Below are 69,253 nucleotides of genomic sequence, written 5' to 3'. Positions count from 1 at the left end.
GTCACGACCACACATTGATCTGTAAACCAGCTTAAAACATTCCATTATAAATGGTATGGTAAAGAAAGCTAAGACTGCAAAATGCAATTGTGCGGGTGAAGAAATTCTATCCTCGTAAAACAGGAATGTGTTTTGTGTGGCATTAGTGATGATTAAGCCACTTCATACATGTATATGAGAAGACAGTAACAACGAACAAGTCTGAGACATTTTGCTTTTATTTAAAGGGAGTCTTCAATCAGTAAAATATAAATATGTTTTACACTTCACAGATATGAATGAAGTAAGATACAGCTTTCACTGGGCCTTCCTGTAGTCGTATGATGACAACAGTCAACAATCACTGTTTACATGGACTTTAGTATCATGGAATGAACAACAGAGAAATTGTGTTTATGTTCCTAGTATATCTGAGAAAATCAATATTATACTATCATTATTGGAAGTTTGATTCAGCTTTGACATTTTTATAGCTGCCTTCATTTCTGGAGCACTTGGGTGAGTAGTGAGCTGTCGAAATCTAAATATATATAAAAATGGATACTCCAGTCCATGCAAACACTAAATGGGGGGAAAAAAATACAATCAAGGAAAGCAGACTTTATCCGCGCATTTACCTGAGATCTTTTTTTTTTTTAAATTTGACACATACAAACACGTTAAGCCTGTAATAACATTAATGTGCCGACGTTCAGCACCAGATCAGTGCATCATGTGCACTTTATCACGAGTCCTGTGAATTGCATTAGTCTCCTTCATTCATTAGCTTTCCACTTCTTTCACACTTCATATGGCTTTTAAGAAGCTTATATATATATTTCTCACACACAAAAATATCAAAGTTTCAGTAAATCATTACAGTTGATGAATGCTGGAAAAATCCAGCGTGGTTGACAGCAGTCGTATGGAAAAAACAACTTTACAACGTTATGTACATTTCCCACATAAATCCATCAACAAACAAAACATTGTACAAGAACACAATCCATCAGTCTTTCTTAAGAAGTGCTGTGAGCATAATTAAGGCCCTGTTTACACGACGGCGATTATGAGTCTATCCGCAAAACTTTATTCACTTTTGGGGGGGGGGGGGGTCCGTTTACACGGCACCGTGGAAAGGTGGAAAGATTCTTTCACAGTTGCTATTCCCTCCTGCAGACTGCCGGAGGCTACAGTGTTCCTGTGCGCGCAACTCTCCCCTTCCATCCCTTGTAAACAAACATGGCGGTGGTATTATTCGCGGTCTGTATTCTAGTTTTATCATCCATATCAGTAGTTTTATAGTTGAGACTCACCCCTGATAGCATCCGATGCGTCATCAGTCCATGTGGATGTCAGGTGCTCTCCATTTTCTTCATGTTTATAGCGTTTCATTACAACATCAAGCAACAGCACCCTCCTGTGGCCCGGCATACTAACTACATCATTGTCCTTGTGTCCGCTACTGCAGTATAAACACCCCCCACCCCTTTTTTAAAAAATGGATTTGGTGTGGTCACGTGAAACGTTGTCGTGTAAACAGGGCCTAAATGTCTGTTGGAAAATGAATCTGCATTTCTCTCGCAGGAATCTTCATGTTAAACGGGTTTGTATTTCACGGTAGTAAAAACTGGTGCTTCTCAATGAGTTGATCCATAAAGCAGCAGACTCACTGAAATAACGTCAAAGACATTTGTGTGATTAAGGCCGAGTGACATTCGCTCCCTATCCTATAAGTGCATCGTAGTCTATGTACCAAATCAGCGTGCCGTGAGTGGGCTTCACCCCCGTGACGGGCCATTTGTCTGGATTGTCCTTCACTCGGCTCAGCTGAGTGATGAGCTCATGCTTTCCTTTGCCCATCACCATCAGCGCCACCCTGTGGGCTCGGTTGATGGCATTAAAAGTCAGGCTCATTCGCCGGTGAGGCTTGAGGGGGCTCTCGGTGAGGGCCACCATGCTCTGCCTGAGCTCTTTCACTCTGCTCCCGGGGAACATGGAGGCCGTGTGGCCGTCGTAGCCCACGCCCAGCAGCACGAAGTGGAAGCTGGAGCCGTTGACGGCCGCGCTGAGCTCCTTCTCGTACAGCAGTGCCCCACCGTCCTCCTCCACGCACAGACGCTGGTTGAGCTGCACGGGCATGGGGTGGATGTTGTAGTACGGGATCCTCACGTGCTGCAGGAGCTGGTCGTGCAGGCTACGGAAGTTGGAGTCCGATTCGGTTGGCGGGACGCAGCGCTCGTCCACCATCCACACGTGGGTTTCCCTCCAGGGGAAGGAGAAGTGGTGCAGGACCAGCCTTTGGAACAGGGCGATGGGGGTCGAGCCACCGGACAGGGCCAGATGGAAAACGCCTTCCCTCTGCACAGCCGCCTCCGCCGCCTCCTGCAGGTCTGCGGCGAGCCGCTGGACGAGCTCCTCGGCCCAGGCCGACACCATTTCGGCGCTGCGGAATTTACCTTGCACCACCTGGAAATCGTTGGTGGAGGAGTGGCCCGCCTGATCCGGGCTGATTATCACCACCTTGCTGTTGAAGCTGATCTCCTTCCCTGTCAAATGGACGTCAAGCATGCCCCCGTTGTCGGCTCCGCCGGGGTAGATGCGGGGAAAAGCGGCGGTCAAGCTACTGAGCAGTGGCGTCCACATGCTCCAGGAGGCTAACAAGTTGTCCGTACCGATGAAACTGTTTTTACGCCCGGCGAAAATGTGAGCGATGAGTTCTGCATAAGCTTCCCTTTGCTCAGTCGGGGTCTGCACGTAGTAGTCTGTAATAGGCGAACCTAAAACACTTACGTCCCTGTGCTCCGTTACTTCCTTCCAATCGGCGTCCGTCTGAGCGGGCTTGAATAGATTCTTACTGACGAGAATTGCAGGGTACTGAAGGCTGCCGTGGCCAAAGTAGAAAACTATCTGTTTGGGTTTGCAGTGAGCGCCGTCGCCATTCTGAAGGCAAAACATGTCGTTCTTGAAAAGTATGCGCGCGTATCCCACCCGCTCATCCAGCATCTTCCCCGAGGTCAGGAGAATTGGGACGCCCTCGTAGCGAGCGTCGCAGACGTGCGCCAGTACCGCTGAAGCACAGAATCATACAAGGACATCATTGACAGATTTAAATCAAGTTTCTATTACTGCAGAAACTTCACACTTAGTAGTGTGAATGCATGGCATTCACACTCTTGAGATTCAAACCTTTATTATTATGGTTATTATTATTCTGTTTATTCTGTACGTTTTTCGAAACGCTTAAACTTTTTCAAAAAGTTGCAATTTTCAAAAAGTTGCACAAGTTTCAAAAAGTTGCACAATTTTCAGAAAGTTGCTCAATTTTCAAAAAGTTGAAAAAGTTTAAACTCTCACTCCACACCAGAGACAGGCCGCCAGGACAAAGCATTACAGTTTGCCAGCAGCATTCACACCATCATGCATTTGCCGCGGGAAATGCAGATCATCTAGTCTCTTCTTTGCTTTGGTCTGCTTGTTTAAAAAAGGTTTATCTCATCAAAACATTAAAAACAACACATAATTAAATATGGCTAGAATGAGCTTTTTCTCTCTCAGGTCAAAGTACTACTCATTGTTTGCCATGTCAATTTGGTTTTTGAACTCGACAAGAAAGAAACAGAGTAAATAGATGGCGACACTCACCTGCAAATGTTGGCGTGAGACTGACATGATCCTGTGTCTTATTCAACTCCTGCTGCACCTCCGATTTGTAAGCTTGGTACTGACCGACCACGGCTTGGCTCTTTCCTAAAGGCAGCAGCGAGCGGAACATCTGCAGCTTGTTTTGCTGAACCTCCTCGATGCTGCTCACGTTGGCGGGGGGCCTCATGGTCAGCAGCAGCAGGACCTCGGTCAGGTGGTTCTGCAGGACGTCCCGGATCACCCCGTACTGGTCATAGAAGGCAATGCGGCCTTTGGGAAGACACAAGAGGGGGGGGGGGGGGGGGTGAGTCACTTTTCAACATCTCAGGACAGTTTGATTTCAACTGATGGAGCTTTAAGTCACCTTTAACATCAAGAGTTTCTTTTAGCACGATTTCTATTCTCTCGATGTGGTGCTTGTTCCAGATAGGATCCAGAGAGTTTTGGTTCTCTTTCCTGAATGGAAGTATCCTTGAAATCACCTTTTGTTCAAAACAAGAAAATAAAATAAAATAATACAGACTGTGAAATGAAACGTTTTGGTTTGTAGAGGGCACACACGTGTTTGCGAGCGTTTCCTCACCTGCTTCCCCAGATAGTGGTCAATTCTGTACATCTCTTCCTCCCTCAGGGTGGTGGCGAGCTGCGCTGCGAGCGCATGAGCGCTCTGGAGGTCATGTCCAAAAGGCTTCTCCAGCACCACGCGCAGCCAAGCCCCACCGGCTGGCCTGCAACAGTTGCTAATCTTTTCGGCGATGTCTGCGTACGCAAAGGCCGGGACTGACAGGTAGAAAAGCCTCCCCGCCTCGCTCATTCCCTCCTCCAGAAGCTGTTGCTCGATGTGTTGGGCCAGGCCCCGGTAATCCTCCGAGGTTTTCAGCTGCCGGTACTGCGAGAGGCGCAGGAACTGCTCCTTCAGCAGAGCGCAGCGCTCCGGGGACGAGTCCCCCGGGCAGGACACCCCCTTCAGGATGTCAAAGAAGACCGGCTTGGCGCTGTCGGCGGGCGTCAGCCCTCCGCCGTAGAACGAGAAGGTGGTTCCGCTGCCGGCCTGGGCGGCATACAGCTGGAAGAAGCCCTGCCACAGGTATTTCTTGGCCAGGTCGCCCGTGCCTCCCAGGACGACCACGGAGACGTGGCCGGCGGTCTGAGCCTCCTGTCTCGCCTCGCCCCGTCCCCCCGGGGCACACAGGGCGACCAGGAGCACCAACAAAGTCACAACCATCCTCTGGTCCTACTGGTCCAAACCCTGTGTTAATAACCAACACAGGAGAGGCAGTCAGAGAGCAGCCGAGAACTAAATACCACAGAATGAACCTGAAAGAGTGAAGGACTTGAAATAACACTGGAGCTCATTACTGATCTGAACACAAAGGTCAGATTCACCATTATAACATCCCTAATGACAAGCAGTGACGGCAACAATAATTAAATTATCCGGCCAGCAAGATATCATCTCTATAACTTTTAACATTCAGATTTAGAAAAATTCTAATATTTCTCCACAGTAATTGTATGAAAATACAACTTGAGGTTGTTTTCAGCTGCACTGCAGGTTGTAAGTTGTTTATATTTCAGATATCATCCGACAAACGTTTACATTCAGACAGTATTTGGCAAAACCTGTTTAACAATCAAACAGATATAATCAAATGCTGTAACAATAGATTTCTTATCTCTTCTTTAAAAAAAACTCTGAATGTTTGATAAAAAAAACGTACTCTTACAAAACTAATTAATCCAGCGACCAAATGAATTGTGAACCCTTTGATCATTTCAAATCTAAATTGTAATCTAGCAAACAACATTGAAATGATAACAGTTCTTATAATACTTCACAAAATGCCAAAATACTAAAATTAGACAAGACAGAAACCTACTCTGATGCTATGAACGGTCAACAACCACAATGCAAAGTATAGATACCTTCAAAAACATAAAAAAAAAAAAAGATAAATTACTTGTTAAAGCCTCCACCGTTTCCAGAGCCAGTGGAACCGTCAAGAGCGCGGTGGAACACTGAGCGCTGGCGGAGCAGGAGCTCAGACTTTGGACTTTGCTTGGGGGGGCGTTCCTACGACAAGAGTCGCGCTTGTTCTGGGAAAACCCCAACAGTTTACTGGTGATTTTGCAAGGACCTAAATTTGTTTTTTGAGAAAGATGGGAAAGGCCAATCTGGAAAAATCAATAGTTTGTTTTTTTTTCTATCTATTTAGTTACAACCTGATTCACCTTTCAGCTGCACACTGGTCCAAACGCCTTCCATATTTCATTCTATTCATATTTTGTGAAAGAAGTGATTGTTAGTATTTTGGGGGAAGAATAATACAGGATAAAACTTAATGAAACTAAATAAAGGTCGGATGAAGCAGATCACATCCTTAGTATAACTATCTTAGGATCATTTACCATAGTTACTATTAGCATCTGAGTCAGGAAACAATAATATATATATATATATATATATATGTCAACATGAGAAAAATCAAAGCTGTTAATTCAATGATCTAAAATCCAAAATGTATATTTGAGGATAATCTTACTAGGGATGCATCGATCCACATTTTTTCATTTCCAATTTGATCCCAATACCTGAATGTGGATATCTGCCGATACCGATACTACTCCGATACCAGAGCACCGTTTAATTTAATATTATTATTAGTGTTGATTTTATATGAGGCTGTAATAAACTCCATTCGAATGTATGCATGTCTGCTGCAATAAGGCAACTTGAGGTTAGTATAGAAAAGGAAGCAGTGCAAACTATTTTTGTTCCATTTGGACGATGTGGTGTTCTGCATGCCACCATCTCATAATAAACTTGTTGTATCTTTAAAACCTCAGAATCATTTTATTAATCCCTTGGGGGAATTCTTTAGCAACGCAGCACAAACGATGCATACTTTATCTGGCTTTATCCTTTTTAACTTACTTCTGTCTTTGTTATGACTGAATCAGACTACTGACTCACTTCACATTGGTGTTTGGATTTTTATTACAAATAAACTGAAATTCACAATGTTGAATATCCAACAAAATCTACTGCACACCGATTCATTTCTTCAATGATATTTGCATTCAAATAAAAAGTATTTATGACGACTTTGCGTTAGCAGACGTGCAGCTGGAAATCGGTGTCGGTATGATACAGCAGATTAATTATAGAGGACGTTCGATTTATCACGTTCCTCCAGGGAGACTGAATTTTTGTTCCCGGTGAACAGAACGCCCACAGAACGAAACTTGTTTTACAAGTGAGCGCAACATCTGGAATCCCAGCAGTCATGTTTACACAGTGGCAATACAAACAGCGACGGCCAGCGCTGACCAGTTTGATCCCTGATTCACTTTGTCAGCAGGCAGGACCTGTTATTACAGCGCGCGTCAGGATAATAAAGATGGACAACATCCTTAACCACAGACAGCTGGAATACACTGTGCCCCGGTTGGAAAATTACAGGCTACTTGTATTTTTTTTTTTTTTTTTTTTTGGTAATAAGCTAAGTAATCCTTTTTTTTTTCCAGTCACAGGCTGTTTTCAGCACAGGTATCTTCCTTCTCGCGGCATTTACGCTCCATATCAACTGATCTATTCAGAAAATGTGCCATGAATTAAAAGAAAAAAAGGAAAAGAAGATATCTCCACTTTTTCCCCTGCACAGAAAGGACTCGCTTCCGAACTTCAACTGATCCCCGACCACAAAAGTTACACGCTCGTTTCTCGGAGTTTCTCTGCGTCAGTCGGCGACTCCAGCTTCCCGGGAAAGACCGCACCGATCAGACTCGTTGCCCACATGTTACAAAGATGACTTATTCCAACATCCGAGTCCCAACTGCGTTTTTGCGGCCAGATTCATAACAGCTAATAAGTGTTCAGTCAGCATGCACGAGGATGTTAAAGGTTCTCACTCATGACTGCGTAAAACTGACGATTCCTTTCAACGATCCAGGACTGTGACGAATCACATCAGTCATCAGTCTGCAGAATAAGTGACTTTCATTCACAATGAAACCTTAAGCATGAGCAGCATTTTATTAACTGACCGCACATAATGAGAATATAATTTAGGTTTTAAAAATATTACAATCGGACTGACCAATTTGGATCATCTGTTCATAATATTTACGGCGTGCCGATTCTGGTGTCTGAAAGTCACTAAACTGAAAATAATCAATACTTGTTGAATCCCTTTGGGGGAATTCGTTTTCCACTTTGACCCGATGGCGAGGGTCGAGGGCTGCGGCCACACGTCGGCACTCTGTCCACAGTTGGGATCAAACCTGGGAACTTCCAATCCCAAGTCAGCCTCGCTGACCTCTAGACATCCACCGTCACACTGCATCCTCCAATGTGACTGTGCAAAACAACAAACAGTGTAATCGTACGCACCCAGCAAACTGCAGCAAAGTCTTCAATGCAAGTATAGAAGAGTGTTAGGGCCACTCATGACAAAAAAAAAAAAAAAAAAATATGAGGTACATTTTTTTTATATCATTTACTTTGAGGGAAAAAAAAGTTTGTTTTTGTTTTTGTTTTTTTTTCTTCCCAAAATACATTTCATTAGGAGGTAGAGCAGAGCAATACAGCATCATTTCACACACACAAGTTAAATAAAAGTGTACCTTTGAGATGCTTTGCAGTTTAACAAAGAAATTAATAATAATCATCAGCATCCTTTTGTCATTTTATATATTAAATATTATATTTATATGGCCCAAAAGAAAGACCCCACCCCCTTCATGCACTTAAAAAAATGGCTAAAATCCAAATTGTAAATGTCTCCTCTGGTCCATCTCTAATCACTTCCCCCTTGGGGGCCCAAATAATCACAGAATTCTGAAAGATTTTACAAAGGGTTTATTTGTTCTCCGATAATCAATTCTATATAGGAGACCTGGTGACACAAGTCTTTTTAAACCTTCATTATGTATATGTTTTCATGGTTGCCTAGTGGTAGAACTCACATCGCCCACGCATCCGGCTCGGGTTCAGTTTCTGACCAACGTGCAAATTCCTTGAAAAGATCCCTCATATATATGTTTAGTATTTTAAAGACACAATTTCGTTTCTTCTTTTTTAGCTCGACATTTTCAGTGAGCGCTCAAGCACCAGAGCTCCCCGGGATCGGTGTAACTGTCGAGGCATTTTGCAGAAGCAGTCACATGCAGTGGCTATTTAATAAAAAAAAATTTTAAGTACATAATGAAAGACAAAAATCTCCACACTGACTTTTGACTTTTTTCTTCAAGTGCATGATGGGAAGAAAAAAAAATCTACCTCCTATATTTTTGTTTCCTTAGGAGTAGTCCTAATTACTGATACAGATCTTAAATTAGGGTTAATTAAAAAAGACAGGGCCCCACCAACACTTTCAAATCATGTTTCGCTCCTTATTCAAACAGCTTACATATGATGTGTTTTTTGGTTGTATTTTGTGTGTCTGTTTACACGACAGCGGTGCTCGGAGCCACTGAAAACACAACTTCTGAGAACGGCTTCCAAGGTGGAACTTTTTGACTCCGTCAACATGCAAAGGGAGAAAATGACAATTTATTCAAACGCTTGTGCTCCACCCCATGGAGACGATGGACAGTCATGCGCCCCACAGGTGTAGTAAAGTTCTTCTGCACGTGCAAGAGTAGATGGACGATAACGTTTCCTCCATAGAGTCATGACTCCTCGTTCATATTCTCTTGGGACGTTTTAGTTTAATAGTTGAATCATTTGGAAAAGAATTCCAATTTCGTCTGTCCATACAAATGTCTGTGTTCTCCTCTTATTAACGTTTATAGTTTGTTTGCATGCGTGTGGTTTCATATACAACACAACCAACAACACTCACGAGTGAACCAACATGAACTCTACATCGTTTTCCAGCTGTTGTTGTGTAAACAGGCAACTTAATTGAAATGAAAAAGTCATTATGACGACAGGTAATTTTTGTCCTTCTTGTACCATTCAAACATTATATTGTACATGTACATATATATATATATATATATATATATATACATATTTTTTTTTTTTTACTAGAATATGATTTGTTTGTCAGCCACATGCTTGTCTACCTTTGGTAATACAGCCGTATAATTAAAACAATGTCTTATCTCATATCACAGTAACAAATCAATGATCACCTCAATAGTCAACAAACATTAACCAGCGCTCGTATCTGCTGCGGTAACAAAGCACAGGTGGAAATACATCCGTTACACAGATGTTGTGAACAATTATGTAACCCTACACACGTTCATCCCCTCGACCCACCTGCTTTCTGTCAAACTTCCCTGACGCTGTTCAGAAAAGCGTCCACAAACCTCAACGTCACGTCACGCGACGCCACGTCAACACGAGCACGGACTCCATGTGAGCACACTTTATAAACTCGCGAAGAGCATAAATTGGACGGAAAACGAGCTTTTAAAACGAGTATGGAGCCTCACCTGGTGCTGGCTCCACGCAGACAACACGCGCTTCCTGGTGTGGTCACGTGACACGGCTCGGCCAGTGCACGCGGGGGGGACTGTTGATACAACACGCACTGTGTTTGTGTGGCGTCAGCACGCGACGTTCATGTCCTATTATGATCCTACTTTGAAACTGGATTTATGAGTTCAGGACAATAGTCGATGATAATCATATTTTATTATATTATTATATTAATAATTCGTGCACCTCACCAGATATTCGCATTCCTCCCACACTGGACCTTCATGGGGTTTTATTAAATTTTCTCCTGCGCTTCAACAAGTTTACATGCTTTTCATTGATACGGCATGTTTGGTTGCATATATTCACCATCTGCTCAAAAGTGAAGCGCAAGCAAACCCCATTCAGGATGTCAAACTAACATTATTTAATATTATGAGATAATGTGCTATTTATTTCTCAAAAATATTGTAACGTTTCGGTTTATGTGCAAAGGATCAAATTAATGGAAATAGGTTTTAAGATAACATAAGAGAAGATAGTCCTTTATTTGTCCCACGATGGTGAAATTTGTATTGTTGCAGCAGTTAGTGGACAGAAGACTAACAAAAGAACAGTGTCTGTAAATTCATTCAGTTTCTTACATGATTGGATAGTGTTATGAAGATGCATAAAAACTAAATTGAACTTATACATCTTTAGATCCGGCAAGCTTTTTGAGTAACAGAAATATCAGCAGAGGCTAGGACTATATGTTCTCCCAGTTTACAAATAGCAACATAGATAATAGGCTGTGTGTTGTTGTTTTTTAATGAGTCAAAGCAACTTGATTTTCCAACAAAGCAGCAGCTAAAACAGTCCCTGATTCAGATCATCACACTCACCCTCTGGGCAACTGCCACTAAAGATGTGGTTTTCCAGCTGCGGAATGTGCTTAACCACGTCTGATCCGTTCAATTCCTCCCAACCTTTTCACTTGATGAGCATAAACAGAGAAAAAAGCACTTCTTGTACTGGCTCTGAGCACTGTCCTTACAAACCCTCTGAATTTTCCTCCTGTCCAAACTGCCAATGTGGTTGCTTGTTCTGACAATAAAGCAAAGTCAATGCAGTAAAACTGTTAAAATGGGAAATATGTCCTAAATACACGACGAGAACTGATTGATCCCACATATATCAAATTCAGTCATCACAGCGGCTCCGTGTTGCACAAATAGTTAGAAAGTTTACATTTTCATTCAGTCTTAGTTTTGAAATAAAAATCTAAATGGAGAGTTTTTCCTCCAAAATTGATTAAAAAAAAGCAACAAAAGAAAAGTCTGAAAATGAACCCAGTCTGAGTACAATGAATATATTGGATATTATATATGTGGCTGAAATACAGCATGGTTATAGACATATTGCTGCAATTTAAAAAACAACAACCCAGAAACACTGTCATTTGAACTCAGTCATATGTGAACAAGCATTAAATGCATATCACTTCTTGTCAAAAATGTTACTGGTAGTTTCTCACAACCCGAAGCACCAAAACCTGTATTTCTACCTTTAGTTATTCAACTTGTAGCTGCTGGACTGCTGCTCACCATTCAGGGACGAGTGCATCGTCACAACAAGAGAGACCTCTGTTGGTCTCAGTGAAGTACAGCTGCTTTCTCCTGACGCACGCCATTCTACTCAGTCATCAGCAAATGCCAGCAGATGAGAAATAATCCTCTCGACAACAGGCATTTCAACACCGGTAATCTCCAAAATCTCCCATAATGGAGGAATAGAAGGACAGAAATTGCTGCCTCTACCTGGATAAACATTAGCTGCAGTTTGCTCGGCGGTGCTCAGCTGCCTGGTGTCATCACTCGCGAAGGATTCAGGCCCACCTCAAAACAAAGCAGGTGTCCCTTTTGGCTGAGTTGTGCCACGCTTGTTGTGGACCACACTGCCAGGCGGCGTTTGTGCTGCTCAGCTTCTTTTTTTTTTGTTTTCTTCTTTTTTTCGGAGCAGATGTGGCCATTAGAGCGACCCTTTCCATTCGCTCGCCACATAACTCATCATGTAACCCCGCAGCCACTTAACTTCTCAGCTTGGTCTCTCTGAAGCACATTGAATTTATGTTCTTGGTCAGCAGGAAGATTTTTTATTTTTCTTCTTCTTCTATGTGTGTGTGAATGCAATACACATAAAATGCAAACTCTGAGCTCTTCAAGGACTTTCTGATGGCTTTCTGACGAGTTTGCAAGTTAGGCTTTCATGCCAACGCATGCGAGAAGCGTTTAAAGTCTGGATAGGAGAAGTGCTCCAGGAGGGGGAAAACAATGTTAATTGGAGCAACCCGCAGACACCATCCACACGACAAGACAACCTTACCAACAGCTGTAATGCCTGTGATCACACTGCAGCGGCCTCCCAAGTTGGCCGGGCACTGTGAAGTGTAAACAGTAAACAGGACGGAGCATCCTGTGTTTGTCTGCGAGTGTGTGTGTGTGTGTGTGTGTGTGTGTGTGTGTGTGTGTGTGGTGGAAAGGGGAGGAGTCAGCTGCTCCTAAAGAGAGAATGAGCCCATGCAGAGTGGGCCTAGCCCAGCTGTCACTGCTGCCATAACTTCAGACTTGAGAGACCACAGGATGCAAGCTGGACAGCCACTCTGAGTGTGTGTGTGTGTTAGGATACCCCCCCCCCCCCCCCCCCCCCCTTCATGTTCACCCCCTCAGGCAGGGCAGACACAGCCTCTGGCTTCCTTCCTCCCCTTTGTTAAGCCGGTGGGGGCAGACTTCGTCAAGCTGAGCACACAAACGAATGCATATGAATGTGTGCCGTCATCTTTATTAGTCTCCGTTGCCAACAGCCATTACATTTAACTCACGTCTTTACAAAAAGGAGATTTTACTTTCAGCCAGACCCCCCCCCCCCCCCCCCACACCCCCACCCCCTTAAAAAAACAAACAAAACTATTTGCCAGACAAGGAGGATTATAGTGACCTTAGTCTAGGATAAATTTGAATACGCAACCTGGTACATACTAATTAAGAGAATATAATACTGAGCAATGAACAAAGGCTCATTTTTAACTGACCTGTTGTTCCCCCCAAAGTAATTTCAGGGTTGGTTATAGCTTGTATTTGAGCTATAATTTTAAAAGCCAAGGCAATTAAGCGTGGGTTAGTATTTCAAAGGTGAGATGCCTCTTTCAACTACCTTTGTTGATAGTTTCGCTAAAATATGTCTATCTTGTGGGTAAAACTTGTTTTTTTTTCGTTTTTCTGTGCAGCTGCACTTTGATGCATGATGTCAGTGACAATGCAGGCATCTTTATAGCAAGGCTTAACCTGTGTCTGTATGAGTAATGCTATGGGTTTTTTTTTTTTTGACCACATTCCCACATTTCTTCTCTTCATGATACCAAAAACTTGTCCAGGCATGTGCTTTTCCTTTGTTTCCGAATGCCGAGCTGCACACAACACATAACCCGCATAGACATCAGACACCCGCCCCAAATTCCACTTCACAGAGGTAGTGTTTCCAGAGGTGGCATGTGGAGCTTTTAAAAGGAAATGACTGAGGACAGAGGAGGGAGAAAAAAATGCACAGGCTTTTCAACAAAAACAACATGGAGAGAGAGTGGGGAATAAAGAAGCTTCCACAGAATCCATTCACTGTTCCTGAGGAAGATGAAAGGATGAGGGGACGGGACTACTTTTATGGCGTAACACACTTTTGTTTGAAGAGACTTGACAATAGAGGTCTTCTGGCTTTGCACTATTTTGTTTGGGGGGGGGGGGGGGGGATCCTCCTTGCTTGTGTAGTGCTCTCTTGTGTTCTTTTGTTGCTGTGCTATCTGATGCTGTTGTTTCTATTTAATGTTCATGCTTAAAAAGCACAGCTCAAGATTTTTTTTTTAACATGTCTCTTTGTGGTTTGCTGAAAAATTCCCACCTTGCTGACTCATAGAAACCTTTTTTAAGGAACAGGATTATCTCATATGTTCAATATCTCTCATTATGTGGGTGGTGACCTGACTTTACCTTTCTGTAGTCACACGGGGAGTGTACTGTATATTTAATTGTCTAATAAAAGAAAAAAGAAGTCATTGCTGGTCTCAACTTGAACTGCATATTTCTGCTTTGTTAATAAAAAATGTCCAATTATAGTTTGTTATGTCAGAGTATTTATACTTTGGATTCATGTTTTCAGGTATTTGCACTGGCTTCCTGTCACACATATTCTACAATATCCGTACTGGTCTACAAACCTCTTTAGATCCAAATAAATAAATAAATAAATAAGATCATTTTAATAAATAAATAAAGTGGAAGATAAACTGGGAATTTTGTTAAAATGCATGTTATTACAGACTTTGCTGTAAGTGGAAGGGAAGAAATAAGAATTGTAAAGTAATTTGTAGTGGTACAATAGTTGTAGACTATAGATAAGGCCTCTAGCATAGAATTTTAGCTTTTTTTTTGTCTGCAGCTGTTAACAATGGTATCTTATATTGTGAAAAATGGGTTAGGGTTAAGGCTAGCATTCAACCATAAAGTAGTTACCATGAGAGAAAATGTTCAGCATGAGGGTTGGGGGAGTGCAATGTGGTATTAAGAAGGAGCTTATCTGTCAACCTCTGACGTGGTGCATATATTAAATATGTTTTGAAAGAGTTCCAACAATGCTGTTTATTTTATCACGTGAAATGTGAAACAGGAGTGGTATAATATATATATCTTATATGTTTTAAGCTTTGATTAGTCATGAAGAATTAAGTAGTTACCAAGTGAGAACAAATAAAAGGTTAAGTCACTTTTATACATCAGTGCAACTTGTTGGTTTTAGTCAAAGATTATACATTTTGCGATACTTTGCTGGTTTCAGAACATAAGTAATTAAGTTGACCTGACAGTAAATTGTGTTAAACACTTCTTGTTCTTTCTCTTTCTAATTCCAATTTATACATTTGTGGTTGTGCTGGAGAAATACGTTCGAATTATCCTTTATTCTCAGGTTCTGTAATATGTTGACAAGTGGTTTATTTGCACTGGAAGTTCGATATAACAGATCGCTTCTTCACTCAAACGCCTGCCTTCCTCCTCCAACTCGGATGCTTATTCCGCAGTCGACGAAACGCATTCACAAACGTGTGAATCGATCATTTCTTAACGAGGGGCTTTAGGGCCCCCCTCATTGTGCGTGAATGGTGGAAAACAGTAGGTGCATCTCATGTTTGGTGGTACATAAAAACTCCCCGACGCTTTCAATGGCGCTCCACCTCTCTGTTTGCGGATAGCATGAGAAGTGTGAGTAAAGCCGGGGGCCTGAGGGGAGCCGGGGTCTGAATGACATGGCGTTACTGCTTCGGCCGTTGTTCACTGACCCACAAAATCCAGGCCCGGCCCCCAGTGAGAAGTACCTTTGTGTTGCCGTCACTCCTCAAACGCCCAGGACTTGAGGGAGGGGTATGTTTGGGCACCAGGGAGGGTGGGCGATCTGAGGCGGCAGTCCACTCTCCAGCAGGACACATGCTCTGTTCGCTGAATAAAAGAAGTCTGCATTGTACCGAGAGCATTTGCATACTTGTGTTTTAGAAAAGGGTATTAACCTTTGACACCTCGGAGAACTCGCTGACAACAGAAACCACTTCTCAGAGCCCCGGCGTTAACACACACTCCAAAATAACACCTAACGCGCACCTCGGTGTGCATCAAAACCAATCGAGACGGGAGAGACGAGCTGCTCGAGTGCTCAAGGCTTGAAGTTTCCTTCAAGTGTGAGTTCACGCTCAAAGCAAAGTGTATTGGACGATTTGAAAGTGTGAGCTCTTAAAAGGCCGCTGTTGATTCCAGGTGAGACTGAAAAGACAGACCAGCAGCGAAAAAAAAGAAAGTTTGAGGAATGGTCTGAGCTGACGACAGGATGTTGAGATTAAAATGTAAATTTTTCTTGCGTTAACAATTTGTCTTGCAAACTTCAGCCGGTCGTTTCACAGAGGCGGCGTGTTTGACACGTTTTGTAGAGGAGAGGAAAACGCTCCTGTTGAAATGACGCTTTATCAGGTTAAACTTCAATTAGTGTTTGTAAGCAATTGAACTGATTGTCATCACGGGGTCAGCGAGTCATAATTCAACCCACACTTAACTTGTTAATCTATTTCTTTCACCGACATCCTTCATTCAGTCTGTTGTATGATTAATGTCCGTGTATAGTAACGTTGGACGACACAATGTGCGACTCTCCAGTTGGTTTTTCGGGGAGGTCTTTGTCAGGTGGGTGTTGCAGTGTTTGGCTCTCAAGCCCGAGGGGCTCGCCATTCCAAGTGCAAGCCGCTTCACGGAGAAGACTTGACTCTGAAATTCCTCCATAGAAGAGTTGCTAGGGGATGCTATTGTTAGATCGTCTTTGTGGTCACATATTCATACCCAAATTGCCAGGTTCTCTATGAGGACTGTCTCATTAGTAGTCATATATTCATACCAGACCACCACCCCCCTACTTGACCCCTCCTTTACCAGTCGTGGGAAACACAAGCCCTGGACGAGATGTGGAGGGTTTGGGCAATTACTTAGAAGACGGTCAAACGATTATTCATCTTAAATACACTTTTGAAATGCCGCCAAAGCCCAAAATATATTTGTACAGTATTACTGACGCCTATAGTTAGAAACTCTTACGACCGCAACTTAAAATTCCAGCGCGGAATAAACATGGGAGATGGTTTCACAATGTGCGTTTTAACACCAAGTGTGAGTGTAACCGAAGATGGACCTGTAGTCAACGGTCACATTCGGGCTGCAGCTTGGTGGTCCAATTAGCCCCCCGTGCCATGTGCGAGACAGACTTCACCACCAAGACACAAAACATAGCGACATACACAGAATACTTAACTGTAGAAATAATTTGAGCAGATTTTTATAACTCATTATTGGTGTATGATTTTTGTTTTTGTTACCAGAGGTATCAAAACTGTAGAAGTGCAGCAGACTGAACACACATATGGGATTTGTGCTTTTGTTAAATATTCACATTTTTCATGGGGTGAACTTGGGTCGCACAGCAGGGAAGCGGTTAGCATTCTCCCCTCGTGCTAAGTATGTTGAGGGTTTGAGTTCAGATTGAGCCTTTCTGCACAGTTTCAAGTTCACCCTCTGCATAGGTTTTTTTTTTTTTTTTTTTGTCGAGGTTGTCTGGCATCCTCCCACAGTTCAAAAACATGTTTTCAGACTCACTGGTGTCTCTGAATTTCTCCATGGGTGTGAATGTGAATGTGAGTGTGTGTGTCATGTGATGGTCTCACAACACGATCCTGAATTGGATAAAACAGCATGGAATGAGAAGAAATTCATCACTAAAATTAAAATTTAAATAGTACTACTCCATTATGAATGCTTTAATTACACTTAATGTCAGAGGTCAGTGTGTTTCAGCAGTGTTAAGTACCAGTATTTCTAAAAATGAATAACATTTGGAAAAACCAAAATACACATATTAAGAAATCTACAAAAGTGTGACATTTTTCCTAATAAAGGTAAATCTAAAGAGAAAAAAAGTACATATTACACCTCTTGCACATCAATCATTAACTAAAAGTAAATTGTATTAGGTTTATGTCTAAACATTATTAGGCTATAAACATGTTTTAATAAAATACAGACCTGCCTGTAGGAAAATGTTGCTGACACTTATGTTTACACCGTGGTATGATATTTTCATATAGGCAACTTATTCGATTATTAAACATACTCAGCTTAATAATATAACTGTGTATTGAACAGTGACGGTGACTAATTAATACGCGTGGTAAAAGTAGTGTTTATTTGACTGACGGTTGTTAATTGAGGAGATAATCACAAATCAATACAATACCAACATCTGCGTCTTTCTTTCTCGGGCGAACAGGTGCTTGGCCCCGCCCCCCCGCACGCCATATATGGAGAACTTCCTCATTCCAAAGTGCGCGAGGCGGAGCGCACGACGTCACCAGTTTGTGAATGGGCTGCGGGCTCGCGCTCGCTCTGCCGGTGCAGTGGAGCGTTTGGAGCGAGCCGGAGGAGAGCGCACGCACTCGTGGACTCACCGACGCGACTTTTTTCTCAAAAGTTGTGTGGAAACATGGAGCTGCGCGGCGTCTACCTCTTCCTCTTTTTATTTATCAGCCAAGTATTTATCAGCCTCCAGTCCAAAGAACGTAAGTACTTTGTTTTTTCTTTTCTTTTCTTTTCTTTCCCAGAACTTATTTCTCAAGGTGTTGAACAGGAGATAGTCCAGCGTCACCGCACCTCATGAGTCAAGAGGTTGGAATCTGAATGTCGTCTTTTAAGTTTCCTGTCTTTCTTTTAAATCACTGCAACAGTTTCTTTTTTTGTAAAACAGGTTGGACCGGGTTTTTTTTTTTTATTCAAAAAATTAGACATTTTCCATGTTGTTACTCATCTGTCTGTACAATTTGAAGTAATTTATAATGTAAAAAGAAAAAAAAGTTATCTCATTTATCCAGTATATGTCAGATTATCTTTCCTGCGTTGCCCCCATACATGTGACCCTGGTCCGGTCTGGTCTGGGCTTTGGGGCACCTGTTTGATGGTTTACCACGTTAGACTCATGCTGCAGATTCATGTATTCCCCTCGTCATGGCAATTTAATTGCCCACGCCTTTCTCAGACATTATTAGTCATGTATCCTGGACCTGGAGGACACGGTCAATGAAATCCTGAATTAGACGGACATGCTTGATTAGAAAGTCAAAGCGTGGCATGTGCCCCCCATAAAGCCGTAGGCCCCCGAAGATTAGGGAATATAATCCAGACACTTCAACTTGTAAACAATGTTTGTAGCAATGCTATTACTATAGACAGTTTTTACTATTCACATAAAGGTAATGACACTGGAATCCAGGGCTGTTACATTCTAACATGATCTTATTTACATTATTTATAAGGTTATTTCAGATTATGCATTTAGTGTGTGTCATGTGTTTCAGTGCTTGTTCTTACCGTGCTATATTTTGTTTTGTCTGCCCCACAGAGGTATTACTAGATATGAGGGCTTCGGGATCAGAGTTGGGCTGGTTGACGTTGCCATATGAGAACGGAGTGAGTATTTATACACACCTCAAGACTTCAGATCCACGACACAAAGCCGCCTGTCCCTGTTACGAACTAGTAAATAAGCAAACTTTGTGTTGTGAATGGTTTGAATCGGGCTTGGTGACCAGAAGAACGTCCGCCGTCTGCTCAATGAAACCGCTGAAAAGACTCTGTTAGGGAGAGGAGGAATGAGTGGCAGCTCCATTGGGGTTTGGCAGACATCAGCGAGTCTTGTGTTAACTCCACTCTTTCATAGAGAATGTCGTTAAAATGTCACTATTCACCATACATTTCAAGTGGTAGCAGCAAATCCCGGCAGGCCTCCCTCGCCACAACACTTACAACATGGCACTAAATGATCTTAAATGCTCTGGTTTCTGAATGTGGCGATTACAGTAAGACAGTGTTCCTGATGCGAAGACACGAGTGACTGATGAAGAAAAAGTCTATAAGTGCAGAACCATCCCTCTCGTCCCTATCTATAGTTCAGTGGCTTTCCTCTAAAAAAAGCAACAGGACATGGCCGGTTCAACTGTGTGGGCTACATTTCTTGTGTGACTGTTCCCGGACATCTGAAGATTGTCGTTCTGGATTGGATTTCCACGTGTCCGCCGAAAAACTCGCTTTGTTCTCGCCCGACTTTCTCACACTTGTGATGTTTAAAATTTTCCGCCGGCGGAAAAGTATTCGCAGTATGCCCTCTTGGCTCCGCAGTCATATTTAAAGCGTTTTTCTGTTTCCTAAATCCAGTGCAACCGTCTGGAGTAAACAGTAGGAGTTGCTCAGTAATTACAGGTATTTGCCCAACGTTTGTAATCTAATTCGGCTAAAGTATGGAGGATTTAAAAGCAATGACAATCATCAGATGCTATTCTAAAAACTTTGTAAGTCCTTTTTTTTTTGTTACTATCAACCAGTCACTGTTGCTTCTCTTAAAAACTGTTAAAGAACTGGAAGTGTTTATTTATTTCATCCCCTGAAATCCACTTGAACACATGACGTGTTAAATCTTAATGTTCAAATCAAGCCTTTTAATCTTTGACCCGTCATTGCTTCCACCCTCTTAAAAACGCTTTAATTACTGCCAATTTCGCTGCCATGCCTTCAGCTGCGCTGTGCTTATAAAGCCTGTTTAACGGCTGTAAATGTTAGTTGGTATTCCACTGTAGTATTTGCTGGAAGTATGCCTCACACACACAGACTTGTGTGTTAGTGGAAAGCCACACACCTTGCGAGAACCACACATGTCCAGGCTCATGATCCTAATGTGTGGGAAAAAAAAAAAGCTTTCGTGCACTTTTGCACTTTACAAGCTTCTCAGTGAGCATGAAAGCAGACGTGTCTCGTCAATGATAAAAACAGCAAAGCCTCTGAAACCAGTACTTTTTTTTTTTTGTGGATTTTGGTAACAAAAAAAAGTGACTTTGTCCCTCAAGCTGATTGTTTTGCGCTCTCTCTCTCTCTTTTTTCTTTTTTATTTTGTGTCCTCCAGTGGGAGATAGTCCAGACGGTGGTGAACGGCTCGCTTTTCTACACCTACAGCGTCTGCAGCATAGACTCCACCGAGCAGGACAACTGGGTGCGCACGACGTTCATCCAGCGGCGCCCGGGGACGGCGCGCGTCTCCGTGGAGCTCAAGTTTGTCGTGCGCGACTGCAACACCTTTGACGGCGCCTCCGTCGCCTGCAAGGAGACCTTCAACCTCTTCATCTCCGAGGCGGACGCTGACGTGGGCACCAACTTCCGCAAGGGGCAGTTCCGCAAGGTGGCCACCATCGCCCCCGACGAGGTGACCCGCGGCCGCGTGCTGAAGGTCAACACGGAGACCAGGACCGTGGGGCCGCTGTCCAGGAAGGGCTTCTACCTGGCCTTTCAGGACGTGGGCGCGTGCGTCGCCCTGCTGTCCGTCAGGGTGTACTACAAGACGTGCCCGTCCACCGTGCAGAGCTTGGCGGCCTTCCCGGAGACGGTGGCCGATGCCCTCAGGGAGGTGGAGGGAGCCTGTGTGGAGCACGCCGTCAGCCAGGCCACCCCACGCATCTACTGCACAGCTGAGGGCGACTGGGTGGTTCCCGTGGGCCAGTGCCAGTGCCTCGCCGGCTACGAAACCACCGGGGACGCCTGCCAAGGTAAGCGCTGCCAGCATTGCTGCCGCTCAGCCGAAGCGTCTTGGAGGCGTAAGCGTTTTGGAAAATGCCTCCCAACCGCTTAATTTGTCACGGCGTGCGAAAAGAGCGCCGAGGAATGTTTATTGTGTCTGGGCTGTTTGGAAATCTGTCTCAAAAAAAAAATCTCTCCATATCAGTTTGGAGGTCAGGTACAGACGGAGACAGAGGATATTAACTTCTTAACCTGTTTGTTTAGTTAAGGATCTTAAGGCAACCGCAGGTTTCTTCATCATATTGAATGGACTTGAAGCTGTGAGGAAATCTGGAGCGTTTCCCATCGACGCCTCATTGCTTCTTGTACCTGTTGGCCGACAGTGCATTCTTTCCTCTGTCTTTCTCTCAGGTTTCAGGAATGGGGCTTGGCTGAGATATTGTTTTATGGATAGGTCGACGGCTTAGGGCGATAGTGTACAGTACAAAAAGCCGCGTCCTAGTTTCATGTGGACTTTGAATGTTTTGTGGTTACACTGGAGATTCAACAAAAAAGTGTATTCAAAGCCTTTGAATGTTGTGTTGATGGGTTTGACCACAAATCACTGCTTAGTAGCGGGAGTTAAAAAAAGAATTAAATAAAAATCCTTGGAGCAGACCTCTGTCAGTACATGTCCAGAATCTTTTAGTGGCCAAAACAAAATACTTTAATGAAGTTTAATTCCATATTTTCTTCCACATCACAAACAGGAACTTGAAACTTTTATAAAATCCTCAAAAATGAAAAAAAAAAAAGAAAAAGAAGAAGATCCATAATCATAATTCATTTAAAAAAAAAAAAAAAGTTGAATTTGAGGAAACATATTTTTGGTTGGCCCAAGTGAAAGTATGTGAAAAGTTTGTGGTATGTAAAAAGCCCTGGAGAAAGACCTATGAGTAATTTTAAGTCAATAAAAAAAAAGAAGACACAGCTGTGGCCTTGGTATTGTACACGCTCTTACAGTTTGTGCGGAAGTTGGTCCGTCTGTTGGCATTCTGGGGTGTGGTGAGTCGGATGGTCTGGAGGAAACGTGGGAGGAGAGAAGGGTACAGAGAGAAGAGGAAGGAGGGGAGGAAGGGCAGAGTTTGCTGCGGGGATTTCTGAAAGGAATTCTTTCATCCTGGCGTCACCTACCTACAGCGCAGATTGACTCAAGGACGGGCCGTGTGAACGTGTCGGAAGAGCTACCTGAGCGTGGTGTGTCTTTCTCCTCGCAAGTATTTGTTTTGGTCGGGTTGCCAAGGCAACGGGCGCCGCAGATTACAGGGATGAGGCCGGCACGCCTATCAGAGGTTAGACTGAGTCAGGCTGTGGTTTATGACTCCTGACAGTCCGAGTCACCTTGGCTGGCAGAGTTGGGTGCCGTCTGTTTCCTTAAGCAGGGGGATCAGTCATGAAAGGACGGAATCAAGCAATTTTAGGATTAGTGGATGACTGAAGATCAATTTTTGACTGCTGGTTATTTAGGTGCTTTCTTCTTCTGAAACATACTTCAAATCCACTGGCTCTGGCTAATCACTTGATAGGATTTTACATATCAGATTTTTTTTTTTAACTCCAAAGTGGAAAAACTTTGAGATTCAGATTGTTGACAAAAGTCAAGATTCCTGCTGATGTCAACACAGGTGTTGAGGAATTAAGAGACACTTATCACTACTTTAGAAAACTATATATATCAGTTATCCAAAGAGATTGACTAAATGCCACTTCAAAAAAAACAACACATCTTGATTTTAAATTGTTGAAAAAAGAAAAAGAAAAAAGAAAGACTGACATACTTGGAGACAAAGACAAGAAGTGTGTCTGTTTCCAAGGTTAGTGGCGACTTGGAGCACCTGAAGAGGAAGTGGGAACAAGATGACAGGAAATATTTGTGACTTGAGTCACAGTTTTAAGATGCAGGAAGCGTGTTATTATATAATAAAAAATAAACAACTTCGTTCCAGCCAACTCTCCAATGCGAACTTCATTCCTTTAGATTTTCTTTTTTTTTTTCTTTTTTGTGTGTGTGCAATAAACTAGAGAAAGTGATACGCCGGCAGGCCCGGGAGCCGAATGTAGATCCCACTGAAGAGCACAACTGTTGTGGGAAAAGGAAGTAAAGTGAGATGAGGAGGAATGCTGACTGACACAAATAAGCAGGTTGTCTTTGGTCGGAGTTAGAGGGTGGGGAGCGAGTCGACAGTTGGTGCACGAGGGAGGTTAGCTCCGTGCCTGCTTAGTTAGGTGTGGAGTGTAATTTAGTCAAGAGGATTAGTAGAGCAACAGGACAGCTGTTAGCCAATGACATGCCCCGCTTTGCCTCCTTTTGCTCTTTCATCCGGTTGTTAACACACGCAACGAGCTCCCTAATCCATGTTCCCACTCATTAGAACAATGGGCCGGCACAAAGAGCAGAAAACAGATTCAATTAACAGATGCGCCAGTGCGGAACAGAAGTCCTTTTCACATGTCAGTGAGCGCGCGGGACGATCAGAAGTAGATCTCTACCCAAGTTAGATTAATCAAAGTTTTGGTGTGTAACTCTGTCAGGTGACAAACACGTCGAATTATGTGCTCGAACGCCGAGAAACAAATCCGTCAGTGTCAAAAGTTTCCATTAAGCATGTTTGTATTCTTGCACTGCACACATGTTGCCATTAACAAGCTTTATAAATAGCAATGCAACACATTTATGGCACCACTCTGTCCAATCTCAGTAACAATAGATGAATGGGTCTGGAGTTTCTTTGGTACGTGACAGAGGTCCTGCTGCTTCAGCTCAAGATGAAATGGGCTGGGCCCCCTTTTCTTATGCGAAAAAAAACCCCTCAGCTCCACCCCCACTGTCGCCGGGAGACTCCCCAGAGAGAACTTCTGTTGGTGCTCAACCCCCCCCCCTTCCATTCCATTCCATTCCATTCGTCACTCCATCTATTCATTTCAATCCCTCCAGCTCACGCTCAACCTGCTCCTTCTCCTCCTCTGCGCCACTGCGTGGGGTGCAAAGGTCCTTCTGCCTTGCTGGGGAAGTAACGCGACCACGTCTTGGAGCCAGGGTGCACCCGACCCCTTCCTCCCGGGCCACCAGCGCGGGGATCAGATTGAAAGGCTGCTCCCCAGGGAGGCGGCAGACAGAAAGCAAAGAGAGGGGGGGGGGGGGGGTCTTTCATTGAATCCCCTTTTTTATTGAATTTGTTTTAAGTTATTTTTCAAATGCGCAGAGACGCCTTAGCCCAATCAAAATATCCGTGCGTGTGTTTTCGCAAGGAACTTAAATTAAAAAAAAAATGCTCGTCTCTAGATTTTCCTCTTCCGATTCCTGATTGTTCGGTAACTTTTCAACCTCGGCTGTAATTTGCGACTGATGTCGGGGGTGAGAGGAAGGAAGGAAGAGAGGGAGGAAACAGCAGCTTCAGACCGAGTTGCACCTCCTGTACTCTGATTTCTGTCCTGTCTGCATGTTCATTAACCTCCCATGCCCTGGAAGGCTGTTTATCTGTGGGGCCGAAGCGTCCATTACAAAACGCCCCGCTGGTGTCCAAGGTGCCGTTTCCTTTGGCAAAAACACAGATAATATCTGCCAGAGTTTATGAGCTTGAGGGTTCAGATGGTTGGGAGAGCAGATCAGATCACCTTGATGGATTTAATGCTTCTGCTGTCATCCGGTTGACGCTGGCAGTGCGACCTGAGATCAGGCCTCCAGGCAGGAGAGGCGAGTGAAGGCACATCGTCAGGGAAATCCCTTTTCATTCCTCCGAATACAAAGACTCTGTGATTATAGGTTACTCACAACAAACGCTTCCTGTGGGTGGAAACATGCTGGTACTACAAAGATAGCCTTATTGTTTGCATTTTGATCAGCCATTCCTTCCTTTGTATTTCACCTTAAACTAACTCGCACCGTCTTTTCTTTTTCTTTTTTTCTCACAGTTTGCAAACCGGGCTACTTCAAGCCGACGGTGTCCAGCGAGCTATGTCACGTCTGTCCCGAGAACACCAAGCCCTCTGCGGCCGGCGCCACCGAGTGTCTGTGCGAGGACGGTTTCCACCGCTCCCCCTCGGACCCGCCGACCTCAGCCTGCTCCGGTAGAAAACCCCACTTTGTTCCCTTTTTTTTTTCCCCCAAGTCGGCTTTTCGGGTTAATTACCGCGAAGGATTCTTGTTCTGATTTCCTCCTCTGTCGTTTGCTTCCTTTCCCGAAGCTCCCCCCGGTGCCCCCCGCGACCTTACCTCCACCACCCTGTCGGCAGACGGCCGGCTGCAGCTGTCCTGGAGCCCACCGCTGGTGACCGGGGGCCGCAGCGACATCACCTACAGCGTGGTGTGCGAACACTGCGACGGGGCCTCCTGCGTCCCCTGCAGTGAGAAGATCCGCTTCGAGGCGGGGCCGACGGACCTGCGGGACACCGCGGTCGTCGTGGGCGACCTGGATTCTCACCTCAACTACACGTTCACGGTGGAGACGCACAGCGGCGTGTCCCAGTTCGGCAGCGGGAGGCCCACAGCGTCCATCACCACCGCTCTGGACTACACAGGTCAGCAGGGTCTTAAGCATCATCGACTTCTCCCATCTATCCTCGACCAAACCTCTTCTGTCTGACTGAAAAATAAACTCTCCCGAAAGTTGTCTAAAGTTTGTGAATTTCAGAGACTGGTGTTGATAAAACACTTTCCTTGCCTGAATGTAAAACACCTCCGTGAAACAGATGAACCCACAGAGAGGAATTGTGTCTGACCCCCTGAATCCCTTTTCATTTCAAGATGTCCTCTCCAAGGACTATGATTAGTCACTAACCATTGTTTTGCTTTCCGTCTCTCGCCGACCGTTAGATCCCCCCAAGGTGACGTTGATCCATCTGGATGATCGCGGCCCCACCACTCTGTCTTTGTCCTGGAGTCTGTCTCGCAGACCTCCAGCCCACATCAATCACCGCTACGAGATTATGTACCGCAGAAAAGTAAGATGAAGTGCTTTGGTGTCCTTTGTTTTTTTTTTTTATAAAAAAACCCCAAGATTTTTCATTTCAAATTATAATCAAGATTAATGTTAAAGCAGAAATTCATCATCTGATCCGTTTCATTTGTTGTTGTAGTTGCAGGAGGACGACGGCGAGCGGGACGTGACCACATACACAGTCCTCATTCTGGAGAAAAGCTCCGTCCAGATCAACGACCTCACGCCAGACACCGTTTATCTGTTCCGGGTTCAGGCTCTGGGTCCCGACGGGAACCCCGGAAGCTACAGTGTGGAGCACGAGTTTCACACTTCCCCATTAGGTACCGGCATCTTTTATACAATCTCCTCAAAATTAAGCCATATTTTATTTTTTTTACCCCCTCCAGAAGTCTCACCTCGAGTTGTTTTTTTTGTGCTTCGTTCAGCCGAGTCTCAGATCCAGAACAACTCCACGATGGTGCTGGGCGCCGTCGTCGGAGTGGCGGTCATCCTGCTCGTTGTGGTGGCCGTCCTGCTGCTGCGTAAACGGTTGGTAACAGCACACTTTGTATCTACTTCCAGATCGTGTGTCATGCAGATAAATATTATCCAGGGAGCTGCAAACAGTGTGATCATGAGCCTCCGGCTCCACTAAATTAGAGACACTGTCGTGCGCCGGCTCAAGGAGAGTTTAGAAGTAATGGCTGGCCCTGCTATTAAATACACCCTGCTATTCAATACGACAAGCTGCCCTGCAATTACTGAAGCGCCGGTCTGTATACCGTTCAGTCCAACGGGGATTAATTTTTGTTTTTCCCTCTCAGGAGATTGAGCTCTCGTGGCAGAGGAGGACCCGAGGATCCCTACTTCTCATCAGGTAACCACCGTCGCATCCACCTCGACATGAATATTCATCCAAACGAATGTTTGACGAATGTCGTAATCGTCGTTTCCCCTCAGATCAGCTGAAGCCTCTCAAGACGTACGTTGACCCGCATACGTACGAGGATCCCAACATCGCCATCCAGAAGTTCGTCACAGAAATTGATTCGAGTGCAATCAGCAAACAGAAAGTCATCGGTGTGGGTCAGTATCTCCTCGTCACTCCTCTTCTATCTTAAGTTTGGGTTGGGTTTTTTTTCCCACGGTCTAACTTTTCCCTCCTGCTGTTCATCCGCTCATCAGGGGAGTTTGGGGAAGTGTTCCGCGGCATGATGAAGACACCCGGGCGAGGCGAGGTGACCGTCGCCATCAAGACCTTGAAGCCGGGCTACTCAGAGAAACAGAGGCAGGATTTCTTGAGCGAGGCCAGCATCATGGGGCAGTTCTCACACCCAAATATCATCCGGCTGGAAGGGGTTGTAACAAAATGTGAGTCGATTATTCAATAGAAAAAAATCTGTTTCTGGAAGGAATTTCTTTCAATAACCCTTACTTCTTTTTAAATTCACAGTCAAGCACGCCATGATAGTGACAGAGTACATGGAGAATGGAGCTCTTGATACATATCTGAAGGTAATCCCACTCAATTGCAATCGTCTCCTGGAACGTATTCAATTGTTCACCTGGAAATTTTAATCAAAATTCCTTAAGACAAATGACGTCAAATGTTCCTTTTTGTCTTCTTCAAGGGCCGTGACGGAGAGATTCCTCCGTACCAGCTGGTGGGAATGCTGCATGGAATCGCCGCGGGGATGAAATACCTCTCTGACATGAGCTATGTCCACCGAGACCTGGCGGCGAGGAACGTTCTGGTCAACAGTGACCTGGAGTGCAAAGTGTCCGATTTTGGCTTGTCGCGCGTGTTGGAGGACGACGCCGAGGGCACCTACACCACCAGAGTGAGTCCAACAGCCTTGACGCACAGTTAGAATTTTAAAAAACTTTGTAACTTTCCAGTAATGAGAGCCAGATTGTTAATTGTGCTTCAAATTCTCCAGTGCGCAATTAAAGTGATGTCCTGTCAGCACCTGGTGTTTCCACTCCCTCACACATCCAGAATGATTCGATAATTATTCTCCTCTGTCAGGGAGGCAAGATTCCAATCCGCTGGACGGCCCCGGAGGCCATCGCCTACAGGAAGTTCACTTCAGCCAGCGACGTGTGGAGCTTCGGCATCGTCATGTGGGAGGTCATGGCATTTGGGGAACGGCCCTACTGGGACATGAGCAACCATGAGGTATGTCTCGTTCGTCGCTGCTCTGATGACTAAGATGACTGAGTGCGTTGGCCTGTGCAGTGAAAGCCTGAACGTATGTCACCGCCGAGAGTTGGCGCGGGGTTCGGCGCTGAGAGAGAGTCGCCTGACGCCAAGCAAAGTTTCCCCATCGCCCTGTTCAAATCGACCATTAATGTCAACATACGATCACGGCGCGTTGTTGGACGGCCGCCCGTTCAAACCGCCTGTCGCGGCAGTCATAAATATACCATAAGCGTGAGCGCTGACTCCAGCCTCTCCTCCCCCCCCCCTTCAGGTCATGAAGGCGATCAACGAGGCCTTCAGGCTCCCCGCCCCCATGGACTGTCCGTCCGCCGTCTACCAGCTCATGCTCCAGTGTTGGCAGCACGACCGCTCGAAGCGGCCGCGCTTCTCAGACATCGTCAACATCCTGGACAAACTCCTTCGAAGCCCAGAGTCTCTGAAGACAATTGCCGACTTTGACCCGCGGTATGCGCCAGTTTGAAATCTCTCTCTCTCTCCCTTGCCGGTCTGTGAATGAAGCGTAATCTAAACCGCAGTCGCTCCCCACAGCGTGTCCATCCGCCTGCCCAGCACCAGCGGCTGTGACGGCACCGTGTTCCGGTCGGTGCCCGAGTGGCTGGAATCCATCAAGATGAGTCAGTACAACGAGAGCTTCGCCCGCGCCGGGGTAACGACCATGGAGCAGGTGCTGGCTTTGAGGCATGAGTAAGTGCACACATGACGGCACAGGTGCAGCTCCGCCGGGCCGCGGTCACGTGACCCGGCACCGCGCCACATTTCGCAGTAAGACAGAGGCGGTATTGAGCTCTCAGCCGGGACATTTGCCGTCCACTTTTTTCTGAATGCGGGAACTCTTCGGTCCCCGGCTCTGCCCAGGCCATTCTTCTCATTCTCTGCAGCATAACTCCTGCAGCAGGACGTCCAGACCACATCATGGACCATTTACACATCTAATGGATGAGCGTTCAGTTTATAGTGCTAAAGTCCACGCACACATGTTTTTTTTTTTTACAATTTCTGAAACCAAAATGTGTCGAGGCTTATTTTTGCCTTTCCCTTAAAAATCCATAAAGTTACCAAGGACACCAGGGATACAAGAGAAAAATAACAAAACAGTAGTAATACAAAACAAGAGAAAAACTAAAACTTTTAAACAATTTTACAAAGTCCATTCCATAATATGAAATAAAACACTTAACATTGCTTCTCACTCTTTCAACGACACCCAGGCCTCTAAAATTCTAATTATTTTGTCTTAATTTATGTTTTATTGAATTGTTTATATTCGGTGTGATTTCATCATCACAAAACATTTAAACCAATTAAAAAAAGACATTTTAAAAGTCAACCAATGAAAGAAAATTCACTTTTAAAATTAACTGCTCACAACATTTAACCCCATTTTATGAACCAGTATTTACAAAACTTGCCAGAAGAAGTTCACAAGAACAAAACAAACAGTGAAATGAAAGTAAACAGGCTCCAAGATTTAAATAGATAAGCTGTGTAATAAAAGCTATTTTAGACGACTTGAGACGACAGTTTAAATAGAAGAGGCCGCGCGCCGTCGCCTCTCAGTGTAACGCAGAGTCTATATTGTGTCGCGCGGCGTTAAATGGTGTCGTTTGTCTTCTCCTTTTAGAGACATCAGGAACATCGGAGTGCGGCTGCCCGGCCACATGAAGAGGATAGCATACAGCATCCTGGGCCTGAAAGACGAGACCAGCTCCCTCAGCGTGTTTGCAGTGTGATCTAAGCATTCCTCTAAATCAAAGAGCACTGAGCGACCGTGTCATTTCACTCACGGACGCCGAGCGACGCCGAGCTGGACGCTTTCTCTTTTTTCTTTCTGGTGGCGCGACTGAAAACGACCCTCCAGCCCACTCAGGACGGACATCAATACTTTTATGAACATTATGATAAAATTTAAAAAAAAGAAAATTATTTATCTTTATATGAAAAAAAAAAATGTTTATATGGTGAACATAAACAACTTATGTGATGTCGTAAATGAAACTGTTTGAAAAGAAAAAAATGAAGAATGTAAAACTGCGTGGCTTTATATTCACTGAAAGACTGAAAGGCTTTTCATGATAGAGGCTCTTCTTTTCCTGCCGACGTTTCCGGATTCTTAAATCAATTTTTTTTAATTTTTTTTTTTTATATTTCTTCTTTGTGATCTGTGAGACTTGCTTTTAAATTTTGGAAGAGTTTTCTTTTCCACTCAGGGTGAAGAATCACATTCTAGTTAGTCTCTTTGTCGCAACTTTTCTGTGTTTACATCATGTCTTACTACAACTGTCCATTTTTTATTTAATATTTATTTTGTATTTATGTACTTTTGTTACGTGACGAATAATTCAGAGCTGGCGCATGTTTGCCAGGCCACATTATTTTTTTTGTTTTTTTTTTAATAAAAAAAAAAACTTTGCAGGAGTGACTGTGTGTGGAAACAGTGTTGGGGGGGGGGGGTGTTGTGGTACACACCCTCGATGATTAATCGATGACTTGTATGTGTTTGGGACGTGTGCAGAAATAAGAAAACGTGGAAATATCTAAAATAGTTTTCGCAATTGTTAACTTTTTAACCCCAACATTTGTGGTCATGATGGAAAAGTCTCAGTGTTTTTTTTTCTCCCCATGCAGACATTCAGTCATTGTGTTTTTTTCACTGAGTTCCATCATGAGCTAAAACGGCTGTTGAACTGCCGCCGGACCACAGAACATTAAGGTCATTGCACTTTCGTCATCCTCACTTGGATTTGGACGAATGCGAGCGCGCTAATAAGACAAAGAAAACACAGATTATGTCTAATCCAGGAATAAGTGACAGTTGCCGTGCTTAGCCATGTTATGAAACAGTGAATCTCTGCGACAGCATTGGTCGTTCAGTATAGTTACATTACAGACGTTAGTAAAATGTTACTTTAAAAAAAAGCATTTTTATTCTTCTCAACCATTTATGTGCCAATAATTTCCATGGGTCAAACAATTATTTGGGATGACGGCGAAGGCCTGAGTCATATGGTTGAATAGACCATTCAGGTCTATTCAACATGAATATAAGTCATAACAGGAAGCAGTTATTAAAATGATTAATAAGTCATCTTACCTGCTCTGCATCAGCCGTAAATCCCAGTGTGTTGGTTTTGGTTTTGACTGGTGATGACGCTTTACATTTTAATCCTTCAGCACATCAATCTGCTCTTAACAAAATAAGCAAACGGCTTCACATTGAACTTCATCAAACGAGTACTTAAAGGGCCACAACGTTGAAACACTGAACATTGAGAAGAAAACGAGACAGTTTCAAGATGAAAATCTAAGAAGCATTAAAATATGCATGATTTTTTTTTTTTTTACCTTTGCCATTTTTTTTCTCTGGTCCAATCAGAAACCACCTAATGGCTGAACAAAGCCGGGGTCGCCACTCGAGCGACCCCTCCAGAGTTATAAAGAGTCCTTTTCTCCGAACCTAATCATTACGTACCTCCGTGTTTGTAAAGAGCAAATTGTAGGTCAACAAAGGGCTTTTGTCCTTTTTTTTGTTTTGTTTTGTTTTTCTGAGCCTCAGCATAGATTATCTCATCAAATTATAGGATTAGGTGGGCTGGGTTCTTTTCCAATTAGAAAGGTGCCTCTAAATATCACCCACTGGAGATTCTCCACTCCGGTCTTGTGAAAATATGAGATTGACCGTATCTCTTATATCTCCGATGGTCAATTTTAAACTGACAGCCATGAGAGATGAGACGTGAGTGACCTTTCGAAAAGGCTTAAAATAGAACGTAAACACAGACCCTCTGCTTCAACCTATAGTGTACGTTGCTGCAGCGCGGCTTCAGAGAGCTTGTTTGTTGACCCCTGTCCTCCAGCTGGACCTGATCAGCCTCTGTGATTTTGTCAAAGTGAAGCAGAATCTCACACCGACACATGACTCCGCTCCATTAAGGCCTCTGACCGACACCCGTTTGCCCCCGCCAGCGGTTTTCGCCACACATTCGTGGGCATTAGCGTCATTTGTCTGACAAATCATCCCGTCTATCAATCAACCCAATTACGTTACAAGTTGTATAGGCTACGTGCGTCACATGGCGACGGTCTGGCTGGAATCTGAGACCCGACCACTCCACAATATGCAGCTGCAACTGATAATTATTGCGTATTATTTTACACAACAAAATATCCCTGCACCTTTTTTCTCACACGCAAACACAAAAGATCCACACACGCTCCGGGGCAGGGGTGTGGCGGCTAATGTCGGACCCCTTGACAACAGTCCAACAACATGTAAATGTCTACAGTCCGTGTCATGTTCCAGTTCAAGCTGAATCATTCGGGAACAAAACCACATTCACACCCACACCCAGTGGCAACCACCATTTCCCAGTGGCCTATAAAAGACTCATATAGGGTGTAGACAGGAGAGCATTAGCATGATGAGAGCGACTCTTTTGGACTGCGGACACCAATACATTGGATCCAGTCAGTAGGGCGTACAGTAGACAGACATGGAGAAAGATTCAGGATCACCACCTCAGCGAAGCCCTAAAGATCACAAATTCAAAGGTCAGCTGAACAAGCACTGAAGTTGACAGCCTTCTTATGGATGTTGATAGCCCAGAACACTTAAGAAAGAAAAATAAATCTGACCGGCAAGCGCTCAGGAAGTTGTGGATTTGATGCAATTTTACCATCTTTAATAAATGATTGTTTTAGGTCACTCATTTCCAACAGGAAAGATCCAGGTGATTGGAGACATGTTCCAGTTCACTGTTGATGTCAGTGAGTTTTCCCCAGAGGAGGTCATCGTCACCTCCTCTAACAACCTGCTTGAAGTCCATGCCGAGAAGGTAAGACAGAAAGAAGCCTAATTGCAAAACAATACACGCACTATATCGATGACAAAATCTTCTTTGTTTACAGAAAAAAAAAATTTGTTTCCCCCATAATCTGCACAGTAGCTGCTGACCATGGACATTTAAATGAATGACAGTAGTATTGTGGGCTTGGTTAGGACACTTGATTAAGAAAGTAGATTACATATCTATCTGATGATTTAATCCCGCTATTATTTTTATCCTTGCCATGCAGCTGGGTGAAGATGGCACTGTCACAAATACTTTTTTCCACCGATGCAAACTGCCAGCAGATGTAGACCCCTTATCTGTGAGCATGTTTGTGGGGAGCGATGGGGTCCTGACTGTCACAGCTCAGAAGGTAGTTCATTTCTCATTCGGCTTTAATCAATAAATGTTGAACTGATAAGAAAAAAAAAAACAAAAAACCAAAAAGAAAAAGGATGACGATTTTGTTGGTTTGTTGTGTTTCTCCAGATGTAACTGCAGCGGACTGACGGAGTTTGGCGACCCCCGGTGGTCACTGATGGCACTGATGTGACATCCATGAGGTGTCGGAAAAAGAAACAGCGCCGGGTCACTGTCCGAGTAAAAAAAAAAAAAATGCTGTTTTAGGAATTGTGTAATGATAAGTTACTTATGTGAGGTTCAACTGGTACAAAAAGCATGAGACCAAGTAAATAAATGCTAAAACAAGTTTCATGATTGTTTGCTGTTAAGGCAATTGCAAGGATAGAAGTGAGTCAACTGCAGTTGTGAAAGTCTACACTTTATTAAATAATATTGTGTTTGATAAGCATGTTTATTTTATTTATGAAATGAAGAGTAGACGAAGGCAAATAAGAATTACGAGCAAGTAATCCGTGAACGCAACACTGAATTACAGCGGAAGTGACGACATCAGTTGTCAAGTGACGTTTATGTTGACGGAAGTGTTTTTCCTCGGCGGAGTCATGTACGATTTGAGAGACAATTTACCCCATAAATATCGCCCAATGATGGACAAGTTGGTTTGTAATGTTAAATAATTTCGCCGACTTAAAAACACGTATCCACTGCGGCTATAAAGAGCAATCTGTTGATGTGCGTTTGGGTAAAAGTGGACTCTTTCTGATGCGGGCTTTATAACCGGAGAGCAATCACCATGGCCCGGGTTCCTCCTCCCGGATCCCTGGTGATCTATGACTGGCACCGACGTCAGGACAGCAAAGAATATTTCAACAAAATCCTCCACAAGAAGAGACGCAAGCGCTTTGGTAACTACAGCTTGAGTAGTTTCTGTTAAACTAAAGCAATATTTTCAGACGTCTAAGAGCCAGTTACAAATCATCCGATCATTAGAAATAAGGTACAGAAATGCCCTGGGGGAATTGTTTTTCAACAAAAGATAGAATTATTACACAACTTATACACAGGTTTATACTATGTTAATTTAATCACAAGTGTATTTACTTTTCTGATTTGTTTCCATGCCTAGTTATAAAGGAAGAGAGATCACTTGAAAAGAAATGTTCATCATCACTGTAATAAATGATACAACTAACGTTCCTTTTGGATTTATTGAGTTATGCTGACTGCAGGGGAAGGCAGGGTACATCCTGGACAGATCACCAGTCCATCACAGGCAGCATTAGAGTCACACACACTCACACCTACTGACCATTTAGAGTCATATGTTAAATGAACTTGCACACATTATTTGGCCTGTTTAAAGGAACCCTGAACTCAATCCCACCTCTGTCTTGCTATGAGGAGAAACTGCTGACTACTACACACTTTTGAGTTGCAGTGAAACCAAGTCTTTTGGCGTGAAGTGACCACACTAGATGGTGCGATTATTTGTCCACAATTGTCTCCTTAAAGATCAAATCAAAACACAGTTGCGATCATCTGATCCTAAATTATGCAGAGATGATGTCACCCTTATCAAATGAGCATGAAAATTATGCAAATCACAAGATTAGCGATAAGGTCACAGTCAAATCAAAATGAAAGAATATATTTTAGAGGGAAAACTGTTTGCTTCAATAGTGCAAGATGGAGCAATAAATACCCAAATACAATCAAACATTTCTTGAAAAGTGTTTTTGGTTCCAACAGAGGAGCTTCAAGATTGAATTTCAAGCAGCAGTGATGTGGCTTTCCAGAAAGATCTCGTGTAAAGTTCATGCCGTCGTATTGAAATTATGAATAAAAAAAACCTGAAAGTCAATCTGATCCTTTTCCAGACTTCATTTCAAAGGTGAACATGAATCTTTCCACTTCATTCATTTCTAATTCGGCTTCAGCTTCGAGGTGAACACCAGCTCTGTTCCAAAATACTTGCTCATCCGTTCTGCTGTTGGAAATTATGTCACATTAAGTCCCAAATTGTCCACAGATCATTTTATTGGCTCTTTCAAACCTTTCGTTTTCAGGCCTGTTGGAGTCACCGGTGATGCCTCCTCATGCTGCTGTGGATACAGTCCATTATAAGATCTTCCTCTCTGGCAAAAGTGGTGTTGGGAAAACGGCTCTTGCTGCACGTCTCGCCGGCTTGAACATTCCCAACGTGCATCACGAAACTACAGGTAGCTCCCTCATGCTGCAGGGTTTTTACCTCTGAAGTCAGTACATCCACAATAATTGATTTCCCACCATCTAAAGAGAGTTTAACCAGTAACTCTGCTCCTTTTCTGTGCACGGACAGAATAACAGTCACACTGCAGCCTCTCTTTTGCTCTTGAAGGCATCGAGACGACCGTGGTGTACTGGCCAGTGAAGCTGAGAGAAAGTGGTCGGGTGCTCTTCTTTCGCCTGCAGCTGTGGGACTGTGGCGAAAACGCCTTGCGCAGATTCGACCATTTGCTTCCAGTACGGAGGAAGTATTTCCTCACAATTTTCATTACACATACTTGGGAATTAATGTGGAACTAATAAGAGCTGTTTCTTTCCGTCCTTTCTAGTCCTGTAAGGAGCAGGTGGACGCCGTCCTCTTCCTGTTCTCCTTCACCGACAGGACGTCATTTGACGATCTGTCAAATCAGGTTGCCAAGTGGACCGAACCATCTGCTGGTTTTATTGTCAAGTTGGTTGTTGGCACCAAATATCCTTTTATGGTCCTATATATATATATATATATATATATATATATATATATATAATATATATATATATATATATATATATAGGAGCCGTCTCCAAGTAAAATATTTGCAGTTCTTCACCAATTTTCAGGAAAAAACAAAAAAAAAGTCCTTAATATACGATTCAGATTTGACCTTTACATGCACTGTGACGTGTCCGACAGAGACGTCAGGGACTTCCAGGAGAAATGGAGCTTACCAGTGCTGCGTACAGGCGGGGAGGTGGTCGACGTCCTCGGTGACGTAGCGCCGCTCCTCAACTGCCTCTCGGAGAACCTGTGGCATCAAGACTGCGTTACGGCCGGATCGCTGAGCAACCGACCACAGCAGGACACAACGACTGCACCTTAATGGCTCATTGTAACTTTTGATCTTGTGCATTCAGATAATCCCTGCATCCAACATACCTGTTTTTTAAGTTATGCTGAATATTGTCAACATTTCACAATTCAAATAGTCTCACCTTTTCTGGGTTAGACTCATTAAAACACTATGGAAAGAAAGGCCTTTATTATAATTTTTTATTAAAAATTGCACATTGATTAAAATAATCCAGTATTTCATAAAAACAAATAAACATTTCCACAAAGTACTCACTTTGGTTTGACAAGTTCAGTGCATGGTTTAGAAACATCCAGTGCAATACTTTAGGAATCGTGAAAAGTGCAAAATGAAACGATGGATGAGTTAGTAGTTGTGATAAAAGATCAAGATAGAAGTATTTAAACTGTACAAGCTTAAAATAAGGACTCTGGGTCTTAATCGGTCAAATCACGAATTGTGCAGACTTGAGACTTCAGCAGACAATAACTTCATCCACATCTCTTTTTCTGCCCTGAAAACAAACAAAAACAAACAATATGCAAGGGATCAGTAATGTAAATGGATGCTAAAAGCTAATTTTTTTATCCAACATGACGTCTGCTCTTACTTCGTTTCTGCTACGAGTATGGAAGCGGTGGGCTGACCCGTCTGACTCTCGGCGAGGTGCAACAGAAAGGCGTTTGGGGGAAGACCCAGGATTTCAGTCTTGAGATTCTCAACCTTCACATGCGTGATGAATTTGGCGTGATCCGCCACCACGAAGCGCTGCTCCCTGGATGCCACGCAGAATCAGAGATCCAATTAAAAAGGCGAAGTTTTTCCATTAAAAATAGCTGTAGAAGTACTGCAATACTTTTTTAAGGAGACAATCAAAAGGTCATTGAAGAGATGGAGGTAGACGCTGATGAAGGATGTCCTCACGCTGGACGAGTTCTCCACCATCAGCTGTTTCAGGGATCCCTGGTGCACCAGGAAACGGCTGCTTTTGATGATGGGAACAGCCTGGAGGAAGGAAAAGGCTCTCCCGTTTTAATCCGTTTCCCAAAAGGACATTAAAAAGATTGCGTTATTAAAAAATGTCCACCTTCACTCTGCTGAAATCCAACAGCATCTCCAGGCAAACCAGCTGCTCAATTTGCTTCATTTTTCGGACCCCTTTGTCACACTCCATCACTATCTGCTCATAATAAAAACATTAAAAGGATGAGTTTTTGAAATCTGGCACATCTGCACAGGAAAGAAAGGTTCAAAGACATAACCACATCTGGAATATAACACCTTGTTTCATGAAAGTGGATCATTTACCTCATGAATTGCAGCTATCGCTTTCTCGAGGTTTGAAAATGAGTCAGAGTTTGGTTCCGTCAGTTTCAGGATGGTCTGAAGGGGGAAGTCACACATGACCAACGACACCACAAATCTATCATTTTAATAATAAATAACCAAATATGTGACATTTATCGAAAGTGAAACAAGAGTTCACCTCCAGCAGTAGTTTAATTCGAGTAATTCTCTGGAAGGGAAGGACGAGGAAGGACTTCAGGTTCCGTCTTTGACACACCAGGTCACACTCCAGCGTCCCGAGCACGTACGTAAAGTGTCTGTTCTGCTGCCTTGAGATAAAACAAACAAACGTGACTTGAGTCGGCATTGTCGGGGAGGTTTAGGGTCAAATTGATGGAATTAAAAATACTTACAGTTGCTGCTTGATAAGAGTCTCTTGATACATCATGTTGGTCACATAAGGCACGTAGAGGCCATGGAATCTTGTGCAGTGCTTGAGCACGACGTCGCCAACCTCCGATATGAACACACCCTCTCCCAGTCTTTTCTCCAGATCAGTGAGGAACCTGCAGAAGCGATGAAGCTCCCGTCAGAGATGAAACTCCACGCAGACGTGCTCGACGCGAGAGCGACACCCACCTTTCACTGGCTGCCATCACATGTCGAATGTTGGAGAACAAAATGTGATGCTCCCTCCGGGACAGGGTCCGTTTCAGGGCCTTCGACGTGTAGAAATGATTGACGGCCACCGCGAGACTTCGCAGGTACGACGCCTCGGAGCCGATCAACTCAAACATCGACTTCAGGGGAAGAGATGGAGAGCAGGAAGTGTTCACGGCTGTATTGTTAGGGGGAGGGGAAATCTCCTCTGGGAGACGTTTCAGATGGTTTATAGTGCATCAGATGCTAATCTACGGAAAGCGGTTAACAAATACAAGTGTGGTTTTTCTTGGTGCTTAGCAGGAAGAAACCTGCAGCTGATACTTTTGGATTTACTTGGAGGCTCTCGGGGTCTTGACATAATCCTGGAATGAGTCAAGAGCAGAGCTTTGTGGGGATTGTGCCATCTGTTGCAGGGGTCTTTGTTCTGCCTTTACTGGGTGGATCTGCTCCGAAAGTCGATGTCTTGAATGAATTTAGGCTCAAGGTAGTATAATGCATAATGCAGCTAAAGTACCTCAGACTTTTCGCACAGTGGTGATCGCAACGTATAAAGTAAAGATGCAAAATACAGAGCGCAACAGACTTTCTTCCCAGAGATGCAATGTCGGTAATAAACTTCATTGATGCACACGTAATAAGTCTGTTGACATTGAGGTGCTTAAATTCAGCATTCTCTATGATTTTACTAGCTTGTGATACGTTACTTGACATGATTTAAAACCATGCTGTGCTTTTTGTGAAAATGCTAAATAAAGTTGTTTTTTTTAATTGCCATTGAATTATACTATTTTGCGGAAAGAATACTTTTTTTCCAAAGTTATTTGAAATAGAAGATAGTCATTTCTGCCACGTCTGCATATCAATTAAAAACATGAACTCATGAACCTTGGATTTTGTATTCTGGTGATGATGGAATTGAAACGATTTCAAGATCGTTTCAGAAGAACACTTAATACACCAAAATGAAACAGAAGTCCAAATACAGGGAAGAAACCGAGGAGATTTTGTGTTGCATCAAGGACATACAACTAACGCTTTTTAACCGAACAAATGAGACGTCCAACTCACCTCCTGAAGACGAATCTCCCCGGCGGTCAAGCTGCCTAGCAGGCCGGAGTCCTTCACCTCCTCCAGGTCCTGCCAGAGAGTACAAGGCGTCGCCCTCGCCAGCTGAGGAGGAGGCGACGACAACGACGGAGAGCTTGACCGAGCAACGCCGGCGTCCGACTGGCGGCGAGGACCGAGGCGAGACTGCAGGCCCTGCAGGTACCGAGGGGTGATCAGTTCAGACACCAAGCTCTCCTTCACTCTGTGGATGTCGTCTCTAACGTCCTGCAGACAGTAGTCCTGATACAGAGGAACTGCGAGAAAGAGAGAAAGAAAGGAGAATTTTACTTTGAACTGCAATTTTTCCCCACCAGAATCGTGAAGTAAAATACTTACAAATATGCAAATACTTTGACTGGAACGAAATACTTGGCACTTCGTCCTCAGCTGGATCGAAACACACGTCTGGGTCGTTGGACGAGGCTGAAGCCGAGCCGACGGTCTGACCTCCGGGTGCAGAGGTCAGTTTGGGCAGGCGGCAGTGAAATTTGTTCAGATCCCACGTGTCCATCAAGGCCACCGACCTGAGGGCTGACGAGATGTCCGAGAAGGGGCTGGGAAAGGACACACGCATTTCATCCTCGACACCCAATGCTGAAGAGAGACTGTGGGTTGTTTTTTTTAATTACATGTTTTGGCAGCAGTCGGCTTTTACCTGTAATCCTGAAGATTCGGTGAGTCACTGCTCCCGTCCCGCTCTGCAGGCTGCTGTGAACTCTGGCTCTCCACGGTATGAAGAACTGAACAAACCTGCTGCTCCAACATCTCCACGGCCGGCATTTCCAACACCAAACCTTCAGCTTCACGGCCATTTCCGCAGTAGGACTGCAGATCGGTTGCAAAGCCGTATGTCGGGTTGTTCTTTTCTCTCCAGTCAAACTGATCCATAACACTTTGATTTAACTTTTTTTTCCTCTCTTGCAAAGCTGCAGCCGAGACTTATTTCAAACCGGGCTCACGGTACAACTGTGAACGGCATCGGCTGGAAATCCGGACTGACTGGCGGGAGCTCCATGCAGCCTGTGCTTCAAGCCGCAATCAGAAGAACAAGGAGCAGGTGTGGTTCCTCCTGGAGGAACCGAGCCCACGGCACAGATTAGAGCTTGAATGATTCCTGACGATCGCTTTGTGTTTGTCATGTGATGGATTAGTGATGTCCAGAGTCGCTCTTAAACAGCTGTGATTTAAACCTAATTTGGAAAAAGGATAGGTGGACGGACATAAAAAGCACAAGTAAATAACTGATTGAAAGGTAATGTTTTCATGTGAAACGTAAGGTATCAATCTTTCATGGAAGCATCACTGATATCTCAGCTTTAGATCCTTGAACACATTTGTAATTTTTTTTTTTTTTTAAATCAATGGCATTTCTACAATTTTGCCCAGATTGGCACTTCTTGCTGTTCGGTTTTGACTCACAGGCTTCATGTTTGACACTTTTTTTTTAGTAGCCGTTAAATGTAAAGTTGCAAAATAAAACATTATAATACATCTTTACAGGCACATCACACGTTGCTGATTAAATTGAATATAAGACAAATAATTGTTATGGAAGTGTATGATAATCATATATAGTTTTAGAAAGTTAGAATATAGGAAGTATGGCAATAAACCAAAATGTACTTTACTCTCAATGTATGAAAAGTGACAATTTGACATATAGATTTTAAAATGTTTAATATACTTGAAGTGTTTTGTCCTCCTGGTGATGTGGCTTTAATCTCTTCTAGGTGGAAATAGATGACTCAAAAGGTGATTCAGATGCATCTCATGTTAATTGGTTTTAGAAATGATGGAAACTTCATCATCATTACACATCAGGTTAAAGAAAAAGCCTCTTCAGGTCCATGAGCTCAGCCATCGTCTACAACCTGGAAACATACATTTTAGATAAAAAAATAAAAAAAATAAATAAAAATCAGGTTTTAGAAGTCAGATTTGTTCCGTTTGAATAACGACCCACAACCTGTACAAATACTAGTTTCATTTTATTTGCATTTTAAAATTCAATACAAGATAAAAGTAAATAATTCATTCTGCCTTAACATTGTTGGTATACGACTCGAACAAAGCCATTAAAATCCTTAATAGCCAATGTACTGACAAAACATTTGAACATGTCCATGAGCGGCCACATTCCCGCGAATTACGAAATGAAAAATCGTTCCGAGTATGACCCACATACACCAGGGTGATTTGACACAAAATATGAGCTTTTTTTTCCCCCCCCTTGGAATATGAACTACAAACAGTTTTGTAATCAACACATGACAAAGCTTTAAAACTGAGAAGAATAGGGGACGTACAGTACGAGATACCTCCTGTTCCAGACATAAGTCCATACACTTCAGCAAACAGATCCGTGCTTTCAGAATCAGACAGACTGAATTTAGGGGGTTTCCACTCCATAGTGGAGATCACATGTAAACTCCATCAACCCTTCGCACCTGCAGCAGGTCCAACAGCAGATATATCGTCCTTGGCCGGACTGGAAAGTACAAGGAACCATAACCTGAAAAATCTGAATAATACTCAATTTGAATCACATTCAAATATCCATATTTGTGCTGATTAATGGGCAAGCTTGCCAGATCTCTGGATCTTGGAGTAACGCTACCCTGCTGAGATGATAAGACAAATAAACTATTACACAATAGTATTGTGACTCATCAGGTGGGGAAATTGGTTTAAGAATCAATCATATAATGGGCATTTAATAATATGTCAATCTTGGACAACGAAACAATAAGAAAATCAATCTATGCTGGTTAAAAGAAACCAATGAAATTGGGGGGGGGGGGGGACGACCCATAACATCTGCATGCAAACACACCTCACGTTTCGGTTTTTAGCCATGAAAGTATCACCGGTTGTCCCGTTTGTTCTTGGATATTGTGGACAAGGAACCCGAGAGACGGCGTCGGCCCGCGGCTTTCACGGGCGCTCCCTGCTGAGGAGGGGCTTCAACATCTGGATCAGTAACAAGGTATAAATAAGACAGATGCCGCGTCGGGAGGCTGGGAGGACTCGCTTGGATTGGTTTCAGAGTCTTTAAGTCGGCACAGTGATGCTGCGGGCTAATAGTGCGAGCAGGGCGAGCTCCACGACCCCGTGGGCGCGTTCCAGCGCCTCCACAGCCTCCCTGGCGGAGAAACCCGCTGCCTGGATTCTCTGGATGTGCTCAGCTGGGAACTGTTCAGTAAAGGGACGTGGTGGAGGAGGAGGAGGAGGAGGAGGAAGAGGGGCTGGAGATGGAGGCTGGGGGGCCTGAGAAAGAGAGGACAAGGTGCTTGAAACGTCTTCCCGCGAGCCCGCCGTGGTCGGCGAGGGGCTGAGGAAGGTGTGCTCAGTCTGGGGGAAGCCGTCGCTGTTGCTGCCAGAAGCCTGTCCGTCTGCGACCCCCCTGCTGTGCTGCCCCTCGGGGGGCTCTCTGGGCTCAGGGTCCAGGGCAGGAGCGGTCGGCGCCTCGGGCTCAGACCGAGGAGTGCCGATGTCGGCCGCCTCCTCGCCTCGCCCGCGTTTATCTGGCCTGGTGTCCATAGAGCTATCCGGACACCGCGGCGGACCGTTGCTCTCGCCACTTCCTGCCGCGTCATTGGGGACACGATTCTTGGATGGCTCGTCATCGGACACGGCAGCAGCGGCGGCACGGTTTGCTTTGGCATCACTGCCTTCTGTGACGGCAGTGGAGGGGGTGGGTCGGGCGCCGCCGGGCGCCGAGGGGCACGGCTCGGGGGACGCTCGTTCGGCATCCTGACTGAACGGCTGCGACGGGGAGCAGGAGCTGCTGCGGTTTTGGGACTGAGCGCGGTTGTTGGACACCAGCAGCTCGTGCAGCTCCATCAGAGCAGCCGCCAGCGAGGGGATGCTGTCGGAGCCGGAGCAGCGGTCCCCGTCGGGCTGGTCGCGCTCGGTGGACGCGGCGGCCGGAGACTCCATGTCCACGGAGCCGGGCTGACCCGGAGCGCTCGGAGAGAGCGCCGTGGGGTCGCCGCCGCCGGGCTCAGTCGCCTCCTGCTCCATGGGCTGGGTGGGGGAGACCTCCTCCTCCGAGCTGTTCACCACCGCGCCCGATTCCGCGCCCTCCTCCGCGACCGCCGGCTGAACCTCGCCCCCGGGATCCCGGGACATCGTCGCCACGTCTGCGGGAGGAGGACGTGTCTGGGGGACATCGGTCGAGGAGCCGGGTACCGGGGAAACTTTGGAGTTGCTATGGAGGGATGTAGACGCTTCACCCGTTGCCAGGGACAGAGAAGTGGGAAGTCCTTGACGCTGCGCCACGGCGGCCGGGGCGGACTGGGAGCGATCCAGGGTCGGGTTCCGGGGCGGAGCAGAGGAGGTGCTTTGGGAGGGGGGGGCGGGAGAGGACATTTGGTCTAAGGATCTGGGTAATGTGAATGGTTGGGGCTGCGGCGAGGTAGTTTGTCCATCTGCAGTGTCTATTGTGAGAGAAAATATGAACTGAGAATTAACCAGCTGGCATGTGCAGGAACTTCTGTAGGGAGCTTCACACTGAATTAGCAACTGCTAACTTCAACTGCTTCAGTAACTCCACAAAGCACGAACTCCCTACTGGAGGTCTAGAACACATATATAGTACACATATCATTTATCATTTGTGATTTAACAATTATGTTCCCAAATAAAATACATGGTAAACAAAAAGAAAAACATCAGCCATAATTAAACTGACCCGGCGGCAAAATGAAAGAAATCAACAGCAATGGACTTAGCACTGGCAATGGACTGGTGAAGTTGCAGTACCTGGTTGGTAGGGCCCTCTCCAGCTGTCTCCAAATGCATCAGTGCTGTCCTGCTCAGGGGTTAGGGCACACGCCACACACATCATGCAAAGGGACGGAGAAAGTTAGCAGTCACACACACACACACAGGGCATGCACCAACGCGTCGACCCTTTTCACACGCGCCGGTGTGAAAAGTGACATCCAAAAACTATTTGAGCCTTAAATCCTGACAGTCACAGTGGAACCGGACACTAAAAACCCACGAGGGAGAACATGAAGACGTGCCAGAGAGACATTAGGTAGGGCTGTGACCAACCGTGACGACACGGTGTCGGCAATCGCTGCCTTTTTATGTGACTTCCATTAGTCGTCTGCACTCAGGACCAGATAAGACCTGGAGCTGAATGTGGCCAAAAAAAACCCATCAAAACACACGTTTCCACTTTCGGATGACTTCTTTTTCACACCACAGCCAGACTGAGAAATGTGGATATGAACTCCACTGTCACACTGGCTCATATTTATACCACACTGGTGTTTGGATGAAACACTTGCAAGGTACTAAAAATATTAGCGTGTTTACACTTTGCAGCCATTTCAGCATCTGTGTGCTCCGTTGACGGATGTAAAATTCAAACCCGCACAGTAGTTAGTTATTTCATTATTCTTGTGTAAGACATTGTGCTTCACAGAAATAACCACCTACGCTTCTGCTAGCACGACATGTTCCTCTCAGTTGTGCACGTAGGAGGTTTAGAGAGCTGTTCACACACTTAGCAGAGATCCATCTGCACTGTTGTCCACATCAGAATATGACAGCATGAATAAAAAAAAAAAAAAATAATAATAATCACTGGGACTGTTGGAAGTGTTGATGCCTCATGACTGTTTCCCTTCAAGGCTGAAATGTTTTCTGAGATCTCTTATCGCGCTCATGATTTTCTTTGCCTCACAGATTTTTCTTTTAAATATTTGTTGACCTCATATCCTCCGTGAGCACTTTTAATTTGCCAAACGTGATGACATGAAGTGATCATGAGACTGAAAAAAATTCAGATGACTGCATATAATGAGGGTCGAGAGTAAGAAGCTTTAAGTGGCACATGCAAATGTCGTTTCAAATGAGCTGGGAAATAAAAACCCAACAAAACCACCCAACCAGACTGACGTGTAGATTCTTACCGCTTTCTTGTATGGACCTCTGAAGTGCCTCTGCCAGTTCTCTGTCGGCTATCTCGTCTGGACGGGCGTCCTCGCGGCCTTCCGCTCCGTACGCCAGCCTGGCGCACTCCGGCAGCTCCGCCTCAGACAGGAAGCGGGTCTCTGTCCCGGTGGTGCCTATTAGCAGCACGCTCTTCTTCAGGTCGATTGAACACTACAAGACATTTGGGACAATTAATGCTCTCGGTTCATCTGAAGCTTCTCTGCACGTTTAGTCTAAAACAAACTTTTTCCCCCCCTTTAAAAAAGGGCATTTTCTCCCAAGGACCCGGAAGTACCGCAAAATATCTCGCACCTGATGTCGCTTCAGCATATCCAGACCGAGCAGCATGTCCATTGGCTGGTCCTCCAAGATGGAGAAAGAACAAGGCAGGAAGTCTCCCTCTATCTGAACCTGAGCTGGATAAGCAGGAGACACAAACACGGTCGAGAACGTCTCTGGAAAAAAACGGGTACGCTGAACGAGGTGTGCCAAAGTGCTGCGTATACAAGGGGGAAAACCCCCCGAAACCAACCCAAATGGACTCTGCCAATGATCTTCTGGGTTCCCACCCCTTTGGCGATACCGGCCCAGCGTCGGTCCACCAGTCGCATGATGTTACAGCGTTCTGCACACGCTTGGCTCATGATGGTCATCTGCGCCCCTGGAAGTAAAGACATCAACATTTGTTTTTGTTTTTTTCTGTGGTGCCATGCGGCTGTGAACAACCATCAAATATACAAAATATATCAATCAACACACCCCTTTTCATTCAGATTAGAACACAGAAAGAAGAAAAATAAAATGGGCTGCATAATAGTCCCTGATGCCGATACTAACACAATATCTCTTGAGCTGAAACAGAAGAAAACTGGATTGTAGTACCTAGTATCCCAACATTTTGGTATCATTCTGGTCCTTGCCCCAAAAGTCTGTAGCTACAACGGTACATGTATCAGGATTTAATGTTCATTACCTGAGTCAACAAAAGCTTTCACAGGATGGCCATTGACTTTGCAGTTAATGTACAGCATAACCACCTGTCCAAAGCTTTCTGGGGCCTCTTCCATCGCAATGGTCATGTTTTCTTCCACATTGTGCTGCCTGGGGTGGTTAAAAAAAAACAAAAACAAAACAAAGGAAAGAACGAACGACAGAAATCACTGCATGCAGTTTATAGGTTTATTCAGAAATTAGGATTTAACAACCAAAGTTCCGTCGTGTAGAAAATCATAAACCCACCAATATATTCTGGTTAGGAATTAGAGCTGCTATGTGTAATGAAGTATGTTCCTGAGGAAAGCAACTATGAGTTGATGAATAACCCACCTGATGTCCTCTTCAATCTTAGCCTGCGCTTCCAGATCGAAAGGATCAGCGGTCAGAAGTCGGATCCTCTCTTGCTCCCGTTTGGCTCGATCCTGCTGTTGCTCCAGCAGCACTTTGGTGAAACGCTCTGGAGGCACACGGTCACGTCAAAAGCCACTGATTAGTACTTCGGCGAAAAGACTTTGAGGAAACATCACATCATTGACAGTTGCTGATGACCACCTAAGTCTCCGCTCAGCAGGGCCTCGGCAAGCGGCGGGTTCCTCTCTTTGAGGAGCGACAGTTCGTGCGGATTGGATAATAGCATCTGCTGAAGTAAGGCGGGGTCGTCCAGCCCCTGAGGAGAAGTGCCACGGAAGGCCGTTGTTGTGGAAGGCTGTGCGGCGCGCTGCGGCTGCGGCGGCGGGGGCTGCTGCTGCGGCTGCGGCGGCGACGGCTGCTGCTGCTGCTGCGGGGCCGGCTGTGCCGGCGGAGGAGCCGGCTGCACCTGCGGTCGCACCGCAGTGCTGCGCTGATTGCTTGCAGAAGACGTGCTCGGGACTGTGATGGAACGAAAGTCAATATGGGGCAGTCCTGGAAAGCGGAGGACAAACGATGGTTACGACGCTGTAAATCCGAGCGCATCTGGCGCTCGCCAAAACATGAACATTTCTTCCTGGGAAGAAGTACCTGGGAAGGCAGGCTGGGTTGGCGGTGGTCTTCTGTCAGCTTGCCGGAGGACCACCACATCGCCATCCTTCACGCCATAGTTCCCCAAGGCACGAGTCGGGTCTTTGAGGGGCTGTTCTACATAAGTTATCTGCACACAGAAAGTTCAAACAAAACAGTTACACAGCTGTTCAAGAAAACCAAACCAATGGTAAGTGCCAGGATTCACAAAACCAAATTACAAATAATGCAATAACTTAGTTTTGCTGGCTTTATTCTGTGAGAAAAACAACAGTGAAGTTGAAATGGGAGCGGCATGATTGTATTTCTGCTCACAACCCGGCTGATACGGATATTGAAAATGCACTGCTGCAGTTTTTATTTACACCTTTATTACCTGACTTACATCAAGCATGAGGGGAAAAAAAAGCTACATTTGGAGACCTTGTGAGCCTGTACGCAATATCAAAAGTATATTTCAAGACACGAAATCAATGTATTGATCACATTCCTTGATAGTTTTGGAAATTACAGCATGTATACAAACAAAATAAGAGTCTAAATGCCATCAAATGTCTTGTTTTGTTCAGTCACTGGTCAAAGACATTGCTGTCACCTAATTAAAGCAAGTCAAACAAGGTAAATGACCTTCCACTGCAACACGGTTACTTATTAGTTACGTCTGTGACTCATTGTCAGAGATACACTTCCTCTCTTCCAGTTTATCTGCACTCACAACAACCAGCTCAGTGTGTGATTATTTATACTCATTTCCCTTTGTCTTGCCATTATTGCTTCACCAATACCAGTTCGACATTGTTCCAGTGAAAAAGGGAACAGTTCCTCCTCGCCGTTGCTTGTTACAATTAATAGCTTGTTGACATGATGTGAATTTTCCAACGTGGCTGGTAGAAAAAGCCACACACTCACGCACACACACACACGGTTTTGTGCACAGCATGAAACAAGAACCAAAGCAGACAGAGCAGTGGCATTTACAGATCAATTATCTTCAGTTGATTGTGGGCAAAATGACAGTTGAAAGCATTTCAGCTAAAGAGCATGCTCATGACGGCTTCCAGCTGAAAAGCAATTGGCTGCTCTCCTGCCCACGGCATCTCTAGGATTCATCAGAGAGTGCCAGCCCAGAGCTCTGCGAGTGCTTGTATTGATTTAGCTTATCTTAATCCAACAGTAACTACTGTTTTTATAAGGAAGTTCGCTTGGGAGATATATCCTTAAACCCGTTTAAGGGATCCAAAGATGCTTTAATTGAAGGTTCAAAAGTGACACGAGGATATGCGCGCAATACTCCCACATCTCATATACATTTTAAAGTAACCCTGCATTAACTGCACTTAAGACTATGAAATGAACTTGGTGAAGAACACCAAAGCCCTTTACAGGGGGCTTTGCAGCAGAGGTCCTTCAAAATGCACTATTGCTGATGGTGTTCTATGAGTCTGGTGACGAACACTACAATCTTTACTTTTGCCTGCTCGGGCAGCAGGCGGAGGGAGGGTGGCCGACACCAACAGGCTCAACAGAGACATCAGAAAGGCCAGCGGCGTGGTGTGGGTGGAGAAGAACTCTGTCCAGGTCTCAGAGAGGAAGATCCGGTCCAAACTGAGGTCCATCATGAACAATGTCCTGGTCATCAGCAGGAGCACCTTCAGTAACGGACTCATTCCTCCAAAGTCTACAGAGTCACAGCAGGAGATCAATACTTCCTGTGGCCATCAGACTCTATGACTCCTCCGTGTAAACAGTGTCGCTGTGTTTTCTGATAATGTCATCCTTTCTTATGCTTATATGAGTTAACGTAAAGCCTGTACATATTGACATTTAATATTATTACTTACGTTTTGATTATTATCGTGAGATAGTATTGCTATTCCTTTCCAGCTGCGCCAGCTATCTGATTGAACAAAAATAATCAACTCAAGCAAAACATTTTTTGTAAGAGCTATTCATCTACAAAATGAAAACCTAAATACAATTTGGACAAAACCTGACACCTGAGCCTTCATCCCAAATAAAAAGAATTTGTGTTAATGGAGGCAGTAAGCCGTCCGTCCTGATTTTAACATTAGTTTATGGTAATTTCACTGACATTTAGTTGTAAATCTTGGGTTTGTAGGTAGACAGAGTTGAGCTCTATCACACCTTGAAGCGACTTTATAAGTTAAAGTGCACTAAACATATATTTACATTCTCACGATCGTTCAGTTCGACCCTGGGGGCAAGTTTATCTCGTTAAAGCACAGAGACGGCGCGTGTAATCGCTTCGAAACGAAGAACGAGTGAGGACAATGTGCGTGTTGTTGATAAGAGAAGTTTCGAAATGTGAAAAGTCTGATTCACGCTAGCAGCTAGCTCGCTTAGCCGTTAGCTCCGCTAGCTTTACGGCTGCGTGTTCGCGGTGGGTTTTTTTTCCTTTTTCTTTCCTTTTAAATTTTTTTTACCTGAATCTCCCCGGCTGGGATTCCCGATTCCAGCTCGCAAAGTGCTACAAAGTCTCTCAGCTCCAGCTCCGGGGACACGTCGAGGGCGAAGGTGGTTTCTGGGCGATCCCTCGGCGCGCAGAAAACGGTGACCAGCATCGCTTTTTCTGGGACAAGATCTCCGGAGGGAGCGAAATCCGACCACTAGCCGCAGATTTACTCTCAACGCGAGGGGCTAATCGGGACAGAGAGCACGCCGGGAGCGAAAGTGAAAGCACGCCTAAGACCCGCGTCTGCTGTGGTGTTGGTGCGAAGGAGCCTGGTGGGATAGTTTCTCTTTTAACAACAACAAAACAAGTATAACATCTCATTCAGCCTGCTTGCGCGACGTGCCGTATTACAGGGCGAGCTGTCGTGACCAGTGCACCGGGCGCCGCCAGCGTCCTCTACTGGAGACTCTGGGAACTGCACACAGGCAGAACTAGGTCAACAACGCCTTTTTAGAAGAAGAAGAAGAAGAAGAAGAAGAAGAAGAAGAAGAAGAAGAAGAAGAAGAAGAAGAAGAAGAAGAAGAAGAAGAAGAAGAAGAAGAAGAAGAAGAAGAAGAAGAAGAAGAAGAAGAAGAAGAAGAAGAAGAAGAAGAAGAAGAAGAAGAAGAAGAAGAAGAAGAAGAAGAAGAAGAAGAAGACGTTTTTCTTTATTGTCATCTCTTTAAAACAGATAATAAAGTTCAGCAGTTCTACTTTTCAACAGTAATAATAACATTTAAGTCAAGTCAAGGTGAGTTTTTTCATAGCGCACCATTCAGACACAAATACGTTGAAGCTTTCAAATAAATAAAATAAATACATTTATTAAATGTGTCATTAATTTATTCAAATCCTCAGTGGACAACATGCACGGGAATCAGACTGAGAAAATTGTACCAGAGAAACATTAAGAAATCACAGTCAGACAATTCTCATTAACATGTGTGTTACATTTAACGCAACATTAATATATCAATATTTGTACATGTATACATGTACATGTTAGTTTGTGTGTGTTGTGTGTGTGTGTGGGGAGGGGGGTGTTTTTACAAACACTATGGTTGTATATACCAGTGACAGGTTGTGTATGATGGTCAGTCAATGTTGCTTGTTAAAAGTCTTCGATACTGGAGGCGATGGTGGTACAAGCTGTGTCTATTTATTTATTTATTTTTTTTAACTTGTCCTCTACTTTTTCTTGATAAAATTGGTGAGAACATAGACTGTCTCGTGTGTGCTGTCCTTAGAAATGATCCTGATTTTCTTTCCTAGTTAGTTATCTCTGAATTTTGTGGTCTGAGCCACCTGCCCCGATTACGTCAGTAGTGAGCGGATTTAGGTCTGTTTGCTTGTTGCTCTCGTTTTCTGTTATTTCCTTTTCTGCCCTCCTATCCTCTATCTTCAAACGGAGCAGCATAAAATCTCCACGCCTGAGTCAGGTTCTGCAGGTTCCGTCCTGTCCACCAAACTAAAAGACAATTCAAATGGACAACAATCAAATCTTATGAGCCAGAATAATCAAGTTGCTGGACAAAAAACATCAATTTTGCTGAAATATGATTTGTCAGTAAACCGTAGATAATACATATGTATATATTTTGTAAGCTATGAGCTAAAATAAGTTACAGCCAACCTTGATTTGAACCTGTTGAAATGACATGATTTGTGTCTGTGTGACTGATTTGACTATTCTGTAAATTCCATTTTGTATGTTCTTTTTCTGTTATTGTGTTTGAACCCACCATAAGTTTATCCTCTTTCTGCTCCTTTTCGATTATGTCACCGTCGCCGCTGCTTGCTCATGTGGAAAGGATTTCCTCTTAAAGTGCCTTGAAATAATTGTGTTGTACTCAGAGCTATATAAATAAAATTGAATTGAATTGAATTAACTATAGTAACATCAATGCTAAATACCAGTCCTGAAAACTCATTTGCCAAACCAAACAAAACAGAGCACGTTGACACAGAACACCATGCTTATTGACTGTATGATCTGAGGTCAGCACGATGTAGTATAGTCTTAAAAGTATATTGGCAAATCTATTAAAGTGGGTATTATACAGATTTCTTATGGTAATTGTGAAAAACTCAGTGTAGGATAGTTTATTTGAGACAACCTGCTCAGTCTCTCAGTGTTGGAAACATGAGCTCCATACTACATCTATGGAAATAGATTTTTTTATTTGTACATTGTAAATACTGCACATAAAATGATTACAAATATCTGTAAATCTGTAAATATTTAGAATGTTGAACATGTATAGAGACTGATGTAAAGCGATTGAAAGACTACGATATTATAAGCGTGATCTTCTCTTCTGCTCCTCTTCATTCAAAATGCGTTGAGTTGGAAATGATGTTGCTGTTTATTTTCAGTTTATTTCATTTTTTTTTAACTTTTGAAGAAGTAAAGAATTTCAACGTCAACAACAACAACAACAACAACATATATGTGCAATGAGAGAAATCAGCGTACTATGTTGTGATATAACAAGTGAAACAAATGTTATTCAGACATTAAATCATTTAGTTATGTCACTTTATGGTTCCTATTGTGTCGAAAAGAGAGAAAAAAACAGGCTCCCGTCCTCCAGACGTGTTTGTCATCTCTCACTTCTTGCTGAAAGGCAATGATGCATCACTCTGAGTCATCACACCACCAATTACTGGATATTACCTTTCCCTTCTTGAAATTGTTACCTTTATTTCTGATAATAATTAAGTCCTTCATGATAAATATGATGATTAAAAGCGTCATAAGGCTTTCTGTTAAAAAAATTTATAAAAAATTCAGTATTTAAATGAACGCCATGGTGTGGGCATGTTTTCGACATCCGCTTTCAAGAAGCATGCTTTTGTGTGGTTGTATCTTGCACATTAATCAAGAAAATGTGGTCGTTTCCACCTTCGGTCTGGCTCCAATTGCAAACTACAATGTCATGTTCTTACTGGCAAAAATGTTGCAAATATGCATCGTTTCCAATAATGAAACCGCAGAGCTGTTACCTTTTGTGTCCCTGAAACAAAAAAAAAAGTCAAGACAAAGGCTGATCACATGAAAACAACCCTAAAGCTGTATGTCATAGACGATAACCTGTTTCCATAAAAACATAATAATATGGAAAAAAAAAACGTAATTTTTTGATTTTCCTGTAACAAACCAAAGCATTGTCAAAAATATATTGACTTACAAGCTTGAGTTACAAAGCATCAAATGTTTATACATTTAGTTTCACTGAATAAATATTATTTTTGGGGGGATCAAAGAGGTCAAAGCTCAAACATCAATTAATTTTGTTTCCAATTTGCAAGAAGCAATTAATATTTTTATGATTAAATGAATAAGTGACAAAAAAAACGTGTTTTTTTTATTTTCAGATTTTGAAAAGTCAATCAATGAAAGTTTGCCTCCAACCTGTAAGTCTTGATCAGAATTAAATTTCTCATTTTTGCAGTATTTTTGGGTAAAGTGAAAACATAAGGGGGAACATGTTATACACACTGACATAGGAACATGTGGGGTTTTTCTCTGCCGTCCTCCTAAAAAGGTGACGATAAACAGTGTGAGGAGTTTCCATGCGTCACACTCAGTTCTGCTTTGTAGAGGAAACCCTCACAGACACTTGTTCACTCTCACGGCACAAAACATGGTTCTTCTCAAACAGCTCGTTTTGATTTTGATCTTCAATGTTGTCGGTTTGGATGCTTCGTGCTCCAAAGGTAAAGTATGTCTCTTCTTGTGCTTCTCTTTCCTTCATTCAGCATCATGGTTTTTTTTTTGTGTGTGGCTATTTTGGCTTTTGTCTTCTTCTCTCTAAAGATTCATCTGTGTGATTTAAAAAGTTGCTTTGTTCTGACACTGTCAAATACGTCAAGGTTTCAAAGTCGTCACCAAGACACGTGGACCAAACACTTGTGCCCCCTGCTCTGAAGGATATTACCAGCCTGAAGAAAATGAATCTCAAGAGTGCATGCCGTGTACGCCATGTGATGAGGGCAAGTTTTTGAACTTGGTTTAAAAAGCTGTACCGTGATAATACAAAAACATTTCTGCGTTTCATAGTATCAACTTAACTTTCCAACTTCTTTTTCTTTGCAGTTTCCGGGAGTGAAATCAAACAGAAATGCACCAGAGAGACAAACACCATATGCCAGTGTCGTGAGGGGTTCGTGGTGTGGGACCTCAATCAGTCCACTTGTAAGTGTGACATTGGATCTGGACTGAGTGAAAGCAAACAGTCTCCATTGGCAAGATGTTCAAAATGTGAAAAAGGATACTTCAGTTCAGAGATCGACAAACAATGTAAAAAATGGAAAAGGTGAGTACACTCCTCTTTACTAGTTTAACATTATATGCATGTTCATATTTTTTTTTTTAAAAAAGGTCATGATTGCCACCTGAACTCACGGCTCTGTCTCTCTCATTGTTCATCCGAAGCTGTAAATCAGCCGGGGTGCAAATGAATGGAACGGCAACCTCAGACGTCACCTGCGGTGCTGAGCCGAAGAGTGACTCTGGCGTTGCCACAACCACCACGCCGGCCAAAAGTGAGTCTCTCACAAGTTTGACAAACCATCGTCCACATGAGGGGGCCCGAACTCTGAATATGATCACCGTCCACGCCACCGCGCCTGCTCCGTGGCCGACCACTCAGAAGGAGGACACGCAGCCCATCCAACCCTCAAACACAGGAAACCGTAGTGGTAAAACATTTGCACCTGTCTCTTTAACACATCACACAATTTCAAAAAAAAAAAAAAAAAAAGGTCAACCATGACCTTTTTTGGTTGTGTTGTTTCTGCAGGTTGGACTTTTGTCATACTGGCAGTTGCCGGACTCCTGGTGATCCTGACTGCTGTCACCTGCAAGCTGCACATCATTCCCTGCTGGCAGAGGACAAAAACAGGCGGCTTACAAAGTATGCAGCAAGTAGAAACCACAAACCTCTGATGTATACCAATGTAAAACAAAAAATGCATCAAAAGTATTTTCTTTATTTTGTTATTAGGTTAATTTACCACAAAGGCTCACTCTACTTGAAATACAGAAGGCAATAATGACCTTTTGCCCAAAAAGCAACCTGTGCACCTTAAAAAAGTAGCAACACAATATTTCATCTAATTAAAAATAACAAAACAAAACTGTCGATTAAATTTAAACTACAATATTAAGTTATGTTCTCCCATCCTAATTAATATTCGAACTTATTTTGGACGTATATTTAAAAACTGTGCATGATTCTTAACGTGCATTCAACACTCTTTGCTGCGTTTGGGTCGTCTGGACAAAATCGGAAATTTTTTGACTAAAAAGGTTTGAAGCCTTGATCTAAACATCCATCAGATTTATTCCCCAGTTAACTTACCAAGCAAGTTTTGGGACGTTTGAAGGAGTCCGAGTACCTGGAGAACATGCAACTTCACACAGAAAGGTCCTGAATAAACAGACAAATAAACCAAAATGTGTGATTTGTGTACGCTCGTGTCGGCAGTCAAACAGTAAACGGAAGTATTTCCTACAACAATATTTTATTGCTTCAAACATCAAACATCTTAAACATGTTGAAGCAACACACAACATTACGTTTTGTTGATTTTCGTTGTGCTCATTTTCACCGACCATGCTTCAATTTCTGTTGGCAGCTAAAGATTCGACATGTCGGAGGCCCGTGGAGGAAAGTGGCAGCGAGTTGTCTCTCAAACAAAATCCAGAAGAGCCCTGAGCCCTAATGGACAACGTTCACGTTCTATGGGGAACTCTTCATATAACCAACATGCAAATCTTGTTTCAGTGATCTGACAAAGTGTTCCGGATGTCATATTTATGTACATGAGGTCAAATGAGGAATAATTCATTTGTATTTACAGACTCTCCTCTGCAGAGGATGTGGTTAGACTTTCATCTGTTGTGTTGCAATATAGTTGTCGGCAAAATAACAATAAATAGTAATAATAAAATGTTCATATCATACCTCACTTTTAAACTGAGAATTCATGAAGTGTTTTCTTTTTCTTTTCTTGTTCACCTGTTAAACACCTGAGAGTTGATATTACCCGATATCTTGAAAAAAAATATCTGTGCACATTTTGTTCTGGACATTTTTATATTATTCCTATGTATTTTTGGAGCCTGTCAAAAGTCTGAGAACTATACTATACTGTACAAATATATAGGTATAGGGAATTGCCATAGATCCTAAAGTTTTTTTTTCTTTTGTACTTGTGTGTTTTGCTCACTGACTTTATTCCACTGGTAAAAATGCCTGTGAGACAATCGACATGATTAAAAACATGCTTTCGGTGGTATGAGGAGGTGGGGGACTTCCCATATGGACTTAAATGTGCTGCCTTTTTTTTTTTGTTTTCTCCTACAGAGAAATGCTGTCTCGCATGCTTTTGTTGAGCCCTTTGGAAAGACTGACGTTGTAAATGTGAGGACTTTCATGCTGCTTATGCTTCACCGGAGGAGTTTCTTCTTGTTCAGTCGGTATTTTGTCCCCGGTACTCCTCCTCACTTCTGCTTCACGAACAAGGCAAAAACCGCAACAATCTCAGTACAGCTTTCAATTCAAGAAGGAGCACGGGGCTGTATTTGTTGAAAGGAAAATCAAAAGATTACGCATTGAATCATTAATATGTCAGCAACGTTTTGCTGATCAAAGTGAAGATGTTCGTGTCACTGAACCGATGAGTTTGAAGAGCGGAGACGGTTTGTGCAGATGTAAATGTCAGTCACCCAGGAAGCTGGTTTGTGGTTTCAAAGAAATACAGTGTGTGTACTCAGTTTATACAGGGTTGTATTAGAAGCAACTGACAGGAAATACCCTTTTTATTGTTTTTGTCATGTTTTTGTTTGTTTGTGTGTAATCTCATGTTTCTAATAAAGCTGCTGAAATTCTTTCTGGGGCTTTTGGCACTTTAGGTTACAACTTTGCATATCTATTAAGTAATAAACTAATTATTTTCCTGAATTATTCCTGCATTTACAGCAGTTTAAAATTTACACTTTTCTTTTCATTATATTTTATTATATAAACAGTTATGGTTCTGTGGCCTGACATAATAAATACATTATTAAACTGTACATGAGAGCCAGACATTTAGAAAAAAATGTTAACTGTATGTTAAAACTCTTTAAACAGTTTTAACCTGGTATTTGAACTGGATTAAACTAGATCTTGCATTTACCAAATCTTTAACGTCATGCATTCATCTTGTTTCTCATCCCCGGCATTTACCAAACCTACAAGCTGAGTGTTGACAAGTGTGTGTGGAAGTCAGGTCAAATTACACTTTAAACTCATATCCTAGGTCTGATGTGAGATCAAGACACAGCTCTCAATTAATCAATCTGTAAAATGTTCTTTTGGGAACTATAGAGCAGAACTATAACAAAACACAACATAAAAAAAAAATGGAATTTACAACAGGTTTGCATAAACACCACATGATGATTCATTACATGAGACAGTTACTCATCAAAGGGCAGAAGCCAAATGAGAAAACAGACACACACCTGCAATGTGTGTCCTCCTGCATCCTTTCTTTTTTCTTAATACAGTAATCATGTTGGGCTGGGGGGGCATTCTGCATTTAATTGGCACGTTTCACCACAGTTTCCTAGTCATCAGAAATGTATTTGAGGCTCGGCAGTCATTTTAAGTTGCTTGTATGTTGGTTTTCTCTCTGTTTTCTCCGTGATGGAGTGATGTCCTGTTCATTAGGTAGCCTCGGTTTACCCATATTCACCTGGGTTGGATAAGCTATTGTGTTTTTCACATGTTATATAATTCTATATTTATTTACTACTGGTTTATATTGTAGACAACATAGAAAGAATCTAATTGTATTGAGCAATTTTACTGCATGAATAACAACAAAAATGCTTTTGTTAGTGTGTATTAATTGCATAGTGCTATTTACTTAGAGATGTGCTTGATACTATGGCTTTAGCAGCAAATGCCACACTATAAAAGTCAATAAACTACCAAATTGCAGTGGCGAAGGATCAACGTGTGTCTTCCATACGCCACGTATCTCAACGTCACTGTCTGTGGCTTTATGATGACAATTCACCGCTGCGTTGGCTACGAGGCCCGTGCAAACACGTCTGTGTCAACGTCACGTCCAAAAAGAGGCTTTGAAAATGCAGCTGTGGTTGAATGTGGGAAGTGAAGCAGAATGCTCGGGGGTAATTAAAACTCCAAACCTCATGATGAACTTTATCACAGTACAGAGAAACTCGAGTACTTGGAACTTGAATTCAGTATCTTTTTGCACACCTTAACAAAGTTTAAATTTACCCAAAAAATAAGGACAATGTCGACATTATGTAATTTTTAGCCATGATTCTGGGTGTAAAAACTAGTGAAATGTCGGAAAAAAAAACAAAAACACGTCTAATATCTGCAGTGCATATCCTTTCTTTGAACCTTTTACAAAAAGTGATGCTTCCAAAGACACATAATCTACCGATTTATCCTTACATGCTACTCCACAAAGAGAAATACCACTGTTACTGACACTATGATTATCACAGTAAATAAAGAAAAAAAGGTTATTTTAACTAAAACATTTTATATGGTCACTTTTACACTTTTTCTCTGTTGGGCTGGTTTAGGCTTTCTGGGAAATGCTTCACACCAACTTTGTCTAAACACAACAAACACCATTTTGTAAAGAATTCTGGCCTCGCAGTGAGGATATCTTGGGGCTTTTCTGTGTGGACTTTGTTTACATCAGGCAACCATGCCGGAGTTTCCACAAATAGTCCAAAAAGGATAGGTGACTCTAAATTGGCCGTAGCTTTCTTTCAGAGCTTTCTCTCGGAGTCTGTGCTGTGGTTTTTTTTTTTTTTTTTACTATACAGAGGAGGACGAGAGTAGTGGTAAAGATAAAGAGCCTTGCTCATTAACCCACAATGGTGATCCAACAGTGGGATTTGCCCCAGCAAACTATATGGCAGAAACTCATGAGTTACTTCTCTTACTTACAGGCCACAACGACCCTAAACTGAACAGAACAATATAGAGGTATAGAAGTTGACTTCTTTCATTTGTTCTGATAATTTTGCATAAAAATGAGGCATCAAATGTAGTTAGAAGAGTCATAATATGAATATAACTGTAATTTGTGATAAAAAAAAAAAAAAAACCTCCCACTCCCTTCGTGCGGTTCATTGTTCAGTGGTGATCTTTCACTTCCTGAGTAAATGTTCTTACACATGCACACCCCTCATGCTCTGACGTGAGCAAACAGGCGACATAAAACCTCTGAGTGCGAACCACAAAACAAAACACTGGTCATGATGTCTTGCCGGAACGCTCCTGTGGCAAATGTGCCCGTATGTGTTCTGACCTTTTGGATTATGGGACTCGTCAGTGGCTGTGGAGTCAACCAGATAGAAGACAATGGAGTATGCTGTGACATGTGTCGGCCTGGTAAAACAAACTAAAAACGATAATAGAATTGTCTTATGCCTGATATTGATTTTAGATATTGTTTCATGTGTTCACGGCATTGGTGACAGTTTGTACTGAATGTATTTCCTAAATGATCTGAAAATAGAAACCGATTTACACCGTTTCTCTTTTTAAAGGTACTTATTTGAAGGAATTCTGCTCTCGAGGTCAGAAAACCATTTGTGACCCCTGTGGACCAGGATTCTTCTCAGATAAGTACCACAATTTGGACAGATGTGAAGAATGCCAGTCGTGTCAGCAAGGTAACACACATCTGAGATGCTAACAATTGCATTCCGCTCAGCGGATGAAGTCCTGTGGTGAAACATTTTCGTCTGTCCACACAGTATATGCCGAGAACTGCACAAAGACCACAAATGCAGAGTGTGCTTGTCGGTCCAGTTTCCTGTGCTCCAACAGCAAATGTTCAGAGTGCGAGGAAAACAAATGCGTCACAGGATATACACCAAAGAAGGGTGAGTTTGAAGAATAAGTTGTGGTGTTACTTTCAGAGGTTTTCAGTATTTTAATATTGCTCGTGGAAATAAATGGTGAGTCAGATCCAATTAGCTGCAACAAATACAGGTCAAATTTTCTACAAGTCTGTCCGTCCATCCTCATCTCCATTCATCTATCTATCTTTGCAGTAATTTCCCAAAATGGATGGTTGGAAAAATATTCGTACGAGTGTGAGCCTTCATGCACTGGAAATACTTTTTTCGATGCAGCTGCGGGCAGCTGCAAACCTCGGACAGAGTAAGATCCATTAGAACGAGATCAGTCACGACGACTGAGTGAAATATTGAGTGTGAGCGTAATATTGTGAAGTAAGAGTGAAATATAGACATACCGAATAACAGCAGCCTGAATGATTTGGGTTCACCAGGTGCAGTGAACTTGGACTCGCTGAATGGTTCCCGGGGAACGAAACTCACAACTCGGTTTGTGAAAAACCCGGTATGTATGGGTCACAACCAAACGTATGGCCAGAAACCGCATTTAGCTATATTTACAGCAAAGCCGTCCTGATTCCGCCCGCCACGCTTGATGGCAACATAACTGAATAAGCAAAAATGTGATTTGCCTTTTTAACAGAGACACAGCGAGGAGATCGAGACTCGGTTCACACCTTTCTTGGTCTCGGATGTATTTTCTTGTCTGTCACCTTCTTGCTGTTTCTGTCATACCAGGGTGTGAAGAAGCTGAGAAAGCACAGAGCAAGTAAGTAAGCCCATTGGAAAAAAAAACAAGAAACTAAAACACTTTTGTCATTGTCACTTCTGCTCGTTTTCACACTCTTCACCCAACTGCACTTTCAGTGGTTACGAATCAAGTCATTTCATTTATTCAACAAGCTGCTTTATCATCAGTACAGTGGAGATAAAGTAGTGGTGCAGTAGAGTGCCACTAAGCACCGTGTTGTCAGGTAAAATGCTCCATGTTCACACAATCAACAGCCACAGTCATTCTTCCCTTCAATTTCCAAGGTCCTTATTTGCACTGATGTTGAGCAGGGCTCCTTTATATTGAGAGGTGTTTCTAATCTTGGCCATCCCATAGTCAGAAAATTTGAAAATCCCCTCAGTATCTCACATTACGGCAAAAGATAAGGCTATAGAATTGGAGAGTGCCTGTTGTTTTCTTATCATGAGGTTAAATTGTGTGGCGCTGCTGCGAAGGCCGTTGATTTTTATCTCTGTCTGCTGTAGATAAAGTCTCCACGGTAGGGTTTGCTGCAGCCGCCGACGACTTTCAGCTGTCAAAGGAGGAATGTGGACACCTGTTCATCGTCCAAAATGAATCTGAAGACAGCAAGAGTGTTTACTGAGCAGCTCAGGATGACATGATGAGTGTGCCAGTTAAAATGACTGTAACCGCATTGATGTAGTTCGTCAGACTCTGGGTGCCACTGCTGCGGTGGCAACCGCTGGCGTCTCTCAGAAAGACAGTCTGGGGTTGATTTCTGCCGGCGGTCCTCCGTGTGCCCGTGTGGGTTCTCGTCAGATACTCAACTTTTCTTAAACAATCCAATGTATTTGTTTCATTGGTGACGACGGTGGCTGGAGTAGTAGTGCAAGCCTCTGAGTTGGTCTTATGATTCATTGAACTCTTCTCCAAGTGTTGGATTCCAGACCCTCGGAGCCCAGTCCGGATAAAAGGATGAACCAATCTGTCGATGGTGTGTTGTCTTTTTAAAGAAAAATGTTTTATATATTTATGTTTTATCTCAGCATGCATGTAAATGGAAAAGTTCTTGACGGGGGCCCGACCGGTGTGGACTTTTTTGGGATCCGATGCCAATTCCAGCGTTAGGGAACAAAAAATTCTGAAAACCGATATATTGGTCGGTTACATTTTTTAGTGCCGGGGTGACGTGATGACGTTAACTGGTAATGACGTGCGTCGATGCGTCACACTAAAGATGGTCACGTCTGGCCAATGTCACGGCAGAGATAAGAGGATGGACGCCTGCAAACAATCGTTTACCCTCGGCTTTCCACTGTTCACTACCTCACTCTGCAATGGGGGTGACAGGAGCACGACATGAAAGGATTTGGAGTTGGAGTGTCCTCTACTGGATACGTGACACAAGTACATCAGAAAAATGTCCACACTTAATTTTTTTAGTGAAAATTAATTGTCAAAATGTGCCAGCATTTGGCCGATTAACTATTATTTTCTAATGGCTCTAATCGACCAAATAAATCTGTTGGCCAATTAATCGGTTGGGCCCTTCTATAAATGTGTGATACGACGGCGTTCACAGTTTAACATCCACTCGGTGGGATGGAGATTACACAAGGTGTTTACATCCTAAAGTGCTATAGATTCTGTTACAGCAGAGCTACTAATCCACCCAGACCTCTCAGGTTGCCAGTTTGGAGAATGCTTCCTGAAAACAGGGTATCAGCTTAATATAGGAAAGACTGTACTTTTTTTTAATGCAACAAATGTTTGGACAAAGATCCCTGAAAACTGTGATACCACTGCAACTCGAAGCTCTGCTACAGTAAAACAACTATTTAAAGTTTTAGTGTTTCCAAAGGTCCTACCTCTATTTTCTGGAGTTATTTAATAGCAATTGTAAAATACATTTTATTCAATTAACTGTGCCTATTGTCTCGCCTTCAGAAACAACCAACAAAACAAAATGCTGCTCATATGTCAGTAACAGGTTTCTGAAAAGTCAAAGCTACAAACCGGTTAATAGAAGATACTGAACTGGGTATAGTGTGGATGAAGCCACATCCCATTAATTACAAGGCAAGTTTCATCCAGACTTTATTATTTGATAATCTAATTTTACCTTACTCTATAGAGGAATTTAAAAAAGAGAAAATTTCTCGTTTCAAATGAAATTATAGATTCATATTAGTTGATGAAATCATGTATTTGTTTGTTTGTGGTTTTGTGTGCTAAATCACAAGTGCTTTACCGAGAAGTTTATTCAATTGCTTTGAGAAAAAACCCCAACTCATCCTAATATCAATAACCTAAAGTGCCATTTCTTTTGAGTGAAATCCGATATACTGGAATTTACTTTATTCTTATTTATTATCTAGTCTCTGAGTTACTTGATATGATAATTGCAAATCTTGAACAATAATGAAAATAAAGAAATGTGTTTGTGTGAAATTCTTTGTGACAATCTTTTTTTAAACTCTTTTTTTTTGTTGTATATTTTGTTTACAATGACAATAAAATGTAATTCCACTCTTTTGACATGTTTTGAGCCCATATTTTGTCAGGGGGTGCAGCGTGTGTGTACACTTGGATACAGCTTATTTATTGTGTGCATATATTACAGATTGTTTTCTTTTGCATCGACGTATTTCGGAACGTATATGTTTTGTTTTGACACATCTGGAATGAATAAACTATCAATTAATGAAACAATTTTTTTATATATATTTTTAAATCAAATAAAAATTCCTGGTTACATCATTTCATTGTCAGTCAAGCCTTTGTGCCAAAAGCACGTGTTTCAGCCAGTGGGTGCAATTCCCCAAACCGTCCAGTCGGGGCGCTGCGGCGCACCGCACGGCTGACCGGTCATATGACCGGCTGGCTGTCCCACTTCCCCTCTTCCTCGCCGGGCAACGCCACATCTGACAGAGAGGGAGAAACAGACGCGAAGCCCGAGATGCTGGCGCTAATAAACCGGCTTCTGGACTGGTTCAAGTCCCTGTTTTGGAAGGAGGAGATGGAGCTGACGCTGGTTGGCCTGCAGTACTCGGGGAAAACGACATTTGTAAACGTGATCGCTGTAAGTCTTCGCCGGCTGCTCGCCGCCGGGGCTAACGCCGCGCTGTTAGCCGCTGAAGAGCTAATAATGGGGGAGACGGTAACGAGGTGGGGGTGGTGGTGGTGGTGGCGAGGGGTGACTCACACTGTCTGGTACACGATGTGTCGCAGCATCCAGAAAACACACCTGCAGCAGGTCGTCAGCTCAGCTCACCGCGTCTCGGTTGTGATTGTTTGGCACGAGCGGTAAACAGTCAGGTAATCCAGACGGCCGTCTAATCGCACGCCGGCGGCACGTTAGGAAACAGGTGAAGGACAAAAGCAGACATTCGCTCCCAGACATTCACAGGTTGGGGTCCGGGTTACACTGCGTGGAGTTTGCGTGTTCTCCCTTCGCTTCCATGCGCTTTGACCCGGTTCTGTTGTTTCCTCACACAATCCAAAGACATGCATTTGAGAATGACTGATATTCCTAAATTGCTTTCGCACAATTCCAGCTGGGATTGGCTCCAGCCACTTGCTCAAGTGGACAAAACGATATGACTTCTTCCCACACACAACTTATTTAAAGCAGCTGAGAATTGTCATCTGAATGCAGGTAGTCAATTGGAGTTGACTAGAAATGCTAATGGTGCAGACCAGGGCAATACAAGACTGGAGGCCCACACCTGGCCCTTTGGATGTGCATGACTGGTCCCCAGTGTGTCACTAGGTAGAAAAGTAAATAGTAATAGTAAATCTGTAAAAAAAAAAAATACACAACACGAGTAACAGAATTGCAATTACAAGGCGAAAGACAGAGAAAATGTGACACAGAGCAACAGTAGCTGATAAGATAGTGATAAACTGCTTTATATCATGATATAATCTTCTTATTGAGTGAAACTCAAGTCGGCAAATGTCCATTGACCCTTGGGATAAATTTGTTTCCCAACCCCTGTAATAGACTAACGCCTTCTTCGTTTTGTTTGGTTAATTACAAGCATTAGTAGGAGATATTACTTGAGCTACTTTAGTTGCATATTGTGATAAAGGTGAAGAGATGGATATCACCTTCACTTTGCTGGGCAGCTTGTGTTTCTCAATAAACTGCTGCTTTGGAGTGGAGCAATCTCCATCTTCAACGACAAGAATTACAAAGACGCATTGTGAAAAACACTTCCCTTATTGCTGGTTTTTCTCATAGTTGACACACGTTCTGCTCCCCCATAGTCAAAACTTTCCAAGAACTGCGCTTCATTTGACATGGTATATTTTAGCAATGAAATGCTAAACACACTGATCATTTAGAATCTTGGGACTTTTTTGAGTCAATGTGATTCTAGAATTACATAATTTGCAACTCATTTATATGATAAAAGTAATAAAACAGGCGGAGGATGGAAGAAGCAAAGCCTATAAATCACACCAACACATTTGCGATGCAGAGTAGACCTCGGCTACAAATGTGAACTCTGTTTACTTAAAGACAAAAGAAAGATCCAAAGAGTTACCAGTATATAAAGAGGTGCACAAGGAAGTTTGTCAAGAATGTTTTAGAACTTTTGAATCATGACGACAGAATCCATTGTGGTCAGCTGTTGCTTTTTTACTTGTTGCATCACATTTACAAATGAGGTCTGAGTTTCAGTTGATATAAGCAACTTGTATATTGTCAAAAATAATGTAACTTCTTAAAATCAATTTTCAATTCAATTTAGTATTTTAATGCGAGCTGGCTTCAGGATAATGACACTGGTATTTCTGATGTTTTTGAAACTATCATGGATTAGCTGTTGATGGAATTAAATTCTAATCTGCCCAGGTCAAGCAGTTTGGGTTAATTATTCAAATGAGCATTACTTTAGCACAGTAGACAAAATCGGTGTGTTTATGCCACGCAGTCGATCCTTCTCCATGAACAAACACAGCAGGATCAAATCATTAGTGAGGAGTTTGAATGCCGACTCTCTAAAAGAAGAAATATTGCGTTGGTGAAATCGGATTTCCCAACAGACGAGGCGTCGATGAACACGAGTTCTGTGGGAGAGAGAAGTTGGTCTCGGCGTTGGGACACAAGTCCTCCCTGCACACGGAAGAGAAGGAATCTGTCCTCGCTGCCAAACACACACAGAGTTTTGGCAACACGAATGGTTGTGCAGTGGGCAGTTCCTCCTTCCTCGGTCATGAGACCGCCGCACTCATTTCCACTTCGTCAGGTGACTCCAGCCAGTCATGTGCTGTGAAATGTGTGTAAACCACACAGAGCAGGTTTACAGAGGGAGAGACACATTGGTCAGTTTTATTCTGTCTGCGTTTGATGATTTTAATTTAAAATGAGCCTTTCTTCTCTTTTATTTTCACAGCTTTAGAGTGAGTGACATACTTTAAACTCGTGTGTTAATCTCATTTTAAGCAATAACATTTCCCTGAAAATATTTTGATTGAGTCCAAATCAAACCTGAGATACTCTGCTTTAAATTTAATAAAAACATTTTTTTTAAATCTTAGGATAATGCTAAACCTTCATATTAAATGTTCACTTTATTTTTCACCTTTTTTCTATTTACTTTTAGTTGAAGTTTGTTTAAGTATAGAATAACTGTACATTATCTAAACTATAGAAGTGCCAGGAAACTCATTGAGCAGTTTGTAGTTTTCCTTTATGAAAAAACTGATTTCTCAGTTTTAGGCTCATTTATACTGTAATATGAATCTATTATTCAGCCGCATGACCAGTTATAAATACGTTTGTCTCTGTTACTGTGCTGAAACGTACATGATAATGTGCTATGAATGTTTCCTAAGTACATTATAGATTGTCTCTTGAATCTACAGGCTTAGTGATCATGTAAAGATGCACTTTGTAATAAAATGGAGCTGAAAGTTGTTTTTATTTTGGCAAATGAGCACCTCTGTTTTCTAAGAAGACATTTGTGTGTTTCCAGTCGGGGCATTTCAGTGAAGACATGATCCCTACAGTCGGGTTCAACATGAGGAAGGTCACTAAAGGAAACGTCACCATCAAGGTTTGATTTGAGTTTATTAATCACTGGACACTTTAGATCCGTTATATACATGACCTTTATTGATGGTCACCCCCCCCCCCCCCCCCAGATCTGGGACATTGGAGGACAGCCAAGATTCAGGAGCATGTGGGAGCGGTACTGTCGGGGAGTAAATGCGATCGTGTGAGTTTATATGACACCTACCTTTTTCGAAACGTGTCAAATGTACGAGATGGAATCTCAAGAAAAATAACGCTACGAACTCATAATTATCAATTCCTTTGCAGGTACATGGTTGACGCAGCGGATCGAGAAAAGGTGGAGGCATCGAGAAATGAGCTACATAATTTATTAGACAAACCGCAGTTACAAGGAATTCCAGTGAGTGTCTCCACTGGAGCGTTGAGAATCTCTGGTTTTGTCCTGCGCACCTGCAGTTTCTAAAGTAATTTTGTTTTTATAGATTTTGGTTCTCGGTAACAAAAGGGATCTCCCCACTGCTCTCGATGAAAAGCAGCTGATTGAGAAAATGTAAGTCTGAATCAACTCTTATTTAAATATTCTGTAGATTATTTGATATGAGAAGAGTACTTGTTTTTTTATTAACATGACATTTGCAACCTCAATAACCCCCTCTACTGTTGATCTGAGAGCTGTGCTCATACCTTTAACCCACAGTGAATAGAATCGATCATGATATTGATACATTACTCATTGATTGGTTTATGCACTTGTTTTGCACTCATTTTATTTTCTTTTTAGGAATCTGGCAGCTATTCAGGACAGAGAGATATGCTGCTACTCCATTTCCTGCAAAGAGAAAGACAATATTGGCAAGTGGCATTTAAATTTTTTTTTTTAAATCACATTTATGTATAGTTTGTGGCTGTTAATTTTTTTTTTTTTACTTTGAATGCTTTTCTCAACTCAAGCTGTTCTGCCAATATGCGTATGAGTAGCTAAAATGTTAATGAGTAAAAAGGTTTGAAAAATAAAACCAACATCATTTCATCCAATTGTATAAGAAATGATTGTGATTCTCGTACTGACACACATGTCATGTTTCTTTGACTTCAGATATCACACTTCAGTGGCTCATCCAGCATTCAAAATCCCGCCGGAGCTGAAAATACAGGAGTGTTTTTTTGTTTTTTTTTCCAGCTGTATTTGCCATGTTACTGTCACGTCACACCCTCTTCACTCTTCTCTGGTGTACCTCACGTGCTGCACTCTTCTATTTGTGTCACTCAAATCTGGTATCCCTTCTCTTCACTCTTGTGATTTAGTCTTAAAGTCCCGATAATGCACTACTTCAAGACTCTTGTACCAAATTTAAACTATGTAATCGGCATTATACTTCTTTGTGAAGCTTTGCATTAACTTGGAGGAAGAAACTACTTTCAGATCTCCCTTTTTTTTAATATTCAGGCATTATCTGGTTTTATACTGCCCAGTTCTTTGGAACAGTTATTAGACGTACAATACCGCCCCCTTGTGGGAGAGTTTGTGTCAAACAGGCCCCATGATAACAAATGTTCCCCAAACATGAGCCAGCTGCCGCTGATGTGAACATGCAGGTTTTCAATGTTCTGTCAAGCTCCGAACTCCGATTCTCTTCGACTGTCACTCTTTGCTCGATCAGGTTCTTTCCCTTCTTTCAAAGACGTGTTTTAGAAAATTGTGGATTTTGACAAAGTCAATTTAAGCAGGTCTGTATAAATATCGAGCTAGTATAATTTTTACCGATGTGGGACGTGTGTATATGAATATATGATTCTATTTAAAAGTCTGAATGTACAAAAAAGTAAAAAAAAAAACTGTTTGGGGATGTGCGGATCATAGTGGCCTCCGTTTGTAAGTAGCCTCCGTGGAATGATGTCGTTTGTTTTGCTGCCTCAAAGCTGAGAGAGTGGCAGAATTTAAAGTGCCTTGTGCAGCGTCTCTCACCTCTGAAGCAAGGCAGCATGCAACGTGTGCCTACCTGGGTAGAGAGAAAGGAAAAAAAAACACAAAGTCTGTATATTAAAAAAAAATTAAAAGGCATGCTTTTTAATTGAAAATGTTGAGTATTTGCCTTCCTTGCCACTGCATCATTCTGTATTATTTTGCACAATGTAGTAAACATTGAGGTAGGAGTGTGTCATGCTAGTGAAGACCTGGCTGATTTGACCTCTGCAGAGCAGTAGTGAGGTTAGCAACAGGACGTTTGACTCTGGTCCGCCTGTATACACCCACAGTCCTGATAAGAACCTTTATCGGACAGAGGGAATGCACCTGTACAGGTTTTTAAATATTCCCGGCATGAAGGCACGGAAACTTCCTGAAGTAAGATGAAAGGTTTGTTTCAGAGGCTACATGTTGTAGTCGCACAAACTCTGCTGCAGGTGATCTGACATGTCTGGAGATGTATCCCACT

The 69,253-nt window shown here is 43.1% G+C and overlaps 7 protein-coding genes across 11 annotated transcripts; 5 read left to right on the top strand and 2 right to left on the bottom strand.

Moving 5' to 3' along the window:
- Positions 1–1,437: 1,437 nt before the first annotated feature.
- Positions 1,438–4,849, bottom strand: h6pd (hexose-6-phosphate dehydrogenase (glucose 1-dehydrogenase); the record flags this gene model as incomplete). Its single annotated transcript, XM_080494593.1, has 4 exons — positions 1,438–3,050; positions 3,625–3,894; positions 3,989–4,106; positions 4,208–4,849. The coding sequence occupies 4 exons, from the start codon at positions 4,847–4,849 to the stop codon at positions 1,705–1,707; spliced, it is 2,376 nt and encodes a 791-aa protein (XP_080350719.1). The 3' UTR covers positions 1,438–1,704.
- A 13,235-nt stretch (positions 4,850–18,084) lies between these two features.
- On the top strand, positions 18,085–30,770 carry LOC308128919 (ephrin type-A receptor 2-like). The gene is made up of 17 exons (XM_080494633.1): positions 18,085–18,227; positions 19,064–19,131; positions 20,618–21,254; positions 25,177–25,332; positions 25,450–25,782; positions 26,078–26,205; positions 26,341–26,524; positions 26,630–26,732; positions 27,008–27,060; positions 27,144–27,269; positions 27,369–27,554; positions 27,637–27,698; positions 27,815–28,024; positions 28,213–28,362; positions 28,658–28,851; positions 28,936–29,091; positions 30,029–30,770. The coding sequence occupies exons 1-17, from the start codon at positions 18,152–18,154 to the stop codon at positions 30,135–30,137; spliced, it is 2,931 nt and encodes a 976-aa protein (XP_080350759.1). The 5' UTR covers positions 18,085–18,151; the 3' UTR covers positions 30,138–30,770.
- A 2,068-nt stretch (positions 30,771–32,838) lies between these two features.
- LOC308128847 (heat shock protein beta-7-like) lies at positions 32,839–33,807 on the top strand. Its single transcript, XM_080494528.1, has 4 exons — positions 32,839–32,955; positions 33,106–33,239; positions 33,481–33,606; positions 33,723–33,807. Exons 1-4 carry the CDS (start codon positions 32,898–32,900, stop codon positions 33,726–33,728), a joined length of 324 nt encoding a protein of 107 aa, XP_080350654.1. The 5' UTR covers positions 32,839–32,897; the 3' UTR covers positions 33,729–33,807.
- Positions 33,808–33,985: 178 nt separating this feature from the next.
- cplane2 (ciliogenesis and planar polarity effector 2) lies at positions 33,986–36,913 on the top strand. Its single transcript, XM_080495647.1, has 5 exons — positions 33,986–34,501; positions 35,663–35,815; positions 35,974–36,098; positions 36,191–36,330; positions 36,499–36,913. The coding sequence occupies exons 1-5, from the start codon at positions 34,390–34,392 to the stop codon at positions 36,719–36,721; spliced, it is 753 nt and encodes a 250-aa protein (XP_080351773.1). The 5' UTR covers positions 33,986–34,389; the 3' UTR covers positions 36,722–36,913.
- A 4,804-nt stretch (positions 36,914–41,717) lies between these two features.
- Positions 41,718–50,473, bottom strand: ddi2 (DNA-damage inducible protein 2). Of its 5 annotated transcripts, XM_080494506.1 has the most exons (10): positions 50,137–50,473; positions 47,693–47,822; positions 47,246–47,596; positions 47,024–47,150; positions 46,671–46,798; positions 46,230–46,358; positions 46,010–46,113; positions 45,676–45,868; positions 44,513–44,561; positions 44,103–44,187 (listed from the first exon to the last, which is right to left on the bottom strand). In XM_080494506.1, the coding sequence occupies exons 1-9, from the start codon at positions 50,272–50,274 to the stop codon at positions 44,551–44,553; spliced, it is 1,311 nt and encodes a 436-aa protein (XP_080350632.1). In that variant the 5' UTR covers positions 50,275–50,473; the 3' UTR covers positions 44,103–44,187; positions 44,513–44,550. The 5 variants fall into 5 exon arrangements, with proteins under 5 accessions (XP_080350628.1, XP_080350631.1, XP_080350629.1 ...); XM_080494502.1 differs by lacking the exon at positions 44,513–44,561 and having other exon boundaries at positions 41,718–44,187; XM_080494504.1 differs by having other exon boundaries at positions 44,157–45,868.
- Positions 50,474–59,456: 8,983 nt separating this feature from the next.
- Positions 59,457–63,436, top strand: tnfrsf18 (tumor necrosis factor receptor superfamily, member 18). The gene is made up of 7 exons (XM_080494676.1): positions 59,457–59,584; positions 59,743–59,868; positions 59,953–60,081; positions 60,253–60,361; positions 60,492–60,562; positions 60,701–60,826; positions 61,315–63,436. The coding sequence occupies exons 1-7, from the start codon at positions 59,512–59,514 to the stop codon at positions 61,431–61,433; spliced, it is 753 nt and encodes a 250-aa protein (XP_080350802.1). The 5' UTR covers positions 59,457–59,511; the 3' UTR covers positions 61,434–63,436.
- A 276-nt stretch (positions 63,437–63,712) lies between these two features.
- On the top strand, positions 63,713–68,849 carry arl8ba (ADP-ribosylation factor-like 8Ba). Its single transcript, XM_080495748.1, has 7 exons — positions 63,713–63,872; positions 66,778–66,858; positions 66,947–67,020; positions 67,125–67,218; positions 67,301–67,368; positions 67,600–67,670; positions 67,915–68,849. Exons 1-7 carry the CDS (start codon positions 63,750–63,752, stop codon positions 67,962–67,964), a joined length of 561 nt encoding a protein of 186 aa, XP_080351874.1. The 5' UTR covers positions 63,713–63,749; the 3' UTR covers positions 67,965–68,849.
- The last annotated feature ends 404 nt before the right edge of the window (positions 68,850–69,253 follow it).

Source organism: Blennius ocellaris (assembly GCF_963422515.1).
Source record: "Blennius ocellaris genome assembly, chromosome: 4".
Classification (NCBI taxonomy): Eukaryota; Metazoa; Chordata; class Actinopteri; order Blenniiformes; family Blenniidae; genus Blennius; species Blennius ocellaris.
The sequence above is the reverse complement of the archived record's forward strand: the minus strand, read 5'-3'. Positions and strand labels throughout refer to the sequence as shown.

Coding starts and splice junctions, on each gene's coding strand:
- LOC308128919 (XM_080494633.1), top strand. CDS start 18,152: ATGGAGCTGCGCGGCGTCTACCTCTTCCTCTTTTTATTTATCAGCCAA. Junction 19,132..20,617: donor CGTTGCCATATGAGAACGGA/GTGAGTATTTAT, acceptor TGTGTCCTCCAG/TGGGAGATAGTCCAGACGGT. Junction 28,363..28,657: donor GGGACATGAGCAACCATGAG/GTATGTCTCGTT, acceptor CCCCCCCTTCAG/GTCATGAAGGCGATCAACGA.
- LOC308128847 (XM_080494528.1), top strand. CDS start 32,898: ATGGAGAAAGATTCAGGATCACCACCTCAGCGAAGCCCTAAAGATCAC. Junction 32,956..33,105: donor TAAAGATCACAAATTCAAAG/GTCAGCTGAACA, acceptor TGATTGTTTTAG/GTCACTCATTTCCAACAGGA. Junction 33,240..33,480: donor TTGAAGTCCATGCCGAGAAG/GTAAGACAGAAA, acceptor CTTGCCATGCAG/CTGGGTGAAGATGGCACTGT.
- cplane2 (XM_080495647.1), top strand. CDS start 34,390: ATGGCCCGGGTTCCTCCTCCCGGATCCCTGGTGATCTATGACTGGCAC. Junction 34,502..35,662: donor GAAGAGACGCAAGCGCTTTG/GTAACTACAGCT, acceptor TTTCGTTTTCAG/GCCTGTTGGAGTCACCGGTG. Junction 36,099..36,190: donor GATTCGACCATTTGCTTCCA/GTACGGAGGAAG, acceptor CGTCCTTTCTAG/TCCTGTAAGGAGCAGGTGGA.
- ddi2 (XM_080494502.1), bottom strand. CDS start 50,274: ATGCTGGTCACCGTTTTCTGCGCGCCGAGGGATCGCCCAGAAACCACC. Junction 46,799..47,023: donor AAGATTGAAGAGGACATCAG/GTGGGTTATTCA, acceptor TAACCACCCCAG/GCAGCACAATGTGGAAGAAA. Junction 46,114..46,229: donor CATTGGCAGAGTCCATTTGG/GTTGGTTTCGGG, acceptor CTGCTTATCCAG/CTCAGGTTCAGATAGAGGGA.
- tnfrsf18 (XM_080494676.1), top strand. CDS start 59,512: ATGGGACTCGTCAGTGGCTGTGGAGTCAACCAGATAGAAGACAATGGA. Junction 60,082..60,252: donor AGGATATACACCAAAGAAGG/GTGAGTTTGAAG, acceptor CTATCTTTGCAG/TAATTTCCCAAAATGGATGG. Junction 60,827..61,314: donor GCTGAGAAAGCACAGAGCAA/GTAAGTAAGCCC, acceptor TGTCTGCTGTAG/ATAAAGTCTCCACGGTAGGG.
- arl8ba (XM_080495748.1), top strand. CDS start 63,750: ATGCTGGCGCTAATAAACCGGCTTCTGGACTGGTTCAAGTCCCTGTTT. Junction 67,021..67,124: donor CGGGGAGTAAATGCGATCGT/GTGAGTTTATAT, acceptor ATTCCTTTGCAG/GTACATGGTTGACGCAGCGG. Junction 67,369..67,599: donor AAGCAGCTGATTGAGAAAAT/GTAAGTCTGAAT, acceptor TTTTCTTTTTAG/GAATCTGGCAGCTATTCAGG.